This window comes from Solenopsis invicta, chromosome 3 (genome assembly GCF_016802725.1).
Source record: "Solenopsis invicta isolate M01_SB chromosome 3, UNIL_Sinv_3.0, whole genome shotgun sequence".
NCBI classification, from domain to species: domain Eukaryota; kingdom Metazoa; phylum Arthropoda; class Insecta; order Hymenoptera; family Formicidae; genus Solenopsis; species Solenopsis invicta.
The window spans coordinates 11,250,415-11,322,503 of record NC_052666.1 but is presented as its reverse complement, the minus strand read 5'-3'; the positions used below and the strand labels follow the sequence as shown (position 1 = coordinate 11,322,503).

At 34.8% G+C, this 72,089-nt stretch overlaps 4 protein-coding genes across 4 annotated transcripts; 3 read left to right on the top strand and 1 right to left on the bottom strand.

Annotated features, from left to right (window-relative positions):
- Positions 1-6,811: 6,811 nt before the first annotated feature.
- Positions 6,812-8,437, top strand: LOC113006248 (THAP domain-containing protein 3-like). Its single transcript, XM_039447402.1, has 4 exons — positions 6,812-7,427; positions 7,490-7,612; positions 8,000-8,156; positions 8,245-8,437. The coding sequence occupies exons 1-4, from the start codon at positions 7,269-7,271 to the stop codon at positions 8,304-8,306; spliced, it is 501 nt and encodes a 166-aa protein (XP_039303336.1). The 5' UTR covers positions 6,812-7,268; the 3' UTR covers positions 8,307-8,437.
- Positions 8,438-27,642: 19,205 nt separating this feature from the next.
- Positions 27,643-35,118, bottom strand: LOC113004786. The gene is made up of 4 exons (XM_039447568.1): positions 35,038-35,118; positions 33,479-34,373; positions 32,942-33,391; positions 27,643-27,707 (listed from the first exon to the last, which is right to left on the bottom strand). Exons 1-4 carry the CDS (start codon positions 35,107-35,109, stop codon positions 27,643-27,645), a joined length of 1,482 nt encoding a protein of 493 aa, XP_039303502.1. The 5' UTR covers positions 35,110-35,118.
- A 4,512-nt stretch (positions 35,119-39,630) lies between these two features.
- LOC120357386 lies at positions 39,631-47,106 on the top strand. The gene is made up of 4 exons (XM_039447567.1): positions 39,631-39,711; positions 40,376-41,270; positions 41,358-41,807; positions 47,042-47,106. Exons 1-4 carry the CDS (start codon positions 39,640-39,642, stop codon positions 47,104-47,106), a joined length of 1,482 nt encoding a protein of 493 aa, XP_039303501.1. The 5' UTR covers positions 39,631-39,639.
- A 13,609-nt stretch (positions 47,107-60,715) lies between these two features.
- LOC120357270 (putative nuclease HARBI1) lies at positions 60,716-62,945 on the top strand. The gene is made up of 3 exons (XM_039447399.1): positions 60,716-61,329; positions 61,623-61,767; positions 62,489-62,945. Exons 1-3 carry the CDS (start codon positions 61,159-61,161, stop codon positions 62,926-62,928), a joined length of 756 nt encoding a protein of 251 aa, XP_039303333.1. The 5' UTR covers positions 60,716-61,158; the 3' UTR covers positions 62,929-62,945.
- Positions 62,946-72,089: the final 9,144 nt, after the last annotated feature.

Genomic DNA, 72,089 nt, shown 5'->3' with positions numbered 1-72,089 from the left:
AACACCCTGTATATATATATATATATATATATATATATATATATATATACAGGGTGTCCGGGAACTAGGAAACTTATCGCTTTGACAACTTAAAGGAGATAAAAAGGGACAAAAAAGTCTTATACCATTTTGCGATATTCGCTACAATTATCGAATTATACAATAAAACGTATGAGCCAATGTGCGGTGACGCCGCGCCATCGCGCCTAGCTCGTAGGCAAGAGCGCGCGGCGGGACAGATGACGCGTCGTTGTTTGAATTTGCACGGCGTGACGATCTGAATTTGCCGCAGCGCGTGTACATACGTTGCAAAAATCAAATGTGTTATTTATCAAATGTGTAAGAAGACGTTTTAGCTAAAATAACACATTTGTTTTTTGCAGTGTATGTACACGCGGTGCGGCAAATTCAGATCGTCGCGCCGTGCAAATTCAAACAACGACGCGTCATCTGTCCCTCCGTGCGCTCTTGCCTACGAGCTAGGCGCGATGGCGCGGCGTCACCGCACATTGGCTCATACATTTTATTTTATAATTCGATAATTATAGCAAATATCGCAAAATGGTATAAGACTTTTTTGTCCCTTTTTATCTCCTTTAAGTTGTCAAAGCAGTAAGTTCCCTAGTTCCCGGACATCCTGTATATATATACAGGGTGAGTCAGAAAGACCACTTGTTCTTTCTCAGGCATATTCGTAATCGAATTCTGAGACGATTTTTCCTTTGGCAAAAATTTATCTGGAGCTTAGTTTTTGAATTATAGAAAGAAATAGTTAGCGTGTGACGGGTCTGATACAAGAGGTAGGCAGGGGCGGCGCAACTCAGCGTTCCGCGCGGCGCGGCGGCGCCCCTGCCTAGCTCTTGTATCCGACCCGTCACACGCTATTTTTCTTTACAACTCAAAAACTAAACTCCAGATAAATTTTTGCCAAAGGAAAAATCGTTTCCGTGAGGCTTGCCATTGCACTTAGATAACACAATAGTACACGGACAACACATTCACATTAAAATTTTCTCTCTCTCTCTCTCTCTCGCTTTAATTATGCTATCTTTAACTTGAAAATAATCTTCTAATAATTGTAATAAAAGAAATGACAGAACTTTTTATAGAAATAAAGAACAGAGTAATTATATGAAGCCTACAAGAATATTTGCATGTAGGATTTTAAAAAACAATCAAAATACTTTTTTTTATAAGAAACGCGACTGTACTCGACATTTAGATAATTAAGAACACATGAAGTAAAACAAAGTTAATCACGATTTAAGAGTACAAATTACTATTGCGTTGTAGAGCTACAATTTCAATCTCTAGCTTCTTGAGAGAAAAACGGATAAATAATTTTAAGTTGTATCTATCATCAAAACAGGAGTGTATTATAATAAATGTATGCTCGCGAATATAAAATTTAATACAAATGGAATTACTTAAATATTATTTTCCAATTAAAAATAGCATATTTAAAATGCATGAGAAGAGAAGGAAGGAGATGGGGGAGAGAGAGAGAGAGAGAGCGGGGGGGCGCGTTCGACCAAGTTTAAGCATGTTTACTCACGAATCCATCCTGTACGGCGATCAGCTTATTGTTTCCACGATGCGACAGTTCCACTTGAATCGAAATTTGTCCTTGAAGAGAAATTTATCTCTCAGAGTTATTTCACATTTTATCACTTTTACTCTATTTGCTCACTTGATCGATTAACGACGAACAACGAACAACGAACCGATCGATCGATTTTATTTATCACTACGAATTAACCGCTACTAATCATTCGACGCGTTAAACACGTTACTCGAAGAAACACGTGTTTACGTTACGAGCACACAACACGTGTTTACTCGACGATAGCAAGCAGTCGACTGGATGTTATGATGCGGTAACAGTGGTGCCATAAGTAAAAACGCGGCAAAATTAAAATATTGAATATTACTATACGACTTACATTTTATAAATAATAAAAAATAAAAAATAAAAAATTTAGAAAATATTGATTTTGATAAAATCAATTCTTAAATATTTTGAATAAATAATAATTATCTTGATAAAGTCATTAATCATACAATTTTCAATAAATAATAATAAACATGCATTTGCAATATTTTTCTAATAAATTGCAAATGCATGTTTATCATTATTTATTGAAAATTATATGATTAATGACTTTATCAAGATAATTATTATTTATTCAAAATATTGAAGAATTGATTTTATCGAAATCAATTTTTTCTAAATATTTTATTTTTTATTTTTAATTATTTGCCAAAGTCAGCAGAGAGTTCCTCGAAATAAAATATTTGGTTGCCCTGAAAAGGGCAGATTAATTGTATCTTTGAAATTTTCTTCACAGTAAATGTTCAAAGTGGCCACCGTCCATTGTAATGCTGGCTCTCATGCGTCGTAATAAATTTATTTGCGTCTTCTCCAAAATATCATCGTCGATATTCCAAATGGCATAATGCAGCTTGTCATTTAAGTCTTCGATGTCTTCGGGAAGCTGTCTGTAAATAAATTCTTTGCAGTATTCCCACAGGAAAAAATCCAAAGGATTGAGATCCGGCGATCTTGCGGGCCAACTTATTGGGCCGTATCGGCCCATCCAACGGTCAGGAAATTGTTCGTGTAAATAGTTTGTTACTATCCTGGCATTGTGTGGTCCAGCACCATCTTGTTGGAATATAATTTTATTCCTATTTGCTAATGGAATTTCTTCCAAAAAGTCTGGAATATTTTCGGATAAAAATTCCATGTATGATGCGCCATTTAAAATGTCGGGCAGAATTACTGGACCTAATATGCTTGTGCCCATAATTCCTGCCCACACGTTTATTTTCCAACGCGTTTGGAAACTTCTGGCTCGAGTTCCTTGAGGATTCTCGTCACTCCACATATGCATGTTGTGAGAGTTGAAAATTCCTTCTCGTGTGAACAGCGATTCATCGCTAAATATCACACGAGAAGGAAATTCCGGATCCTCGTCTACTCTCCTCAAGAAGTTTTCGCAAAATCTTCTTCTGCGAGGATAATCCTCCTCTCGTAAATCTTGCACTCTCGTATAATGATACGCGTGCAATTTTTCTTCTTTCAATATCCTTCGTACTGTGGAATACGTCAGATCGTGTTCCCGAGCAATGACCCGAATGCTTGTATCAGGCTCTTGTTCGGCAGCACGAAGGACTCTCTCCACATTTCGCAAATTTCGTACATTGCGATGTCTGCCGCAATCAATTTTTTTCGGCAAGACACTTCCGGTCTCGTACAACCGTTGAGACGTTGCAAGTATAACGGTAGCCGTCGGATGCCTTGCTCTATTTGGATATAATTCCCGATATCTTCTTGCAGCAACGTAGGGTTGTCCCTGGCACTCACTAAGTGCCATCATCATATCATGATATTCCTCGTTCGTGTATGCTGCCATATCGCGTATCGTCCTGACGATGTATCTAACGATCGAAGGATTGATTAAATTATCGATCGCTGCATCCTATTTAACGGTATTCGCGGGTGGTCAATTCCTCCCACCGCACCTCCCGCGTCGAATCAAAACGTCGCGTGACCCGCGCCACCCGCGACACGCGACAAGATTCGACGCGAGGGGCGCGGTGGGAGGAATCGACCTCCCGCGAAGACCGTTAAATAGGATGCAGCGACCGATGCTTTAATCAATCCTTCGATCGTTAGGTACATCGTCAGGACGATACACGATATGGCAGCATATGAACGAAGAGTATCACGATTTGATGGTGGCACTTGGTGAGTGTCAGGGACAACGATACGTTGCTGCAAGAAAATATCAAGAATTATACAAACATTATTTGGAGTATCGACGAAACTTGGAATTTTTATCTGAAAATATTCCAGACTTTTTGGAAGAAATTCCATTAGCAAATAGGAATAAAATTATATTCCAACAAGATGGTGCTGTACCACACAATGCCAGAATAGTAACAAACTATTTACACGAACAATTTTCTGACCGTTGGATGGGCCGATACGGCGCAATAAGTTGGCCCGCAAGATCGCCGGATCTCAATCCTTTGGATTTTTTCCTGTGGGGATACTGCAAAGAATTTATTTACAGACAGCTTCCCGAAGACATCGAAGACTTAAATGACAAGCTGCATTATGCCATTTGGAGTATCGACGATGATATTTTGGAGAAGACGCAAATAAATTTATTACGACGCATGAGAGCCTGCATTACAATGGACGGTGGCCACTTTGAACATTTACTGTGAAGAAAATTTCAAAGATACAATTAATCTGCCCTTTTCAGGGCAACCAAATATTTTATTTCGAGGAACTCTCTGCTGACTTTGGCAAATAATTAAAAATAAAAAATAAAATATTTAGAAAAAATGGGTTTCGATAAAATCAATTCTTCAATATTTTGAATAAATAATAATTATCTTGATAAAGTCATTAATCATATAATTTTCAATAAATAATGATAAACATGCATTTGCAATTTATTAGAAAAATATTGCAAATGCATGTTTATTATTATTTATTGAAAATTGTATGATTAATGACTTTATCAAGATAATTATTATTTATTCAAAATATTTAAGAATTGATTTTATCAAAATCAATTTTTTTCTAAATTTTTTATTTTTTATTTTTTATTATTTATAAAATGTAAGTCGTATAGTAATATTCAATATTTTAATTTTGCCGCGTTTTTACTTATGGCACCACTGTTACCGCATCATAACATCCAGTCGACTGCTTGCTATCGTCGAGTAAACACGTGTTGTGTGCTCGTAACGTAAACACGTGTTTCTTCGAGTAACGTGTTTTAACGCGTCGAATGATTAGTAGCGGTTAATTCGTAGTGATAAATAAAATCGATCGATCGGTTCGTTGTTCGTTGTTCGTCGTTAATCGATCAAGTGAGCAAATAGAGTAAAAGTGATAAAATGTGAAATAACTCTGAGAGATAAATTTCTCTTCAAGGACAAATTTCGATTCAAGTGGAACTGTCGCATCGTGGAAACAATAAGCTGATCGCCGTACAGGATGGATTCGTGAGTAAACATGCTTAAACTTGGTCGAACGCGCCCCCCCGCTCTCTCTCTCTCTCTCTCCCCCACTCCTTCCTTCTCTTCTCATGCATTTTAAATATGCTATTTTTAATTGGAAAATAATATTTAAGTAATTCCATTTGTATTAAATTTTATATTCGCGAGCATACATTTATTATAATACACTCCTGTTTTGAATAGATACAACTTAAAATTATTTATCCGCTTTTCTCTCAAGAAGCTAGAGATTGAAATTGTAGCTCTACAACGCAATAGTAATTCGTACTCTTAAATCGTGATTAACTTCGTTTTACTTCATGTGTTCTTAATTATCTAAATGTCGAGTACAGTCGCGTTTCTTATAAAAAAAAGTATTTTGATTGTTTTTTAAAATCCTACATGCAAATATTCTTGTAGGCTTCATGTAATTACTCTGTTCTTTATTTCTATAAAAAGTTCTGTCATTTCTTTTATTACAATTATTAGAAGATTATTTTCAAGTTAAAGATAGCATAATTAAAGCGAGAGAGAGAGAGAGAGAAAATTTTAATGTGAATGTGTTGTCCGTGTACTATTGTGTTATCTAAGTGCAATGGCAAGCCTCACGGAAACGATTTTTCCTTTGGCAAAAATTTATCTGGAGTTTAGTTTTTGAGTTGTAAAGAAAAATAGCGTGTGACGGGTCGGATACAAGAGCTAGGCAGGGGCGCCGCCGCGCCGCGCGGAACGCTGAGTTGCGCCGCCCCTGCCTACCTCTTGTATCCGACCCGTCACACGCTAACTATTTCTTTCTATAATTCAAAAACTAAACTCCAGATAAATTTTTGCCAAAGGAAAAATCGTCTCAGAATTCGATTACGAATATGCCTGAGAAAGGACAAGTGGTCTTTCTGACTCACCCTGTATATAAAATTCAGAGTTAGGAAGTAACTCGTTACTTACAACGCTGTTACCGTTTTCGTTACTTTTCTACCGTAAAGAGCGTTACATTTTTATGTCGGTAACGGTAACAATAACATCGTTACATATCAAGAGGCGCGTTCGCGTCTCGTGCCAATTCAAAAAAAAAAGCAAGAAAGACCGACGCCTGTTTTACGCGAGTCAGCGAGTTCAAGCATAACGAGATTATCAGATGTCAGCAACGGCTGAACCGATCAAGTTCAAAGTCGTCTCATTCGATAGCTTGGGAAAAATTGCATATATAGAAGTGTTTTTATTTTTTCTCTCCGTGCCGTACAAGCGGAGATATCGCGATGCAAATTCTAATCTCTACATTTTTCTGTAAGATACGTCTCCTTGGTCATCTCCCTCAGGAATTCTCCCTTTCACATTTTCGACACAGTGTGGCGCTCGCTACTACACTATCATAGAGTCCCTAGAAGTAGAGAGTCTGGACATTTACACCCAAAATGGCGGCGATATATATATGCGTGTGATCATGATTTCTTCCACCATGCGTGTGATGTGTAGTAATAATCTCTTTGGTGATGTGCGCACGTTTATTTATTCGCTGTTTTCTGATATCAGTAACTGGTAAATGTTACTGAATGTTACGTGTGATGAGTAACGGTACACAAGATCCTTACTGTTTGATTGAAAACTTAAAAAGGTAATATTTTGATCAGTTTATGATAACTACTACTATAACTATTTTCTAACCTTATTTTTTAAAGTAATGAGAATATTAATAACAATTTATTAATAATAAAAACATTAACGACTGAATTCAACAATTGTAAAGAGAGCTAATGAACCGCGATAGGTGTTGTTGTCAAAAATATGTTAGATAAATTTCTGTACTTTGAATATATTAGGACATAATAACAAACGTTTCGATCTCGTACAAACGGTCCTCTTCAGTGTCTAAATCTTCTAACAGTTCTGTGTGGAATTACATATTTTGTATCCAAGTAGTGTTTGCAATCATGTTGTTAATTGTTATTCTTTAAAACGACTATGTTTTTTTGGGGCATTTAGAACGTCTTAGTTGACTGAGTTGCTATTTTGCAACACCATTCTAATTAAGTATCTTATAATCTATATCTGAGGAAGGTGCTTTGTCGTTCAGAGACAAAGACATCTGTCGCGACTCATAAGCTCTTCTTTACAATTCTCGAATTTATTCAAATAGAGCCTATTGATTTCATTTTCGTTTAATTAACGAGTAATATTTATTTTCAAATATTGTAATGTGTATAAATATGAAAAATAGATAAAATAACATTAAAGTATTTTTTTGGCCAAACATGCCAACTTGTTGCATACTTGGATGCGGTAATCGCAACATAAAAGGTTCCAAAATTTTCATGGCTCGCTTTCCAAGTGATCCGGAAAAAAAGAAATTATGGATTTCTAATATAGGCAGAACTAATTGGGAACCAAAAATTAATTCAGCTGTATGTGAGGTAATTTAACTTGTTTTTTTTTGTGTTATAAAAATAAAAACTGATATCGAAAATTTTTATAGAAACATTTTGCAAGTGAAATGTGGGAAAAAATACGAGTTGACGGAAAGAAAAAATTGAAGTTAAACGCTATACCTACAATTTTTTCTCCTCGGGAAAAAAGTGGAACATATATTACTACAACGGTGAGTTTTCTTTTTTAATGTATCTTTGTTAAAAAGATTGAGCAATGCATGCACAGTACTTTGTAAAAGAATGTTATTATTTTATTATAAATATCAGTATTTCTCTGAAACAAAGTTTATTGCAACAATTTGATAAATACGTAAAAAGTGTATTCTAACTTATCACTACTAATGAAAAATAGTACTGATTTGAAGGCTGCGATCAATATAGAATTTTCAATTTTCATTGAACTTAATTACATCTGTATTCTTATTTATAAAGTAAATATAAATATTTTTACTTGGTAAAAGTCTTAAAATTTAATTATTTAATATATTTAAATAATTACAACACTTTAACTATTAAAGACAAAATAAAATTTTCATGAATATAATAAACCTTTTTAGGATCAAACTAATAAATCTTTGCAAACACAACTTATATTTGGAACATTCCATACAGACAATAATGAGGAAAAAAATAATGAGTCTCTTGGATCAGTTACTTCAAATAATTTGGAAGAATCAATTACTTTTCACTCACCGGAACGATCGAATTCTTATGGTAACACTATGTTTTATAATATATTATTAAGTTATTTATTATTATTTATTATTACTGTACTTTTATGACACATTGTATTATTTTGTAGATTACTTTACTTATACTTCAGAAAAAAGTACAACGATGTATTTAATAAAGTTAAATGTTTAGAGGAACAACTACGAGAAATAAATAAAAAACTTGATTTAGCCAACAAAATTATTTTGAAAAGTAATAAATCTAATAATGTGTTAAAAAAACACAATAAGAGATTAACTATAATGAAGAACAACTTAAAACATCACGTAAGCTTGGAATCAGCATTAAAGAAGATATTCAATGACGACCAACTAGAAGCTCTCACGCGTCGATCCACACGACGCCACATGTGGTCTAACGACACTATTAAAAAAGCGCTCCGATTAAAGTTTTCCTGCGGTTCTAACGGTTATCAACAACTACTGAAGGAAAAAATGCCTCTACCGTCCGAACGTACACTTCGAAGAAAATTGGAAGGTATCAACTTTGAAGAAGGGATTTCCAACGATGTTTTTAAATTGTTAGAAGACAAAGTTGCTTTATTTAAAGATAGTAGGGAAAGAGATTGTATGCTTGCATTAGACGAAATGAGCATTACACCGGGAGAACAATTAGACTCAGCAACACAGTCATATTGTGGAATTGCGTCTTTTTGCACACGTACTGGTAATAATACTTCTCCACGTTTTTTCTCTTCTTTTTGTGACAAATTTTAAAAACTACTATACTAATTCTTGTCTTATATTTCAAGTTGTTTCAAAATTTCTTTTTTTTTTTATCTTATTCTTTTCAAGGTAGAAAAACTTTCTGTTTGTCTAACTTTTAATGTAAATCTTTTAGACTAAATCAAGTTAAAATTATTAGCTTGTTAACTTTATCTAACTTTTAATTGTTTAATTAATTTAAGTTATTATACAACCTTGATTCTTTTGGTTTTTTCTATATAATTTTTCCTCTTTCTGTTTCTTGCTTTATATAGGAGAAAGTGCGGATGCTACGCATGCTTTAATTTTTGTATTAGCTGGTATTTTTTCACGTTGAAAACAAATTATTGCTTTTTATTTAACACCTGATAGTTACGATGGAGCATTGTTACACTCTATCGTACTTGAAATTATTCAAAAAGCTGAAAACATTGGACTTTATGTACTGTGACGTGACATCCCGTTTGGCTGTCTGTCACAAGGATCGTAAGATCCGAACGAGGAGCGCACGCTGCGGCTTTACGTCCTCTCGGCTCGGAGACGGACGTGTCGGCGAGTGCGCTTATAATTCCGCGTTTTTGTTTTGTGTGCGTGTGTCCGTCCGTTAATTTTAGCGACGTTTGGCGGATCGGCGGCTAGCGCATATTCCTTTTTTTTGTATCGACAAGATCTCACCCGACGAGCAGACTAGAAGAAGGAGGAGGCTGCCGCCACTGGAGACCTTCCGGACCGTGCGCAGGATCGCAGTAGCGCGCACGACAGGTGATCTCTCTTCATTTAATTATGTTACTTCTTACCGTCGTGCCTGTACGCAACAGTAAAGCCGCTGAAATTGCAGGACGCAAAGAGGAAAGGTCCGGCGTAGGAGATGTCGACACTCCGCGCAGATCATCGCGTAGGAGACTCCGAACGAGGAGCTGCGAGGGAAAGTTCCGGACGTGGTCCCGAGCGCGGAGGCACCGGACGTCGAAGAGTCCGTAGGGATAGCCGTCCGGCCTCGGGGAAACCACGGGAAGAGTCGCAAGCTGCCCGAAGACACCGACCTACCTCGAATTGCGCGCCGCGGCGCGACAGCCTGATTAGAGGGTCGCGAGGACCGCGTTATCAGGCGGAACCAATAGCGCGACGCGACGAACCCCCGTGCGTGGGGGCGAGAGATCCTGCGTGCCGCCTGCCGAATTTCCTCGCGCTATCGATCACTTCGCTGTGGATCGTCACCGGTGCGACATTAGGAGCCGAGACGACGGGAGCCGCTTTCGAGGCCAAGTCACATTCCCGCACGAGGACGAGTTCGGGCCCGGCCAGCGTCGTGGTGAGACGAACGAACTAGTGTAAAGCCACCGATTTCGCCGGCCGGATGAGTCGCGCGTGCGAGAGTCGTCTTTAGAGTTCACGTTCGCCGTACAATCCTCCGCCGGAACGGGAACACGCTAGTGCTCGCGTTCGGTCCGCGTGCTCAACCGCCGTGCGCCTCATCCGACCAAGTCGCGTCTTGATCCTTTCGGTTCCGTTTATTGAGAGCGTCGCCGACACCACAGCCAAGTCGCGTTAATTGTGATGCATTCTTGTATGTCGTCTGTAGTATGTATGCGTTTCTGTTGGGCGATGCCCGTTTTGTTCGGCGTACTTCCGAACGCTTGCTTCGTACCGAATCGCCATCATTTTGCGTGAATTGAGAGTGCGTGTGTAGAGTGACGAGAGTGCACGGTGTTTGTCTGCCGCCGCTCGGAATGGAATTATGCCTCTCTCCGTTCGGTGAGCTCGTACCGACGACCGCGTGATATTTTCCCCTCGCGTCCGGGTCGCGAAACACCGTCGCAGAACCTTGTGGGTAGCGTGATCTATCGGAAATATATTGTTCATTTCTATCGGACTGAAGCGTTGTCTCTAAGTTCCCTCGCTCTCCTCTGTCTCCTCGTCCGTCGCGAACCACCCCCTCCGCCAATTCCGTGGCTGATCTGCCGGTTAAAAGAGCCCGTTATTGCCCGTGACGAAGTAGAGTATTTTCGCGTTTCCTTTTCCGGTATGAATCGAGAGATCGGTCACGTTCCGATCTAAGAGTGGCACGCTCGCTCGTGCCTGGCGCCCAATCGTATCGACTAACTTCGCGCTTTTGATATGAGCGACTTCGCGATTACCGTGGCTGCCTAACTAGCGTCACGAGCAATTAACGCAGTTGCACCACGCTCGTGAGTGCGGTCGCAAATTTGGCGCCCAACGTGGGGCCCAGAGACGTTGGAAAGTAGAAATTCTGCAAGTATCGAAATTACGGGCGTTGAGAGCGAGAGGGCTTCTGCATGCTTTCGTATGGATTTATTGCATGTGGAAATTATTTCCTATCTGTGTGATTTATGTTTCTCTGGTGCATTTCATTATTGTGATTTCTGTTGTTGCTAATCATTTTTCTTTCAGCAGTGTGCATGTTATTTTTCGCGTACTGATCTTAAGAATTCGAGTGATCCTGGAATTTCGCGTGTTTTCCGCGTGAACGGTTTCGCGCGACGTCGCGTGTTGCCGTGCGCTGTGTGTGCGCGTCGACCTTGCGGCTGTCTCTCTCGCACTCGCGTGCGCGTTCGCGCGACGACGTTGTTTACGTTTTCGGGTATCTCTTTGTGATTGCCGTCACCGTTCTAGCTTGTTGAGAATTTTCGCGCTTGGGCTGGCGGAATTTGGAAGGTATTCGTGTCAAAATATTCGTTCTGAGCCTTGCGAATTGTTGCGAGCAACCGTACCTTGACTTTCGGTCGCCCCGTCCTTGCGGGTCTCTTTCGTTCGCGGTAGCGTTGTGCGGTTTCGTGACACTCTTGCGCTATGACGACTTCGGAGGGAAAATCGCGTTACGGGGGGATTTACAAGCTATCGGAGGATCGTTTGCGGGAGGAATTGGCGCGTCGTGGACAGCTGAGCGGCGGGGATCTCGCGGCATTGCACGACCGCCTATTGCGTTACGAGATGGAACAGCCGATCGAGACCGCGTCGTTGCACGACGCTATCGAAATGCCGGCCATCCAACGACTACCCCCGCCCTCTCCGCCGATGCGACCGGACAGTCCGGGTGATCTCGCGATGGGCAACCTCCGCATGGGGGAGGACGACGACGCGATTCCCGCGCGCGCTTCCTCGAGTCGTGAGATGCTGCCGCTGCGCGGGGGCGGAGGACGGCCTCCACCTCCCGGCGGGCCGCAGCATTCGGTTACCGAGATTTTTAACATCTTACGAAAATGGAATTTGGCGTTCTCGGGCTCTCGCGGTAGCGACGCGGAAGCATTTTTAGTGCGTATTGAGGAGGGTCGCGCCTTACTGCCCGTTTCGGACGACGATCTTTTCCGGTGCCTGCCGTTCTTTTTATCGGGGACGGCGGTACATTGGTTCCGCAACCGACGCGCAGAATGGCGATCGTGGGACGACTTCGTGGTGGCATGGCGCGCGCGATTCGGCGATCCGGATTTTCAATTCGCGTTGCGCGACGAAATTCTCCGTCGTACGCAGGGGGAGCACGAGACCGTCGCCGATTATTTGACATGTATGCAGGCGTTATTCGATCGATTAAGCCCGCCGTGGACTCTCGAAGAACAATTAAACTACGCGCATCGGAATATGCTGCCGCGATTACAGATAGCGATTCGCCGGGACGAATTTAGAAGTTTCGCGTCGTTGGAATTACTGGCGTCGCGAATTGAGGTGAGCCACGATGCTGCCACCCGTTATCGCGCTCCACCCGCGCCGGAGCGATCTCTTTTTCCGGAATTAGCCTATCGCTCGCCGAAGAAGGCCGCGCGCGCGCCTGCGGTCGTCGCAGCGGGGGTCGCGACGGTGAGTCCCGGGGGGCGTAAGAAATCGGTGAAGCCAACTAGCACCACCGCCGCCGCGCAGACGGCCGCGTCGACGAGTACCGCCTCCGCAGACCCCGCCACCGCTCCCCCGCGTACCAGTACCGCTAAATGCTGGAACTGCGATAAAATCGGTCACATTGCGCGCGAATGCGGCGAGAACCGGCGGATGTATTGTTACCGTTGCGGTAAAACCGGCGTGACCGTGAAGTCGTGTGCCACGTGCGCGGGAAACGAGCCGGTGAGTCGCTAGGTCGGGTCTGCGCGACTCCAGTAGAATCGGCAGAGGCCCGATCACCAAATAACCTAGGCCATTTCGAACATTCGTACGGCACGTTTCCGATCGAGGGGCGCCCACCCCTCCGATATTTCCGCGTTCTCGTGGGGGGACATCCGCTCCTCGCGCTGGTTGACTCCGGGTCGAGCCGTACGATTTTCGGGAAAGACGGGATTCAGATAATACGACAGCTGGCCATTCCGACGCTCCGCGATCGAGATTCGCGGATACGAACTGCAAACGGTCAGATTGCCGCGATCGCGGGGGAGGCCGACGTGACGGTGGAGTTAGAGGGGAGGCGTCATTCTCTCTCCGTGTGTCTTTTGCCGGATCTGGTCGTCCCGTGCGTAGCAGGGGTAGATTTCCTGTGCGGTTTTGGCATCAATCTCGATTTCACTTCCGTGGAATGGACTTTTGCGGACGAACCTGATCGTAAATATCCGTTCGAGCTTGGCGGGAAAGATTTTACGTCCGCGATCGCCGGCGTTCCGGTCGGCGGCGGACTTTCGGAGTTAACACCGGATCAAGCGCGGCGTCTAGAGGAATTTTTAGAAAAAAACGTACCAAAACAAGTCGCAAATCCGGGTGTTACTAAGCTTACCGAACATCGCATTGACGTGGGGCAACACCGGCCCGTGAAACAAAGGTGTTATTTAGTTTCGCCGAAGGTTCAGGACGCGATACGCGAGGAAGTCAACAAGATGTTAGAAGCGGGAATAATAGAGCCGTCGTTTAGCGAGTGGTCGAATCCCATTGTGATGGTGAAGAAGGCCACGGGCAAATATCGGTTTTGCCTGGACTTTCGGAAAATAAACAGTATTTCGAAGAAGGACGCGTATCCACTACCGAATATGAACGGTATTCTCGATAAGTTGCGACCCGCCCATTACATCTCAACGATCGATTTGAGCCAAGCGTATTTTCAGATTCCTTTAGCAAAGGAGAGTAGGGAGATTACCGCGTTTAGCGTACCGGGTAAAGGGTTGTATCACTTCACTCGCATGCCGTACGGATTGACGAGGGCGCCCGCGACGTTTCAGCGACTCCTCGATAAGCTGATCGGTCCGGAGATGGAACCGCATGCGTTCGCGTATCTGGACGACATCGTCATGGTCACGTCCTCGTTCGAGGAACATTTAGAGTGGCTTCAGAGGGTTTTGGATAAAATCGCCGCGGCCGGTCTCACCGTCAATCCGGGAAAATGTGAATTTTGCCGCTCGCACGTTCGTTACCTCGGGTTCGTTGTGCAGAGGGAGGGACTAACAATTGACCCCGATAAAGTGCAACCGATCTTGGAGTATCCGGCTCCGCGCAATCTAAAGCAATTACGCCGTTTTCTCGGGATGTCATCCTGGTACCGTCGCTTCATCCCACAATTCGCGACGCTCAGCGAACCGCTCACCCGATTACTTAGGAAAAACCGGTGGTGGGAGTGGGGGGGCGAGCAGGAGGCAGCCTTCGAACAAATTCGCGCGCGCTTAACGTCCGCCCCGACTCTGGCATGCCCCGATTTTTCGATTCCGTTTGTGTTACAAACGGACGCGAGCTCCGTAGGATTGGGGACTGTGCTGACACAGACAGTGGACGAAGTCGAACACGTTATCGCGTTCGCGAGTCGAGCCTTGTCAGACCCGGAGAAAAAGTATTCCGTAACTGAACAAGAGTGTCTGGCAGTCGTGTGGGCCATACAAAAATTTAGGCCGTACCTCGAAGGTTACAAATTTACTGTGATAACCGATCATAGTAGTCTACGCTGGCTTCACCATCTCAAGAACCCGACGGGTCGACTAGCGCGGTGGGCATTGGAGTTGCTCGAGTACGACTATGAGGTTGTACATCGTAAAGGCGCGCAGCACCATGTTCCGGACGCCTTATCGCGAATGTTCGAGGGGGAAACCGAACCCGCCGTGGTCGCGATCGCCGGCGTGATTAATCCGCCGAACACGCAGGACCAGTGGTACCTTGAAAAATTTCGCGAGGTGGGGGAGGCGAAGAAAAACTGTACCGACTGGAAAATCGTGGACGGGCAGCTCTATTTCCTGAAACCGCGCCCCGTGACTTCGGCCATCGTTCCCGATCTAGACCGATGGAAATTGGTATTGCCACGGGAATTGCGGGAGGAGGCTCTGCGAGAGTCCCACGGCGATCCGCAATCCGGTCACTTGGGAGTCGAGAAAACACACTACCGCTTGAGTATCGCGTACTACTGGCCGAACGCGTTTCGCGATGTGGCGGGATACGTGAAGAGGTGCGAGACCTGCCAGCGGACAAAGGTCGAGCAGGCAAGTCCCGTGGGGTTGATGGGTCGCCGCGTGATAGAGGCACCGTGGACGGTTATCGCGGCGGACATCATGGGTCCTTTGCCGCGAAGTAAGAACGGCTACTCGTATCTTCTCGTGATACAAGACCTGTTCACTAAATGGGTCGAGTGCCAAGCGCTGCGAACCGCAAACGGCAAAAGGATACGGGAAACCCTCGAAAATCTCGTTTTGTCGAGGTGGGGTACGCCAAAATTTCTACTGACAGATAACGGGACCGAGTTCGTGAACCAGACGTTGAAAGCTTTTGCGCACGAATTCGGGATAACGCACACGACAGTTCCGCCGTACCACCCGCAAGCCAACCCCGTGGAGAGGGTGAACCGGGTATTGAAAACAATGATTGTTGCGTTTCTCGATCGGGACCACCGCGACTGGGACCTCCATATCCACGACTTCCGTTTCGCGTATAACACCGCTCACCACTCATCCATCGGAACCTCGCCTGCGTTTTTAAACCTGGGTCGTGAATTAGAGCCAATTAACTCTTTGCGTCGTCGTTGCCGCGACGCTACCGAGGTGGCCTCGGGCGAAGAGGGGGACTGGTCGCGACGTATGCAAGACTTGCGAGCGTTGCAGGCGTGGGTCTCGGAAAATCTCGAGCAGGCGTACCAAAAACAAGCTAAGTACTACAACCAGCACCGGCGTGATAAGGTTTTTGGGGTGGGAGAGCTCGTTTTGAAGAGACAGCACGTTCTATCGTCCGCGGCTCAAAACATTGCGGCGAAGTTAGCACCGAAATTCCATGGACCATTCCGAGTTTCGAAAGCCCTTTCGCCGGTCGTATACGAGCTCACCGAGTTGGACGGAACCGCGCTAGGAAAGGTCCACGTGAAGGACCTAAAAGCGTATAACGGTACATAGTGTGAGACGTGCTTGAAAGAATTTTTTTTTGTTTTTTTTTCCCTCTTTCTCTTTTCTTCCTCTTGTTCCTTTCTTCCGTCCCTTGCCCGTGTTGTGCCCCTGCCCCTGAAGTTGAGCTGCCAGATGTCGGATGGAAGGGAGTGGTACCGCCGCGGCATGGCGGGGGAGTACCGGCGTCAGCGAGAGGAGTTCCTATTAAAGTACCGGGACCTCTACAGCGTGATCTACTGGGAGTACCCGGACTTCTGGCGGGAGCGCAGCGAGCTCGAGCGGCTGAGGGAGCGGAGCCGTGGAGCGGGGGGGACCGCGGAGCGGAGCCAGTTGGGCCGGCGGACGACCCGTAGCGTGGGGGTTCAGGTGGTCTGGGGTGGATGCCACCAATGGGAGGAAGCCACCCAAACGGATCCCGTCCCCGGTCTGGAGCCCCTCGCACCGAGGGAACCGTTGACCGAGAAGAGGAGAAGAGGATCAGGCGACGGCGAGGGCCGCGAGAGACTGTTCGACATCGTGGACCGGCCGCGGGACCGAGAGCGCGGAGGCCTGCGCTGCAAGTCAACCTGAGGGAGGAGGACTACCTCCCCATCTCACCGGTGGGCTGCTGGAACTGCGGTTCCAGGGTCCACCGGTACTCCCGCTGTCCAGAACCACTGGGGAGGTTCTGCTACGCGTGCGGCCACGTCGGCGTCACCATTAGGGAGTGCCCGCGGTGCGGCGAGGATTGGCGTCGAGCGACCGCGCACCAGGAGACACGCGGATAGGGAGAACCAGGCAAGGTCCGGAGCCCAGGGCTACCGCCCCCCTTTCACGCGGAGGACGTCCGCCCTTGCGCCGGCGCTGCCCTGCCCCCCAGCGGCACTATTTTTCTTTTTCTCTCTCTCGCTCTCTTCCTCTCTTCTCTTGTCTGCTGCATTTTGGGCAGGATTAGTTTGTGTTCGTCGGGATTTTGTGTTTTTTTTTGTTTGTGTGGTTTGTTTTTGTACCTACCGGTTGATTGGCCGTGAAGAATGGGGCAGTTTTGTTGGGGGGGGGGGAAACCTTAAGAAAATTTTTTGTTTTTTGTTGTCTCTCTTTTCTTTTTTTTTTCTTTCTCTCCCTCTCTTTCTCGCCCCTTGCGGGCGGCCCTCTTCCCCCCCACGCCCTGCGAATCTGTTGTAAGGCCCAATAAAAGTTTTGTGTCTCGAGTTACTGTTTTACCTTGGTCCCTACCCGCTCTCGTTGCCTTTACCTAGGGCTACAGCTAAGCTCTATTGGTGTTGTGTCCGTCCCGAGTGAACGTCTGGGTGTAATTGTCCGGGGAGTGCTGTTACGGAGAGGGTACGACTGGGCTGTGGAGCATTATCGGCCAGGCGGAGGTGACAAGGCCTCCGCTGGTAAGTACGACGCCTCGTTTCCGCGTCTCTTTTTCGTTTCTTTTTATCATTGATGCCGCCTCGCGGGGAGGCATCTGAGAATGAGTTCAGAGGATTGCGGATTTTGCATTCTAGTGCTTGGTTGCGGGCGGGGCGGGCGAGCGGAGTTGGGAGTCGCCGGGAAAATCTTCGGCGAACTTTAGAGTAGACATCTCGAGAGTATTAAGCGTTTTCTGCGTTTCGGGTCACCGGACTGGATGCCACGGACCGGGATGCGGGCACGCCGCGAGGGCGCCAGATGTTCCTCCCGACCGGGCCCGGCGGAAGGCCACCCCTTTTGGCGTTTGGAGAGCTCGGAGACCGCCGGACTGGTGGATCGGCAGCGGATGTGACCCCGGAGTACGGGCGCCTCCCACTCAAGCCGAACAGCCCGGAGGTTCCACTTTGTAGGGCAATTCTTAGCGTAGGCAGCCGGACGCGGCTGAGACAGTACTCCCGGTGACTGCAACCCGCTCCGCCGTCTCCCCCGTGACTGAATCGACACCGTTTGGCGAAATGGGTGGCTGTCGACGTTCGTCGATAGCCAAGACCTCCTCGGTCCTCCCCGGGGAAGGGGGAGTTGTGACGTGACATCCCGTTTGGCTGTCCGTCACAAGGATCGTAAGATCCGAACGAGGAGCGCACGCTGCGGCTTTACGTCCTCTCGGCTCGGAGACGAACGTGTCGGCGAGTGCGCTTATAATTCCGCGTTTTTGTTTTGTGTGCGTGTGTCCGTCCGTTAATTTTAGCGACGTTTGGCGGATCGCCGGCTAGCGCATATTCCTTTTTTTTGTATCGACAAAATCTCACCCGACGAGCAGACTAGAAGAAGGAGGAGGCTGCCGCCACTGGAGACCTTCCGGACCGTGCGCAGGATCGCAGTAGCGCGCACGACAGGTGATCTCTCTTCATTTAATTATGTTACTTCTTACCGTCGCGCCTGTACGCAACAGTAAAGCCGCTGAAATTGCAGGACGCAAAGAGGAAAGGTCCGGCGTAGGAGATGTCGACACTCCGCGCAGATCATCGCGTAGGAGACTCCGAACGAGGAGCTGCGAGGGAAAGTTCCGGACGTGGTCCCGAGCGCGGAGGCACCGGACGTCGAAGAGTCCGTAGGGATAGCCGTCCGGCCTCGGGGAAACCACGGGAAGAGTCGCAAGCTGCCCGAAGACACCGACCTACCTCGAATTGCGCGCCGCGGCGCGACAGCCTGATTAGAGGGTCGCGAGGACCGCGTTATCAGGCGGAACCAATAGCGCGGCGCGACGAACCCCCGTGCGTGGGGGCGAAAGATCCTGCGTGCCGCCTGCCGAATTTCCTCGCGCTATCGATCACTTCGCTGTGGATCGTCACCGGTGCGACATTAGGAGCCGAGACGACGGGAGCCGCTTTCGAGGCCAAGTCACATTCCCGCACGAGGACGAGTTCGGGCCCGGCCAGCGTCGTGGTGAGACGAACGAACTAGTGTAAAGCCACCGATTTCGCCGGCCGGATGAGTCGCGCGTGCGAGAGTCGTCTTTAGAGTTCACGTTCGCCGTACAATCCTCCGCCGGAACGGGAACACGCTAGTGCTCGCGTTCGGTCCGCGTGCTCAACCGCCGTGCGCCTCATCCGACCAACTCGCGTCTTGATCCTTTCGGTTCCGTTTATTGAGAGCGTCGCCGACACCACAGCCAAGTCGCGTTAATTGTGATTCTTGTATGTCGTCTGTAGTATGTATGCGTTTCTGTTGGCCGTTTTGTTCGGCGTACTTCCGAACGCTTGCTTCGTACCGAATCGCCATCATTTTGCGTGAATTGAGAGTGCGTGTGTAGAGTGACGAGAGTGCACGGTGTTTGTCTGCCGCCGCTCGGAATGGAATTGTGCCTCTCTCCGTTCGGTGAGCTCGTACCGACGACCGCGTGATATTTTCCGCTCGCGTCCGGGTCGCGAAACACCGTCGCAGAACCTTGTGGGTAGCGTGATCTATCGGAAATATATTGTTCATTTCTATCGGACTGAAGCGTTGTCTCTAAGTTCCCTCGCTCTCCTCTGTCTCCTCGTCCGTCGCGAACCACCCCCTCCGCCAATTCCGTGGCTGAGCTGCCGGTTAAAAGAGCCCGTTATTGCCCGTGACGAAGTAGAGTATTTTCGCGTTTCCTTTTCCGGTATGAATCGAGAGATCGGTCACGTTCCGATCTAAGAGTGGCACGCTCGCTCGTGCCTGGCGCCCAATCGTATCGACTAACTTCGCGCTTTTGATATGAGCGACTTCGCGATTACCGTGGCTGCCTAACTAGCGTCACGAGCAATTAACGCAGTTGCACCACGCTCGTGAGTGCGGTCGCAGTACATAGTGTTACAAACGACATGGGTTCGAATAAATTAGCGATGTGGCGTCAGTTTCTTGTTGGTTTTGTTGGACGCAATTCAACAATAACAAACTCAATAACTCATCCTGTTGACAAAAATCGTAAGCTTTGGTTTATCGCTGACCCTGGCCATCTATTGAAAAATTTAAAATTCTGCTTGCTTAATAACAAAACTATTACCTTGCTTTCAAAATTCATTAATGAAAATAAACTATTATCCTCTGTAGTTAATAGTTTGCATTTAAAAGAACTTGCTGAATTTCAAAACAATTTGCAATTAAAATTAGCACCGAAAATAAAAGTAGACGATTTCTCAAGTGGTACTTTTAATAAAATGAAAGTCAACAAAGCTAAAAATTTTTTATCTCGCGTCGTTAGTGCTGGTCTAAATTTTCTCGGGATCCAAAAATCTAAAAAAGAATATTGGACGACAGCCTTGTTCATTGAACACATTTCAAAGTGGTTTACGTTAGTAACCTCACGAACTCAAAAAATCGCATTGGGGCAAACTCCAGGTGATAAATTTTCGAAAAAAAAAATTTGAACAATCTGTTGCATTTTTAGAGTCTATTATACAACTTTTCCAAGAAATGATAATTGGTAAAGGTACGCAATTTAAACCCGTGCAACGTGAAGTTATTATTAGTACTAAATCTATCATCGAAATGTCGATGTATTTAATTAATGAAAAAGGCTATCTGTATGTATTAGCAGTTCGATTAACATCCGATTGTGTAGAAAATATATTTTGCTCTGTTGCTAAACAACCTAGCCCAAACGCCTTACAATTTAAACAAAGTTTGAAAATCATCGCGGTATCAGAATATTTAAAGCCAGTAGGTAACTCTAGTTTTGAAGATGACAGAATAATTGCTGGTAATTTGTTGATTAAACCCAAAGTAAAAGAAATGAAAAAAGTTGTGCTACCTGTTCCTCATGTTTTAGCAAAAGAAATAAATTTAGGAGTCATTGAACTTAATATATTATACAATATTGCCGGATATATTCTTTCTCGGATTTCAAAATATAATATTTCATGTGAAGTGTGTTTAAATTCCGCTGGATCTCTCACATACAATCTAACTTTTAAATATGCACAATTTGTTCAATTAAAATGTTTTCGACGTAATACGCTGTTTTTTGTTAATGAAGCAACATTTAAATATTTTCACCAAATGGAAATTGTTATCAGACAATACCTTCCATGTTTGAAAGGAAAATTTGATGCAAATAAATATGATTTAGTTAATTTTTTTAAGGAGAAAATAATGTGCATTCCATGCAATACATTGAAGAATTGCCATAACATAAAATATAAAATAATAACACGTTTTATTAAATTTCGACTTCAAATAGAAAATCGCAAAAGCCAATTACCAAACAAAGTATACAATAGCAAAACTATGGCAATGCATGCAATGATACGATAGTTAAATTTGATAGTTCAACAATTATAATCAAATGTCATCGCGTTTGATTATAACAGTTGAACTACCAAATTGAATAATAAATATTGTATAAGTACACATAAAATTTTTTTTGTCGTCATTAAGCTTAAACTACATGGTTTGGTAAATTACATTTATTTAATTTGATAAAAAATATATCGTTGATTTAATTTTAAACAAAACAAGAGATTGTAGAAAATTTAAAAAAAAAAATTTGTGAAAATATATTTGTCTATAATTTTATGACTTTTGTAATTTTTTATAATTATCTGTAATATGATTTTTATTTTTTTTACGAATAAATATATATTAAAATAATTATTTTGTTTTAATGATGACACTCCCGTTCTTCCTTTCCATTTATCCGTTTTTTGTATATTTTTGTATTTATTGCATATTACCAATGTCTATTCTTTTTAGTCTTTGAACTTCCTGTATGGTTAAGTCATTTTTTCATTTTTTTCCAACATGAAAAAAAATAGTGGAAAAATAAATCATGCAGAAAATTTGATCATATAAAACAGGTCTCATATCACATACATTGCATTGTATATCGTATCATTGCCAAAAATACATTTTCTAATTTTGTAGGAGATTTATTATACATCATTACTTCTGCGATATTACTATAAAAGTACAATGTATTTTAATCTTGATTTCCCGCCCGTTAGAGATGGGGGGGAGAAAGTTCTGTATTGGTGCTGCCATTTTAGGTGCACAGTCACGTGCATCCAATCACGTGGAATCCATAAATGTCCAGACTCTCTACTTCTAGGGACTCTACACTATCAGCATCTATGCGGTCACGTGATACACCATGTGATGTGCATCACGTGACCGCGATCATGATTACGCGTATGACAGGTTTCCTAACCTGTAACCTGAATCGTCAATAATATCTCGGTTTGCGGGGCAAATGATACATTTTTCTGCCGAATTCTTTTGCGTGGTGCAAAAATGCGTTCAATAAGCCTATTATTAATGAATATGTGCAGTTAAAAATACATATTTTGCATTAACTAGAGTCAATATTATTATATATTATACTCCTACGAGTGCTACGTATAAAATTTTTTGAGTGTCATAAGAAGATATGATTTACAAAGTGCACATGAATATGGTAATGAAACGAGGTTAATTAGATCGGATGCACCTTATTAAATCTATTTTTATCTTGCTATCTTTTTCCAATGCATATTTACCTTTCTCAGCAAAAATGTAGTTTGCTTTCTCGGGTCTGCCTCTAAGTCATGCTTTTTTAATTCTAGCCTTAATGTAAATGTATATTTTTAATGAATTGACGTTTGAAACAAGTATCACATAATTGAATAAAGATATAAAAATGATTCCAATGCCTGGTGTACGTGTAATTTTACAAGTTGAGTCTCAGAGGCCTCAACGCTGCGTGTACTTTCTGGTTTCAGAAATTTGTAATTGGATTAATTAATAAGTAAGGTAAGTACATTTTGAAACCTGTTTATTAAAAAAGTTAGTAAAGTAAGTGTAACTTTTACAATGTATATAGAGTTTACTAAAAACTAGTTAAAATAATACATGATATTAAATATGCTCGCTGTGTTACAAAATGAATTATCTTTTATAAGAAAAAATATCTTTTATAAGACGCTCAGAAATATTATTAAATATCAGGTAACAGCGAGATTAACACATATTATTTATTTACAATTAACATTTATTTTGTAACACAGCGAGCATATTTAATATCATGTATTATTTGAACTAGTTTAGTGAACTCAATATATATATATATATATATATATATATATATATATATATAATATATATATATATATATTGTAAGAGCTACACTTAACTTTGTTAACTTTAATAAACAGGATTCAAAATGTACTTACCATACTTATTAATTAATCTAGTTACAAATTTCTAAAACCAGAGAGAATACGCAGCGTTGAGACCTCTGAGAGGCCAACTTGTAAAATTACACATATTTTTATATCTTTATTCAATCATTTGACACTTGTTTCAAACCTTAATTCATTCAAAATATACATTTACATTATGCTAGAGTTAAAAAAGTATGACTTAGAGGTAGACCTGAGAAAAAGCAAACCACATTTTTGCTGAAAAAAATATGCATTGGAGAAAGATAAAAAGATAAAAATAAATTTAATAAGACTCATGCAATCTAATTAGCTATGTTTCATTATCGTATTCATATGCACTTTGTCAATCATATCTTATGACACTTGAAAAATTTTATACGTAGCATTCGTAGGAGTATAATATAATATTGACTCTAGTTAATGCAAAATATATATTTTTAACTGCATATATTTATTAATACTACACTTATTCAACACGTTTTTGTACGAGACAAACGAATTCGACTGAAAAAAGTGTATAATATATAATCTTGTCTATACAAGAGACATATTATTTATTGTGGATGGGAGTTGAGGTTAATTATATGCGCGCACCTTATCTCTAATTTTCCCTAAAAACACAAGTGGTACTATTTCTGTATTTTAACAGAGAAATTTTTATATGCTAACCCATGTGGTACTCTCTTTAATTACTATACAAAACTTAAGTGATTCTATTTCTGCATTTTCATTGAAAAATCTTCCTATTTCTAACCCAAGTAGTATTTACTTAAAAATAAATATTTTAAATTTAATCCAACCTAAATGTATTCTTCCCAAAAAATGTATGAAATCTTTAAATTGCGCTATTTATAAAGAGAATATGTTGCTCTTTGAAATAACTGCTGTATTTACTTAAAAATAAATATCTTACATTTAATCGAACCTAAATGTATTCTTTCCAAAAAATGTATGAAATCTTTAAATTGCGCCATTTATAAAGAGATTATGTTGCTCTTTGAAATAACTGCTGTATTTACTTAAAAATAAAAATCTTCAATTTAATCCAACCTAAATGTATTCTTTCCAAAAAATGTATGAAATCTTTAAATTGCGCCATTTATAAAGAGAATATGTTGCTCTTTGAAATAATTGCTGTACTACTTTTAACAAATAAAATGCAAGTGATAGTATCTTTATTTTTTAAATAAAATCCAAGTGGTATCTTTAATTCCTTTCTAAATAAAATTCAAGTGATACTATCTGTGTATTTCTATTAAAAAATTTTTCTGTTTTAACCTAAGTAGATGTACTTAATTTTAAAAAGTTTTGTGGGTGGCGAGAAATCTCCTTAAACTCAACGCCGGTAAGACCAAGGCACTTCTCATGGGCAGTCCCAGGTTTGTCAACTCGATCCCTACGTCCAGTATAGACTTGTTCGTGAATTATACGCACATTCAATTCACCGACAATGTCCGTAACCTCGGGCTGCTCCTGACCAACAATCTGAGCTGGGCTCATCAAATTCGTTCCACTTCCAGTCGGGTTAGTGGGATCCTCTGGCGCTTGAATCATTTTAAAAACGGTCTCGCACTGCCTCTGAGAGTGCAACTCATCAGATCACTCGCCTTTCCGGTCTTTGATTACTGCGCCGCGGTTCTCACTGACTTGACGGGTCAACAGAGGCTCAAGCTTAGACGTTTGATGAACGCCTGCGTGCGCTACATCTTTGACCTTCGCCAGGACGAGCATGTGTCCCCCTGGTACGGGCGTTTGGGCTGGCTATCCGCCGACGACCGACGGGAATACTTGACCTGCTGCCTGATCTTCTCCATTATCCATTCCGGCTCTCCCCCCTTCCTTGCTCACAATCTCCAGCCTGCTCCTAGGCCTCTCTCCCATCTCCGATCCCCTCCTTCTCCCTGGGACTTAGCTGTTCCGTCCTGCCGCACCTCCACTTACCAGCATTCATTCCTCATATCCGGTTGCACTATGTGGAATGCTCTCCCGCCGCACATTAAAGAGTCAAATTCCCTAGCTTCCTTTAAGAACCTCCTCTTCAGTCATCTGCGGTCAAGGGATGGGGTCTGATCTCACGTTCTCACTCTCAATTCTCTTCTCTCCTTTTCTCTCCACCTTACCCGCAGCGACTCCGAACCCCGATGTCCTTCCTACCTTCAGCACACCCTGCCGTGTTCACTCTTCAACCTCTCACACTTCTCCTCAAGCATACCCTATCTTACTTCCTCTTCCTCTGCGCTTATTCTCTGCTATTGCTATTTCATTCTAGTTCTCTTCTTATGATCTTATTTTCACCGCGTAACTCTTCCGTCTCTGCGTAAAGATGCTAACTTTTCTTAAGTAAGTGTGATTCCTTTAAGTTTGTTATCTTAGTTTATTTCATGTTTTTACTCTTTTTACTTTCTCGCATGTTTACTTTAAGTTATGCTTATCTTAAGTTTATTTGTACCTTACTTCTCTTGTTTTTATTTTTTGTTTTTATTTTTATTTTTGTTATCTACATTGTACTCAATCTTGAAGTTATTTTCCTGTATTTTATTCTTAGAGGGCTAAGCCCTAGAATAATAATAAACGCTCAGTCAGTCAGTCAGTCAGTCTCTCTTTCTCCCGCTTTCGTTGCCATCCTCTCTCCGCTTCCCCTTCCCCTTTCTCGCTTCCGCCCCGCCATCCTCTCCTTCGTCTCCGCCTTCTCACTCTCCTCCCTTCATGCTATTATTACCCTCTCTGAACCTCTCCAATTTCCTCGAGCAATCTTCTCCGTCTCCATTCTTTCCCAGACCCTTCTCCACCGTGTCCTCCCAATTTCCCTCTGCACCTCAACTTCCACACTCCTCCCATACGATCCACGTAACACATGTTGGATTAGAGTTAAATTAATAACTTCCGAAAAAGCCGATTTTCCGCATATATAGGTGAGATGCTGGTCTATTTCAAAGAGTTCTGTGTAGGAAAAAATATTTTTCCTACAGTTCTCAACATATTAAAGCGTTTTCCGAAGAGTTCCGGTCGATTCCGATATTAGTTAATCAACAAAAAATTAATAACTTCCGAAAAAGCCGATTTTCCGCATATATAGGTGAGATGCTGGTCTTTTTCGAAAAGTACATTTTGATGAAACATTCAGATCTAGAATTTAATGTACCGTTGAATATTATAAATTTATGAATCCGTTTTTGCAGAACAATACCGCACTCTGGTTGGAGAATATATACCATACGAACGATGTGACTTTCAAAGTTTAAAAGGCTTCCTAAATAGTATTCACGGTATAGATATGTGCATTAAAGACACTAAAGAATTATATAAAATAAATTGTGACAAACATTTGCATAATCAAGTTAATAATTCCATAGAATTCAGGGTATGTAATATGTCTTCTCGTAATATGTATTTTACAACAAACTTTGTACGATAATTAGATTAAACAAATCAAGTAACAATTAGAGCTGTTTGACATTCAAAGTAAATCGCCAGTTTTAATAATTATTTTATTATTATTATTTTAGAACCATTTTATATTTAAAAAAAGTCATTTATGGAATGTAGATATAGAATCGGTAAGAATAATAAATAAAATAATAAACCACATTAGTATAACATACTTGACGATCAATTAAAATATTTTTTGTTTGATATTTTTTATTTTAATATTTTTAGGTTAAAATATATGGACCTGTATTAAAAAATGCACTTGATTGGAGACGATTTTTTTCTAAACATAATAATGGAATTTTCTCCTTTGCCAAACAAAAAACGCAAAGGTACAAAAAAATTCTTTACTAGCTTCTCTACAAAGTTTCTAACAAGTCCTCTTTGTATTAAAATCTATGCGTTGATTTCGTTGTAATTCTCAATTCTTTCTTATTTAATTTAAATTATTATTATTTTATCAAATAGCAAATAGCAATAGCAAATTAACACGCAACAGAAAAAGCCAAAGATAGAAAATAAATACGTTTCGAAATAAAAATGAACTTTTCGCTCTTTCATTATTACTGTATTATTGTGAGTTACAGATGATTCATCTTTATGTTGTGGCCTGTGTGTATTTGGCTTGACTATCGAAAATCGTCTTTCGCTTGTTAAAGCTGCTAGACATATTTCGGAAAAAGTAATAATCCTGCTAGGAATGGCAGACATTTATAACGTAAGTTCATTTGACTTTAGTCTATCTTCGATGTGGACGAGTTGCCCGCAATTAAACTAGCATGAAATAAATTGATTATAAATCAATATTAATCTTAACACTCTCACTGATGTCTACTCAAATCTCAGAAAATTTAATAAATTAATAAATTAAATTAAGAATTTCAAAGTCTAGAAAGTCTTAATATAATTTAAAACTCATTATTTATTTACAAATTATGAGGTACAGAGTAACCAGCTTTTTATTAAATATTTAATTATTTTCGCAGGACGCCACTTACGAGAAGATAACAGCTGATATGCTGAAATTACTAGAAACTCTGGAATCCGATTTCTTTGTTCCTAAAAAACACATTACATTATGTACATTATGTACAATGGCATTAGGCATTTGTACCCATGATAAAGGGAAGAAAGATATATTGATTAAATTTAATCAATGGATAAGAGACTCAGGTTGTAAAATAATAGATCTTTTTTAAATAATGTCCGTCGATATCTTTTCGGAAACAACAAAAAATTACAACACCTGGTTTCGAGAGTAAGTATACAAATAAATTAGATTTTAATTCACTTTCTTTCATGCTTATTTTTTTCTCAATTTATATCTATTATCAATTTAATCCTTTCATCTGTTTAGAATTGATTATTTTATTAACTGTTAAAATTAAAGTTTTCATTAAAATCGTTTAACAATAGACTTCTGAAAATTTATATTCTTTAGTGACTAGAAAATATAAATGACAAATATTTAAATCTTACTTAATTTTAAATAAACACGTTCATAGAATTTAAAATTAAACTTTGGTTAATGAAAAAATTTAACATTAAATGGAAGATTTTATTGAAAGGCAAATTTTAATTACATGTGACCTATATATTCATCTTTACTGTATAGCAATTAATTTCGTATTTCTCATTTAATATGATACTTATGATTTTTTTTAAATATTCTTCAATAAGCGGAAACAAACATCACATAATGCTATTGCACACTAATAGGAAAAAAAAGATGCTGGATCTTTTAATCAATGCAATTACTCTTGCTTAAAAATGGATTTTTTTACATTTAAATAAGTGCAATTTTTGACTTTTATGTGATTTGTTGTTATAACTGGGTCTAAAAATATAATAATAATTATATAATTATATAATGTATAACAGAATCTTAAAAAATTATTATTCAAGAATTATTATTATTAATTTTCAATATGTATATATATTATAATTGGATATTGTTTTCTAAATACTCATAGGTTTTTCAAACATTTCGTCTAGTCGACTTTCGGGGCATTTATCTTTTTTCGAACGTATTAACACATATATCGTAGAAATGTCGGAGCAACTTCGTAAGTTTCTCAATCAAGATTTTTCCAAAAAATCCCGTACCTCCTACAAAATAAATATTATAGATTAAATAATATATTATATTACATGTACATATACTATACATATATGTATAGGTAATTAGACCCTGCGACTTGTCTTTCGTAAGTGTGAACATTTTTGTTGACTGAAGGAGTTAAACGGAAAATGATTAGTGAAAATATGAAATTTGAAATTTTTGTTAGTTTAATTATCCGTAACCTTAATAATTGCAGAGATGAAGGATTTCCATTGATTTCCGCTTATAAATTAATTTACTAATTTATTTAATTTATTGCCAATGTCTACGATATAGAGAAGACGTTATAAAATTATTCTGAGCTTATTATAAATATTATTTGTTTAGCCCGCATAAAAACAGAATATTTCTATGATTTCATGTTTCGTCAGGGTTGTGAAATTATTTGTAATAAAATCTAAAAACATCGTAATAAAATTCTAAAAGCATCTTACAAATTTTGTCTGTATTGTGTCACATATTTGTAGAATAAATGTTTGTGCAAAAACATAAATAAGACTAAATGCTTCATCAAATCGGAGAGATTCCGTTTGCTTACAAAACGATTGCCTACAGCTCCGTTTTGACAACATTATTGAACACAGAGCATTGCACACACAGCAATATTGTACATACGTAGCACATTGCGCACACACTAATATTGCACACACCACGTTACACACACAACAATCTTTCGTTTGACTGGCGTTTTTTCGAATTTTGTCAAAAATTGTGGAAAATATAAGTATACTTAAATTTTAAACACATTTTTTGACATTGTAAATGTTATTGCATTTTGCAAACTAAAAGTGTTATCAAAAAATCACCGATCAAACGAAAACTACTTGTTCCCTGAATATGTGTTTCAAATTACAAGTTAATTCGTCAACTGTAGACTGAGAAATTGTATATATCGTTTTGAAAAACATAATTACGAGAAAAACGATTTTAAAGTTTGACTACTTGATATCATGCAGTTTTTTTGCATTTCTATTACAAATCATCCATAGAATCATAATCACTACTGTTTCATAGAATAGACATGTTGTATTACGAGTTGTTACATTCAGGTGAAACAATCACGGCAGACTGTTGCCAACAACAGTTGATCAATTTTGAGCGATGTATTAGAGGAAAAGAGGCCGATTACTGGCCAAAAAAGTGGTAAAATAATCCTGCTTCATGACAATGCCCAACCACATGTTGCAAAAGCGATTCAGGATATTTTTGCGTTAGGCTGGGAACTTCTCTCGCACGCGGCGTATAGCCCTATATCTGATCGCTGCAGCATCACTTAGCTGATACACATTTCGTAGAATTTGAAAAGATACAAAAATGCATTGATGATTTTATCGCTTTAAAGCCGGTGAGTTTCTACCGTCAAAGAATTTGCAATCTACCCAGAAGATGACAAAATGTCATTGATGCAAACGAAGAATATTTTGTTGATTAATATTTCTTTGTTTGTTTTAGAATAAAAATTGAATCTTGCAATAAAAGGTTCAGAACTTTTCTGCGCACTTAATATATTCATTAATTCTAAGATTTCAAACTATATTTTAAAGCAAAACAAATTTTTTATATTTTTTTAAATTTTTTGGACACCCTACACCTTTTTAAAAATCTTAATTTGAAAATTTATTGCGATAAATATTGTGTTAGATTTCAGAAACATTTCTATTTCAACATTTTATATTGCAAGTGTAAGAAATTTGAAAACTCTATGCTCAGGTCATAAGTTCTGCAAGACGCCATTGGACAAAAGCGTCCGCAGCGATCATCAATCGGCATACATCCCTAAAGTAAGAAAAAAGAGCGACGTTGACAATGCCACTTGATAATGCGACAAACGCTCTATGAGAAAGGGGAGAGAAACTTACTGCCTCTATGAAGTTGGCCCCCCTTCCTTAAAATTTGAGAAAAATAAACGCAGTTTCGGATGCCCCTGCTCTTCCCTTGAAAAGTTCAAGAATTTTCAATCAATTAAAAAAAGAGTTTTGTTAATTAAAGCGATAAAAATACCATTTGAAGAAACAAGGGGGGGGAAGTCTACTTCACAATTCTGTCTATTTATGAACAATTATATATCAAAAACTTTTTACTAGAATTTTAATTTATAAGAGAAATTGATTAATATTAAAGTGATCATATATATAAATTATATCAGGATTGGAAACGTAACCTTAAAAAAGGAACGCGTTACCGTTACTTTTTTGTAAAAAGTAACTTGTTACCGTTATTCGTTACCGATTTTACAAAGTAACACGTTACCGTTACCTCAAAAATAACATTTCGTTACTTTTTTGTAATGCTAAAGTATTAAGTTATTAGATCTTAAAATTATGTTATTTAATAATTAATATTATAGTTATTAATAAGTATGAAAACATTAAATTCTCTAAACTATAATCAAGAGGCGCGGTCGCGTCTCGTGCCAATTCAAAAAAAAAAGCGAGAAAGACCGACGCCTGTTTTACGCGAGTCAGCGAGTTCAAGCATAACGAGATTATCAGATGTCAGCAACGGCTGAACCGATCAAGTTCAAAGTCGTCTCATTCGATAGCTTGGGAAAAATTGCATATATAAAAGTGTTTTTATTTTTTCTCTCCGTGCCGTACAAGCGGAGATATCGCGATGCAAATTCTAATCTCTTCATTTTTCGGTAAGATACGTCTCCTTGGTCATCGCCCTCAGGAATTCTCCCTTTCACATTTTCGACACAATGTGGCGCTCGCTACTACACTATCAGCATCTATGCGGTCACGTGATACACCATGTGATGTGCATCACGTGACCGCGATAGTGATTACGCGTATGACAGGTTTCCTAACCTGTAACCTGAATCGTCAATAATATCTCGGTTTGCGAGGCAAACGATACATTTTTCTGCCGAATTCTTTCGCGTGGTGCAAAAATGCGTTGAATAAGCCTATTATTAATGAATATGTGCAGTTAAAAATAGATATTTTGCATTAACTAGAGTCAATATTATTATATATTATACTCCTACGAGTGCTACGTATAAAATTTTTTGAGTGTCATAAGAAGATATGATTTACAAAGTGCACATGAATATGGTAATGAAACGAGGTTAATTAGATCGGATGCACCTTATTAAATCTATTTTTATCTTGCTATCTTTTTCCAATGCATATTTACCTTTCTCAGCAAAAATGTAGTTTGCTTTCTCGGGTCTGCCTCTAAGTCATGCTTTTTTAATTCTAGCCTTAATGTAAATGTATATTTTTAATGAATTGACGTTTGAAACAAGTATCAAATAATTGAATAAAGATATAAAAATGATTCCAATGCCTGGTGTACGTGTAATTTTACAAGTTGAGTCTCAGAGGCAGGGTTGGCATCAATTGTCCAAGGTGGAAAAAACCTCCCGGTTTTTTCCACTTTTGTCCGCCCCGAAAGAAATGTATATGATGGACAAAATGGACAAAATTGGACGAAATTAAAAAAAACACAATAAACTGAATAAACTCTCAGGAAAAATAAACTTTATTAAATACAAATAAAATATAAATTTTTAAACACACAGAATATTACATTAAACATATTTACTTTGCCAGTATATAATTAACAAAATTAAATTTTAAATTGACCTAACTGGCTAAATTAAAATAAAATAAATGTTTAAATTAAAAAACGTCCATGTCTTCTTATAATCTCAGGAAAAATAAACTTTATGAAATAAAAGTAAAATGTAAATTTTTAACAGAATAAAATAAACACATTTACTTCGCGTCTTTGCCAGTATATGTATAATTAACGAAATTAAATTTTAAATTGACAACTGGCTAAATAAAAGTAAAATAAATTTTTAAATTATCCATGTCTTCTTTTTGACTAACAATCATATTGAGCATTCGTCGGCTGGCAACAAGTTTTGACGCTTTTTCGATTCCTAGACGATTTCTTAGTTTGGTTTGTATTATTCCAAAATTGAAAAATATTCTCTCTATGGAGGCTGACGAAGCAACACATTTTTGCAAATGTAAGGAAAATTCACAAAATTTTAAATTTACAGTATTGGTTTTTAAAAGAGCCTCCCACCATTGTATGGAACTTAGTTGTTCTCTCATTTGATCATGAAAAAAACTGTTCGGAAACGGAGATATTTTAAGCCGAAATTTTATAAGTAGTGGTAAAAAATCGGACGAAACTTCTTCAGAAAGCCACGTACGTCCTGCTTCCTCAAGTTCAGAATCTAGTTGTAAATCCAAATTTTTGGGATTTAATAAAAAACCAATAATATGGGCTGGGGTAATGCAATCGTCAAATCTTTTTTTAATTAAATCATTATATGGAAGCAGAACGTCATTTGTGGATAATTCTTTTAACTTTAAAAATTCGGTTAAAGTATCTGAAAGAGTGGCATTTTCTGACTGTAATTTATTTAAGGCTGCTCGAATTGGTTTTAATTGAGTTATAAGCGACTTTACTTCTTTCATAAGACCAATGTTTTGAATAATATCAACTATATTTTTTTCAATGCTTTCCTCGTGGTTTTCAGCAATTTTTAGATCACGGTTAATGACAAAAACCTCTAAACATTCTATAACACTGTTCCAGCGGGTTTCTCCTGGTAACTGTGGAATACGAAAATTTTGAAACTCGGCTAAGAGACCTTTAGCTGCATGGTTGTTTCTAAAATATTTGCTTAATTCTACAACTTGTTTAATTATAGTTTTAACATTAGAAAGTTTACAAATATCCCCACATAATAAATTTAAAAAATGCGCCGCATAGCCATTAATAATAAAATAAAAGTCAGATTCATTGTTAAGCTTCTTTTGGAGGTCACTGCGCATTTTTTTCATTTTAGCTTCATTATCGGACACAAAACTTTTTACAGTACATCCCAACCTATTTTCTGCTTCCATAATGTCTTTCACAGCCAAATCAAGACAATATTTACTCGTTTTTTGGTTAGAACCAGTTTCATACGATGACAAAAAGAAAGATTTTTCACCATCAGAGACACAACTTGCTATCACTGGTTCGTTATGGATAGCAGACCAACCGTCTTGTATCAGTGTAACCGATTTACCATTTAAATGATTTTTTGCGTCTTCCTGGGTTTTGTTATAAATTTTATTTAATAATTCGCCAGCTAGTTTTTTTCTGTTAGGTGGAGTGTATCCCGGTCTTAAATCACTTATCATTTTTTTAAAATAAAAATTTTCAGAATGTCGGAAAGGTACACCAGAAGAATAAAAGTAAGATGCTAAGGATAAATCGAGTTTTTGTTTATCATTTTCGGTTGTTTTAAGTAAGAATTGATTCAATTTTTGTTGTTTTAGTTGTTGAATTTGTACTTGAACATCAGGATTCCTACGCTTTCGGCTAATATTGATTGCTGGATTATTAGAATCTTCAGTTTCTGAACCCGATGAACCCTCCATTGAATCACATATATCTTCTTTTGCATCTTGTTTTTTAGTACATTTTTCAAAGTGCTTCCTTAATCGGCAAGCCTTATTACTTACTTCATTTTCGCACACCTGGCACTTCAAAATTGTTTTTGTTCCTTTAGTTATTTCATAAAAATGTTTTCTGATTGAATCTTTTTTTCTACCAATTCTACCAAAGCCGGTGCCGCTAATTCTTGATTTCTGTTTAAAAACAAAGATATTAAAGTTTCTTTAAATAAAAATGACCCTAACAAAAATAAAAAAGTCTTCAGACATGTCTGTGAAATTGGCATATCATTTTCCAGCAAACAAAAGTAAAAGGGAGTTCTTGTCGCATGCAGTCGAGTTCTGTTCCTGGGGGTCACTTGTGTATCTTGAAACGAGGTGAAAATTACAAAAGTGAGGAAATTTACTAGCGTACGATCTACGTAAAATCTACGATTTTATTTGTCGAAATCTAGTAAAATCTGTTCACTTTTGTAATTTTCACCTCGTTTCAAGATACACAATTGACCCCCAGGAACTATAGAACTTGAACGCATGCGACAAGAACTCCCTTTTATTTTTGATCTGCTGGAAAATGATATGCTAACTTCACAGACATCTTCCAGACTTCCAGACATGAATTGCCGTAGCCATAACATAAGACGTAGTACGTACCGTCCATACGTACTAATACGTAGACGTAACGTAAGAATTGACCAATCACATTAAGAATTGTAACGCTGCATTTTTGAGTAGATATGATTTTAATTGGTCAATTCTTACGTTACAGCTGCGGCAATACCTGTGTTGGAGGTCCTGAACCTGAACTCCTCTGATCCTAGAGGCTAGAGGCTCTTAAAGTTCCGAAGAATGTACTTACTTTTGAGTCAACAGAAATAATAGAAACAGAAGAAGTAGACGATGAATTGCCTAGCCCTGGCTCATTTTCCATTTTAAAATAATTTTAAGCACAAAATAATAAGTAAAATAATTAAATAATACTCTTCACCTTGGTAAACAGAAATAAGAAATCTAACCTAAAATACAGCACATGTGTCGTGTCTGTCGTGTGGCTAGAAAAAAAACGAAGTTGCAACATTGGTGTTAATCGATAAGTCTCATTCATCGATTTCTGTTTTACCGACTTTATTTCGTCCATTTCGTTCATTTTGTCCATTTTCTTCCAGTGGCCCGAAAAAAATGAAAAAAAGTGGACAAAATGCCAACCCTGCTCAGAGGCCTCAACGCTGCGTGTACTTTCTGGTTTCAGAAATTTGTAATTGGATTAATTAATAAGTAAGGTAAGTACATTTTGAATCCTGTTTATTAAAAAAGTTAGTAAAGTAAATGTAACTTTTACAATGTATATAGAGTTTACTAAAAACTAGTTAAAATAATACATGATATTAAATATGCTCGCTGTGTTACAAAATGAATTATCTTTTATAAGAAAAAATATCTTTTATAAGACGCTCAGAAATATTATTAAATATCAGGTAACAGCGAGATTAAGACATATTATTTATTTACAATTAACATTTATTTTGTAACACAGCGAGCATATTTAATATCATGTATTATTTGAACTAGTTTAGTGAACTCAATATATATATATATATATATTGTAAGAGCTACACTTAACTTTGTTAACTTTAATAAACAGGATTCAAAATGTACTTACCATACTTATTAATTAATCTAGTTACAAATTTCTAAAACCAGAGAGAATACGCAGCGTTGAGACCTCTGAGAGGTCAACTTGTAAAATTACACATATTTTTATATCTTTATTCAATCATTTGACACTTGTTTCAAACCTTAATTCATTCAAAATATACATTTACATTATGCTAGAGTTAAAAAAGTATGACTTAGAGGTAGACCTGAGAAAAAGCAAACCACATTTTTGCTGAAAAAAATATGCATTGGAGAAAGATAGAAAGATAAAAATAAATTTAATAAGACTCATGCAATCTAATTAGCTATGTTTCATTATCGTATTCATATGCACTTTGTCAATCATATCTTATGACACTTGAAAAATTTTATACGTAGCATTCGTAGGAGTATAATATAATATTGACTCTAGTTAATGCAAAATATATATTTTTAACTGCATATATTTATTAATACTACACTTATTCAACACGTTTTTGTACGAGACAAACGAATTCGGCTGAAAAAAGTGTATAATATATAATCTTGTCTATACAAGAGACATATTATTTATTGTGGATGGGAGTTGAGGTTAATTATATGCGCTCACCTTATCTCTAATTTTCCCTAAAAACACAAGTGGTACTATTTCTGTATTTTAACAGAGAAATTTTTATATGCTAACCCATGTGGTACTCTCTTTAATTACTATACAAAACTTAAGTGATTCTATTTCTGCATTTTCATTGAAAAATCTTCCTATTTCTAACCCAAGTAGTATTTACTTAAAAATAAATATTTTAAATTTAATCCAACCTAAATGTATTCTTCCCAAAAAATGTATGAAATCTTTAAATTGCGCTATTTATAAAGAGAATATGTTGCTCTTTGAAATAACTGCTGTATTTACTTAAAAATAAATATCTTACATTTAATCGAACCTAAATGTATTCTTTCCAAAAAATGTATGAAATCTTTAAATTGCGCCATTTATAAAGAGATTATGTTGCTCTTTGAAATAACTGCTGTATTTACTTAAAAATAAAAATCTTCAATTTAATCCAACCTAAATGTATTCTTTCCAAAAAATGTATGAAATCTTTAAATTGCGCCATTTATAAAGAGAATATGTTGCTCTTTGAAATAATTGCTGTACTACTTTTAACAAATAAAATGCAAGTGATAGTATCTTTATTTTTTAAATAAAATCCAAGTGGTATCTTTAATTCCTTTCTAAATAAAATTCAAGTGATACTATCTGTGTATTTCTATTAAAAAATTTTTCTGTTTTAACCTAAGTAGATGTACTTAATTTTAAAAAGTTTTAAAGAAATATATAACATTTAATCTTAAAGAATTAAGGAAAATACAGAAATGAGAAAGTTTTATTAAAATATAAAATTTTTAAACTACAAAAAATTGCCGCTGCTAGATGTCTAAATATCTAAATAAAATGTTGTAAAATATTTATTAAAATAGTTACTTGATAACTTAGATAATTATAATGATTTACAATGTTACTTGTAAAAATTATAATGATTTACAATGTTACTTGTAAAAGAAACAAGTGTTAAAGAAATTTAATCCTTAACTTACTTCGCGTAATTACTTTATTTTGTAACGCATATCTTACAAGTGTTACATTTATCGCATTCTTTCTTATGTCAATTCTTTTTACTCCTTTTCTTATCTAGCAGCGGCAATTTTTTGTAGTTTAAAAATTTTATATTTTAATAAAACTTTCTCATTTCTGTTTTTTCCTTAATTCTTTAAGATTAAATGTTATATATTTCTTTAAAACTTTTTAAAATTAAGTACATCTACTTAGGTTAAAACAGAAAAATTTTTTAATAGAAATACACAGATAGTATCACTTGAATTTTATTTAGAAAGGAATTAAAGATACCACTTGGATTTTATTTAAAAAATAAAGATACTATCACTTGCATTTTATTTGTTAAAAGTAGTACAGCAATTATTTCAAAGAGCAACATATTCTCTTTATAAATGGCGCAATTTAAAGATTTCATACATTTTTTGGAAAGAATACATTTAGGTTGGATTAAATTGAAGATTTGTATTTTTAAGTAAATACAGCAGTTATTTCAAAGAGCAACATAATCTCTTTATAAATGGCGCAATTTAAAGATTTCATACATTTTTTGGAAAGAATACATTTAGGTTCGATTAAATGTAAGATATTTATTTTTAAGTAAATACAGCAGTTATTTCAAAGAGCAACATATTCTCTTTATAAATAGCGCAATTTAAAGATTTCATACATTTTTTGGGAAGAATACATTTAGGTTGGATTAAATTTAAAATATTTATTTTTAAGTAAATACTACTTGGGTTAGAAATAGGAAGATTTTTCAATGAAAATGCAGAAATAGAATCACTTAAGTTTTGTATAGTAATTAAAGAGAGTACCACATGGGTTAGCATATAAAAATTTCTCTGTTAAAATACAGAAATAGTACCACTTGTGTTTTTAGGGAAAATTAGAGATAAGGTGAGCGCATATAATTAACCTCAACTCCCATCCACAATAAATAATATGTCTCTTGTATAGACAAGATTATATATTATACACTTTTTTCAGCCGAATTCGTTTGTCTCGTACAAAAACGTGTTGAATAAGTGTAGTATTAATAAATATATGCAGTTAAAAATATATATTTTGCATTAACTAGAGTCAATATTATATTATACTCCTACGAATGCTACGTATAAAATTTTTCAAGTGTCATAAGATATGATTGACAAAGTGCATATGAATACGATAATGAAACATAGCTAATTAGATTGCATGAGTCTTATTAAATTTATTTTTATCTTTCTATCTTTCTCCAATGCATATTTTTTTCAGCAAAAATGTGGTTTGCTTTTTCTCAGGTCTACCTCTAAGTCATACTTTTTTAACTCTAGCATAATGTAAATGTATATTTTGAATGAATTAAGGTTTGAAACAAGTGTCAAATGATTGAATAAAGATATAAAAATATGTGTAATTTTACAAGTTGACCTCTCAGAGGTCTCAACGCTGCGTATTCTCTCTGGTTTTAGAAATTTGTAACTAGATTAATTAATAAGTATGGTAAGTACATTTTGAATCCTGTTTATTAAAGTTAACAAAGTTAAGTGTAGCTCTTACAATATATATATATATATATATTGAGTTCACTAAACTAGTTCAAATAATACATGATATTAAATATGCTCGCTGTGTTACAAAATAAATGTTAATTGTAAATAAATAATATGTGTTAATCTCGCTGTTACCTGATATTTAATAATATTTCTGAGCGTCTTATAAAAGATATTTTTTCTTATAAAAGATAATTCATTTTGTAACACAGCGAGCATATTTAATATCATGTATTATTTTAACTAGTTTTTAGTAAACTCTATATACATTGTAAAAGTTACATTTACTTTACTAACTTTTTTAATAAACAGGATTCAAAATGTACTTACCTTACTTATTAATTAATCCAATTACAAATTTCTGAAACCAGAAAGTACACGCAGCGTTGAGGCCTCTGAGCAGGGTTGGCATTTTGTCCACTTTTTTTCATTTTTTTCGGGCCACTGGAAGAAAATGGACAAAATGAACGAAATGGACGAAATAAAGTCGGTAAAACAGAAATCGATGAATGAGACATATCGATTAACACCAATGTTGCAACTTCGTTTTTTTTCTAGCCACACGACAGACACGACACATGTGCTGTATTTTAGGTTAGATTTCTTATTTCTGTTTACCAAGGTGAAGAGTATTATTTAATTATTTTACTTATTATTTTGTGCTTAAAATTATTTTAAAATGGAAAATGAGCCAGGGCTAGGCAATTCATCGTCTACTTCTTCTGTTTCTATTATTTCTGTTGACTCAAAAGTAAGTACATTCTTCGGAACTTTAAGAGCCTCTAGCCTCTAGGATCAGAGGAGTTCAGGTTCAGGACCTCCAACACAGGTATTGCCGCAGCTGTAACGTAAGAATTGACCAATTAAAATCATATCTACTCAAAAATGCAGCGTTACAATTCTTAATGTGATTGGTCAATTCTTACGTTACGTCTACGTATTAGTACGTATGGACGGTACGTACTACGTCTTATGTTATGGCTACGGCAATTCATGTCTGGAAGTCTGGAAGATGTCTGTGAAGTTAGCATATCATTTTCCAGCAGATCAAAAATAAAAGGGAGTTCTTGTCGCATGCGTTCAAGTTCTATAGTTCCTGGGGGTCAATTGTGTATCTTGAAACGAGGTGAAAATTACAAAAGTGAACAGATTTTACTAGATTTCGACAAATAAAATCGTAGATTTTACGTAGATCGTACGCTAGTAAATTTCCTCACTTTTGTAATTTTCACCTCGTTTCAAGATACACAAGTGACCCCCAGGAACAGAACTCGACTGCATGCGACAAGAACTCCCTTTTACTTTTGTTTGCTGGAAAATGATATGCCAATTTCACAGACATGTCTGAAGACTTTTTTATTTTTGTTAGGGTCATTTTTATTTAAAGAAACTTTAATATCTTTGTTTTTAAACAGAAATCAAGAATTAGCGGCACCGGCTTTGGTAGAATTGGTAGAAAAAAAGATTCAATCAGAAAACATTTTTATGAAATAACTAAAGGAACAAAAACAATTTTGAAGTGCCAGGTGTGCGAAAATGAAGTAAGTAATAAGGCTTGCCGATTAAGGAAGCACTTTGAAAAATGTACTAAAAAACAAGATGCAAAAGAAGATATATGTGATTCAATGGAGGGTTCATCGGGTTCAGAAACTGAAGATTCTAATAATCCAGCAATCAATATTAGCCGAAAGCGTAGGAATCCTGATGTTCAAGTACAAATTCAACAACTAAAACAACAAAAATTGAATCAATTCTTACTTAAAACAACCGAAAATGATAAACAAAAACTCGATTTATCCTTAGCATCTTACTTTTATTCTTCTGGTGTACCTTTCCGACATTCTGAAAATTTTTATTTTAAAAAAATGATAAGTGATTTAAGACCGGGATACACTCCACCTAACAGAAAAAAACTAGCTGGCGAATTATTAAATAAAATTTATAACAAAACCCAGGAAGACGCAAAAAATCATTTAAATGGTAAATCGGTTACACTGATACAAGACGGTTGGTCTGCTATCCATAACGAACCAGTGATAGCAAGTTGTGTCTCTGATGGTGAAAAATCTTTCTTTTTGTCATCGTATGAAACTGGTTCTAACCAAAAAACGAGTAAATATTGTCTTGATTTGGCTGTGAAAGACATTATGGAAGCAGAAAATAGGTTGGGATGTACTGTAAAAAGTTTTGTGTCCGATAATGAAGCTAAAATGAAAAAAATGCGCAGTGACCTCCAAAAGAAGCTTAACAATGAATCTGACTTTTATTTTATTATTAATGGCTATGCGGCGCATTTTTTAAATTTATTATGTGGGGATATTTGTAAACTTTCTAATGTTAAAACTATAATTAAACAAGTTGTAGAATTAAGCAAATATTTTAGAAACAACCATGCAGCTAAAGGTCTCTTAGCCGAGTTTCAAAATTTTCGTATTCCACAGTTACCAGGAGAAACCCGCTGGAACAGTGTTATAGAATGTTTAGAGGTTTTTGTCATTAACCGTGATCTAAAAATTGCTGAAAACCACGAGGAAAGCATTGAAAAAAATATAGTTGATATTATTCAAAACATTGGTCTTATGAAAGAAGTAAAGTCGCTTATAACTCAATTAAAACCAATTCGAGCAGCCTTAAATAAATTACAGTCAGAAAATGCCACTCTTTCAGATACTTTAACCGAATTTTTAAAGTTAAAAGAATTATCCACAAATGACGTTCTGCTTCCATATAATGATTTAATTAAAAAAAGATTTGACGATTGCATTACCCCAGCCCATATTATTGGTTTTTTATTAAATCCCAAAAATTTGGATTTACAACTAGATTCTGAACTTGAGGAAGCAGGACGTACGTGGCTTTCTGAAGAAGTTTCGTCCGATTTTTTACCACTACTTATAAAATTTCGGCTTAAAATATCTCCGTTTCCGAACAGTTTTTTTCATGATCAAATGAGAGAACAACTAAGTTCCATACAATGGTGGGAGGCTCTTTTAAAAACCAATACTGTAAATTTAAAATTTTGTGAATTTTCCTTACATTTGCAAAAATGTGTTGCTTCGTCAGCCTCCATAGAGAGAATATTTTTCAATTTTGGAATAATACAAACCAAACTAAGAAATCGTCTAGGAATCGAAAAAGCGTCAAAACTTGTTGCCAGCCGACGAATGCTCAATATGATTGTTAGTCAAAAAGAAGACATGGATAATTTAAAAATTTATTTTACTTTTATTTAGCCAGTTGTCAATTTAAAATTTAATTTCGTTAATTATACATATACTGGCAAAGACGCGAAGTAAATGTGTTTATTTTATTCTGTTAAAAATTTACATTTTACTTTTATTTCATAAAGTTTATTTTTCCTGAGATTATAAGAAGACATGGACGTTTTTTAATTTAAACATTTATTTTATTTTAATTTAGCCAGTTAGGTCAATTTAAAATTTAATTTTGTTAATTATATACTGGCAAAGTAAATATGTTTAATGTAATATTCTGTGTGTTTAAAAATTTATATTTTATTTGTATTTAATAAAGTTTATTTTTCCTGAGAGTTTATTCAGTTTATTGTGTTTTTTTTAATTTCGTCCAATTTTGTCCATTTTGTCCATCATATACATTTCTTTCGGGGCGGACAAAAGTGGAAAAAACCGGGAGGTTTTTTCCACCTTGGACAATTGATGCCAACCCTGCCTCTGAGACTCAACTTGTAAAATTACACGTACACCAGGCATTGGAATCATTTTTATATCTTTATTCAATTATTTGATACTTGTTTCAAACGTCAATTCATTAAAAATATACATTTACATTAAGGCTAGAATTAAAAAAGCATGACTTAGAGGCAGACCCGAGAAAGCAAACTACATTTTTGCTGAGAAAGGTAAATATGCATTGGAAAAAGATAGCAAGATAAAAATAGATTTAATAAGGTGCATCCGATCTAATTAACCTCGTTTCATTACCATATTCATGTGCACTTTGTAAATCATATCTTCTTATGACACTCAAAAAATTTTATACGTAGCACTCGTAGGAGTATAATATATAATAATATTGACTCTAGTTAATGCAAAATATCTATTTTTAACTGCACATATTCATTAATAATAGGCTTATTCAACGCATTTTTGCACCACGCGAAAGAATTCGGCAGAAAAATGTATCGTTTGCCTCGCAAACCGAGATATTATTGACGATTCAGGTTACAGGTTAGGAAACCTGTCATACGCGTAATCACTATCGCGGTCACGTGATGCACATCACATGGTGTATCACGTGACCGCATAGATGCTGATAGTGTAGTAGCGAGCGCCACATTGTGTCGAAAATGTGAAAGGGAGAATTCCTGAGGGCGATGACCAAGGAGACGTATCTTACCGAAAAATGAAGAGATTAGAATTTGCATCGCGATATCTCCGCTTGTACGGCACGGAGAGAAAAAATAAAAACACTTTTATATATGCAATTTTTCCCAAGCTATCGAATGAGACGACTTTGAACTTGATCGGTTCAGCCGTTGCTGACATCTGATAATCTCGTTATGCTTGAACTCGCTGACTCGCGTAAAACAGGCGTCGGTCTTTCTCGCTTTTTTTTTTGAATTGGCACGAGACGCGACCGCGCCTCTTGATTATAGTTTAGAGAATTTAATGTTTTCATACTTATTAATAACTATAATATTAATTATTAAATAACATAATTTTAAGATCTAATAACTTAATACTTTAGCATTACAAAAAAGTAACGAAATGTTATTTTTGAGGTAACGGTAACGTGTTACTTTGTAAAATCGGTAACGAATAACGGTAACAAGTTACTTTTTACAAAAAAGTAACGGTAACGCGTTCCTTTTTTAAGGTTACGTTTCCAATCCTGATATAATTTATATATATGATCACTTTAATATTAATCAATTTCTCTTATAAATTAAAATTCTAGTAAAAAGTTTTTGATATATAATTGTTCATAAATAGACAGAATTGTGAAGTAGACTTCCCCCCCCTTGTTTCTTCAAATGGTATTTTTATCGCTTTAATTAACAAAACTCTTTTTTTAATTGATTGAAAATTCTTGAACTTTTCAAGGGAAGAGCAGGGGCATCCGAAACTGCGTTTATTTTTCTCAAATTTTAAGGAAGGGGGGCCAACTTCATAGAGGCAGTAAGTTTCTCTCCCCTTTCTCATAGAGCGTTTGTCGCATTATCAAGTGGCATTGTCAACGTCGCTCTTTTTTCTTACTTTAGGGATGTATGCCGATTGATGATCGCTGCGGACGCTTTTGTCCAATGGCGTCTTGCAGAACTTATGACCTGAGCATAGAGTTTTCAAATTTCTTACACTTGCAATATAAAATGTTGAAATAGAAATGTTTCTGAAATCTAACACAATATTTATCGCAATAAATTTTCAAATTAAGATTTTTAAAAAGGTGTAGGGTGTCCAAAAAATTTAAAAAAATATAAAAAATTTGTTTTGCTTTAAAATATAGTTTGAAATCTTAGAATTAATGAATATATTAAGTGCGCAGAAAAGTTCTGAACCTTTTATTGCAAGATTCAATTTTTATTCTAAAACAAACAAAGAAATATTAATCAACAAAATATTCTTCGTTTGCATCAATGACATTTTGTCATCTTCTGGGTAGATTGCAAATTCTTTGACGGTAGAAACTCACCGGCTTTAAAGCGATAAAATCATCAATGCATTTTTGTATCTTTTCAAATTCTACGAAATGTGTATCAGCTAAGTGATGCTGCAGCGATCAGATATAGGGCTATACGCCGCGTGCGAGAGAAGTTCCCAGCCTAACGCAAAAATATCCTGAATCGCTTTTGCAACATGTGGTTGGGCATTGTCATGAAGCAGGATTATTTTACCACTTTTTTGGCCAGTAATCGGCCTCTTTTCCTCTAATACATCGCTCAAAATTGATCAACTGTTGTTGGCAACAGTTTGCCGTGATTGTTTCACCTGAATGTAACAACTCGTAATACAACATGTCTATTCTATGAAACAGTAGTGATTATGATTCTATGGATGATTTGTAATAGAAATGCAAAAAAACTGCATGATATCAAGTAGTCAAACTTTAAAATCGTTTTTCTCGTAATTATGTTTTTCAAAACGATATATACAATTTCTCAGTCTACAGTTGACGAATTAACTTGTAATTTGAAACACATATTCAGGGAACAAGTAGTTTTCGTTTGATCGGTGATTTTTTGATAACACTTTTAGTTTGCAAAATGCAATAACATTTACAATGTCAAAAAATGTGTTTAAAATTTAAGTATACTTATATTTTCCACAATTTTTGACAAAATTCGAAAAAACGCCAGTCAAACGAAAGATTGTTGTGTGTGTAACGTGGTGTGTGCAATATTAGTGTGTGCGCAATGTGCTACGTATGTACAATATTGCTGTGTGTGCAATGCTCTGTGTTCAATAATGTTGTCAAAACGGAGCTGTAGGCAATCGTTTTGTAAGCAAACGGAATCTCTCCGATTTGATGAAGCATTTAGTCTTATTTATGTTTTTGCACAAACATTTATTCTACAAATATGTGACACAATACAGACAAAATTTGTAAGATGCTTTTAGAATTTTATTACGATGTTTTTAGATTTTATTACAAATAATTTCACAACCCTGACGAAACATGAAATCATAGAAATATTCTGTTTTTATGCGGGCTAAACAAATAATATTTATAATAAGCTCAGAATAATTTTATAACGTCTTCTCTATATCGTAGACATTGGCAATAAATTAAATAAATTAGTAAATTAATTTATAAGCGGAAATCAATGGAAATCCTTCATCTCTGCAATTATTAAGGTTACGGATAATTAAACTAACAAAAATTTCAAATTTCATATTTTCACTAATCATTTTCCGTTTAACTCCTTCAGTCAACAAAAATGTTCACACTTACGAAAGACAAGTCGCAGGGTCTAATTACCTATACATATATGTATAGTATATGTACATGTAATATAATATATTATTTAATCTATAATATTTATTTTGTAGGAGGTACGGGATTTTTTGGAAAAATCTTGATTGAGAAACTTACGAAGTTGCTCCGACATTTCTACGATATATGTGTTAATACGTTCGAAAAAAGATAAATGCCCCGAAAGTCGACTAGACGAAATGTTTGAAAAACCTATGAGTATTTAGAAAACAATATCCAATTATAATATATATACATATTGAAAATTAATAATAATAATTCTTGAATAATAATTTTTTAAGATTCTGTTATACATTATATAATTATATAATTATTATTATATTTTTAGACCCAGTTATAACAACAAATCACATAAAAGTCAAAAATTGCACTTATTTAAATGTAAAAAAATCCATTTTTAAGCAAGAGTAATTGCATTGATTAAAAGATCCAGCATCTTTTTTTTCCTATTAGTGTGCAATAGCATTATGTGATGTTTGTTTCCGCTTATTGAAGAATATTTAAAAAAAATCATAAGTATCATATTAAATGAGAAATACGAAATTAATTGCTATACAGTAAAGATGAATATATAGGTCACATGTAATTAAAATTTGCCTTTCAATAAAATCTTCCATTTAATGTTAAATTTTTTCATTAACCAAAGTTTAATTTTAAATTCTATGAACGTGTTTATTTAAAATTAAGTAAGATTTAAATATTTGTCATTTATATTTTCTAGTCACTAAAGAATATAAATTTTCAGAAGTCTATTGTTAAACGATTTTAATGAAAACTTTAATTTTAACAGTTAATAAAATAATCAATTCTAAACAGATGAAAGGATTAAATTGATAATAGATATAAATTGAGAAAAAAATAAGCATGAAAGAAAGTGAATTAAAATCTAATTTATTTGTATACTTACTCTCGAAACCAGGTGTTGTAATTTTTTGTTGTTTCCGAAAAGATATCGACGGACATTATTTAAAAAAGATCTATTATTTTACAACCTGAGTCTCTTATCCATTGATTAAATTTAATCAATATATCTTTCTTCCCTTTATCATGGGTACAAATGCCTAATGCCATTGTACATAATGTACATAATGTAATGTGTTTTTTAGGAACAAAGAAATCGGATTCCAGAGTTTCTAGTAATTTCAGCATATCAGCTGTTATCTTCTCGTAAGTGGCGTCCTGCGAAAATAATTAAATATTTAATAAAAAGCTGGTTACTCTGTACCTCATAATTTGTAAATAAATAATGAGTTTTAAATTATATTAAGACTTTCTAGACTTTGAAATTCTTAATTTAATTTATTAATTTATTAAATTTTCTGAGATTTGAGTAGACATCAGTGAGAGTGTTAAGATTAATATTGATTTATAATCAATTTATTTCATGCTAGTTTAATTGCGGGCAACTCGTCCACATCGAAGATAGACTAAAGTCAAATGAACTTACGTTATAAATGTCTGCCATTCCTAGCAGGATTATTACTTTTTCCGAAATATGTCTAGCAGCTTTAACAAGCGAAAGACGATTTTCGATAGTCAAGCCAAATACACACAGGCCACAACATAAAGATGAATCATCTGTAACTCACAATAATACAGTAATAATGAAAGAGCGAAAAGTTCATTTTTATTTCGAAACGTATTTATTTTCTATCTTTGGCTTTTTCTGTTGCGTGTTAATTTGCTATTGCTATTTGCTATTTGATAAAATAATAATAATTTAAATTAAATAAGAAAGAATTGAGAATTACAACGAAATCAACGCATAGATTTTAATACAAAGAGGACTTGTTAGAAACTTTGTAGAGAAGCTAGTAAAGAATTTTTTTGTACCTTTGCGTTTTTTGTTTGGCAAAGGAGAAAATTCCATTATTATGTTTAGAAAAAAATCGTCTCCAATCAAGTGCATTTTTTAATACAGGTCCATATATTTTAACCTAAAAATATTAAAATAAAAAATATCAAACAAAAAATATTTTAATTGATCGTCAAGTATGTTATACTAATGTGGTTTATTATTTTATTTATTATTCTTACCGATTCTATATCTACATTCCATAAATGACTTTTTTTAAATATAAAATGGTTCTAAAATAATAATAATAAAATAATTATTAAAACTGGCGATTTACTTTGAATGTCAAACAGCTCTAATTGTTACTTGATTTGTTTAATCTAATTATCGTACAAAGTTTGTTGTAAAATACATATTACGAGAAGACATATTACATACCCTGAATTCTATGGAATTATTAACTTGATTATGCAAATGTTTGTCACAATTTATTTTATATAATTCTTTAGTGTCTTTAATGCACATATCTATACCGTGAATACTATTTAGGAAGCCTTTTAAACTTTGAAAGTCACATCGTTCGTATGGTATATATTCTCCAACCAGAGTGCGGTATTGTTCTGCAAAAACGGATTCATAAATTTATAATATTCAACGGTACATTAAATTCTAGATCTGAATGTTTCATCAAAATGTACTTTTCGAAAAAGACCAGCATCTCACCTATATATGCGGAAAATCGGCTTTTTCGGAAGTTATTAATTTTTTGTTGATTAACTAATATCGGAATCGACCGGAACTCTTCGGAAAACGCTTTAATATGTTGAGAACTGTAGGAAAAATATTTTTTCCTACACAGAACTCTTTGAAATAGACCAGCATCTCACCTATATATGCGGAAAATCGGCTTTTTCGGAAGTTATTAATTTAACTCTAATCCAACATGTGTTACGTGGATCGTATGGGAGGAGTGTGGAAGTTGAGGTGCAGAGGGAAATTGGGAGGACACGGTGGAGAAGGGTCTGGGAAAGAATGGAGACGGAGAAGATTGCTCGAGGAAATTGGAGAGGTTCAGAGAGGGTAATAATAGCATGAAGGGAGGAGAGTGAGAAGGCGGAGACGAAGGAGAGGATGGCGGGGCGGAAGCGAGAAAGGGGAAGGGGAAGCGGAGAGAGGATGGCAACGAAAGCGGGAGAAAGAGAGACTGACTGACTGACTGACTGAGCGTTTATTATTATTCTAGGGCTTAGCCCTCTAAGAATAAAATACAGGAAAATAACTTCAAGATTGAGTACAATGTAGATAACAAAAATAAAAATAAAAACAAAAAATAAAAACAAGAGAAGTAAGGTACAAATAAACTTAAGATAAGCATAACTTAAAGTAAACATGCGAGAAAGTAAAAAGAGTAAAAACATGAAATAAACTAAGATAACAAACTTAAAGGAATCACACTTACTTAAGAAAAGTTAGCATCTTTACGCAGAGACGGAAGAGTTACGCGGTGAAAATAAGATCATAAGAAGAGAACTAGAATGAAATAGCAATAGCAGAGAATAAGCGCAGAGGAAGAGGAAGTAAGATAGGGTATGCTTGAGGAGAAGTGTGAGAGGTTGAAGAGTGAACACGGCAGGGTGTGCTGAAGGTAGGAAGGACATCGGGGTTCGGAGTCGCTGCGGGTAAGGTGGAGAGAAAAGGAGAGAAGAGAATTGAGAGTGAGAACGTGAGATCAGACCCCATCCCTTGACCGCAGATGACTGAAGAGGAGGTTCTTAAAGGAAGCTAGGGAATTTGACTCTTTAATGTGCGGCGGGAGAGCATTCCACATAGTGCAACCGGATATGAGGAATGAATGCTGGTAAGTGGAGGTGCGGCAGGACGGAACAGCTAAGTCCCAGGGAGAAGGAGGGGATCGGAGATGGGAGAGAGGCCTAGGAGCAGGCTGGAGATTGTGAGCAAGGAAGGGGGGAGAGCCGGAATGGATAATGGAGAAGATCAGGCAGCAGGTCAAGTATTCCCGTCGGTCGTCGGCGGATAGCCAGCCCAAACGCCCGTACCAGGGGGACACATGCTCGTCCTGGCGAAGGTCAAAGATGTAGCGCACGCAGGCGTTCATCAAACGTCTAAGCTTGAGCCTCTGTTGACCCGTCAAGTCAGTGAGAACCGCGGCGCAGTAATCAAAGACCGGAAAGGCGAGTGATCTGATGAGTTGCACTCTCAGAGGCAGTGCGAGACCGTTTTTAAAATGATTCAAGCGCCAGAGGATCCCACTAACCCGACTGGAAGTGGAACGAATTTGATGAGCCCAGCTCAGATTGTTGGTCAGGAGCAGCCCGAGGTTACGGACATTGTCGGTGAATTGAATGTGCGTATAATTCACGAACAAGTCTATACTGGACGTAGGGATCGAGTTGACAAACCTGGGACTGCCCATGAGAAGTGCCTTGGTCTTACCGGCGTTGAGTTTAAGGAGATTTCTCGCCACCCACAAAACTTTTTAAAATTAAGTACATCTACTTAGGTTAAAACAGAAAAATTTTTTAATAGAAATACACAGATAGTATCACTTGAATTTTATTTAGAAAGGAATTAAAGATACCACTTGGATTTTATTTAAAAAATAAAGATACTATCACTTGCATTTTATTTGTTAAAAGTAGTACAGCAATTATTTCAAAGAGCAACATATTCTCTTTATAAATGGCGCAATTTAAAGATTTCATACATTTTTTGGAAAGAATACATTTAGGTTGGATTAAATTGAAGATTTTTATTTTTAAGTAAATACAGCAGTTATTTCAAAGAGCAACATAATCTCTTTATAAATGGCGCAATTTAAAGATTTCATACATTTTTTGGAAAGAATACATTTAGGTTCGATTAAATGTAAGATATTTATTTTTAAGTAAATACAGCAGTTATTTCAAAGAGCAACATATTCTCTTTATAAATAGCGCAATTTAAAGATTTCATACATTTTTTGGGAAGAATACATTTAGGTTGGATTAAATTTAAAATATTTATTTTTAAGTAAATACTACTTGGGTTAGAAATAGGAAGATTTTTCAATGAAAATGCAGAAATAGAATCACTTAAGTTTTGTATAGTAATTAAAGAGAGTACCACATGGGTTAGCATATAAAAATTTCTCTGTTAAAATACAGAAATAGTACCACTTGTGTTTTTAGGGAAAATTAGAGATAAGGTGAGCGCATATAATTAACCTCAACTCCCATCCACAATAAATAATATGTCTCTTGTATAGACAAGATTATATATTATACACTTTTTTCAGCCGAATTCGTTTGTCTCGTACAAAAACGTGTTGAATAAGTGTAGTATTAATAAATATATGCAGTTAAAAATATATATTTTGCATTAACTAGAGTCAATATTATATTATACTCCTACGAATGCTACGTATAAAATTTTTCAAGTGTCATAAGATATGATTGACAAAGTGCATATGAATACGATAATGAAACATAGCTAATTAGATTGCATGAGTCTTATTAAATTTATTTTTATCTTTCTATCTTTCTCCAATGCATATTTTTTTCAGCAAAAATGTGGTTTGCTTTTTCTCAGGTCTACCTCTAAGTCATACTTTTTTAACTCTAGCATAATGTAAATGTATATTTTGAATGAATTAAGGTTTGAAACAAGTGTCAAATGATTGAATAAAGATATAAAAATATGTGTAATTTTACAAGTTGACCTCTCAGAGGTCTCAACGCTGCGCATTCTCTCTGGTTTTAGAAATTTGTAACTAGATTAATTAATAAGTATGGTAAGTACATTTTGAATCCTGTTTATTAAAGTTAACAAAGTTAAGTGTAGCTCTTACAATATATATATATATATATATATATATATATATATATATATATTGAGTTCACTAAACTAGTTCAAATAATACATGATATTAAATATGCTCGCTGTGTTACAAAATAAATGTTAATTGTAAATAAATAATATGTCTTAATCTCGCTGTTACCTGATATTTAATAATATTTCTGAGCGTCTTATAAAAGATATTTTTTCTTATAAAAGATAATTCATTTTGTAACACAGCGAGCATATTTAATATCATGTATTATTTTAACTAGTTTTTAGTAAACTCTATATACATTGTAAAAGTTACACTTACTTTACTAACTTTTTTAATAAACAGGTTTCAAAATGTACTTACCTTACTTATTAATTAATCCAATTACAAATTTCTGAAACCAGAAAGTACACGCAGCGTTGAGGCCTCTGAGACTCAACTTGTAAAATTACACGTACACCAGGCATTGGAATCATTTTTATATCTTTATTCAATTATGTGATACTTGTTTCAAACGTCAATTCATTAAAAATATACATTTACATTAAGGCTAGAATTAAAAAAGCATGACTTAGAGGCAGACCCGAGAAAGCAAACTACATTTTTGCTGAGAAAGGTAAATATGCATTGGAAAAAGATAGCAAGATAAAAATAGATTTAATAAGGTGCATCCGATCTAATTAACCTCGTTTCATTACCATATTCATGTGCACTTTGTAAATCATATCTTCTTATGACACTCAAAAAATTTTATACGTAGCACTCGTAGGAGTATAATATATAATAATATTGACTCTAGTTAATGCAAAATATGTATTTTTAACTGCACGTATTCATTAATAATAGGCTTATTCAACGCATTTTTGCACCACGCAAAAGAATTCGGCAGAAAAATGTATCGTTTGCCTCGCAAACCGAGATATTATTGACGATTCAGGTTACAGGTTAGGAAACCTGTCATACGCGTAATCACTATCGCGGTCACGTGATGCACATCACATGGTGTATCACGTGACCGCATAGATGCTGATAGTGTAGTAGCGAGCGCCACACTGTGTCGAAAATGTGAAAGGGAGAATTCCTGAGGGCGATGACCAAGGAGACGTATCTTACCGAAAAATGAAAAGATTAGAATTTGCATCGCGATATCTCCGCTTGTACGGCACGGAGAGAAAAAATAAAAACACTTTTATATATGCAATTTTTCCCAAGCTATCGAATGAGACGACTTTGAACTTGATCGGTTCAGCCGTTGCTGACATCTGATAATCTCGTTATGCTTGAACTCGCTGACTCGCGTAAAACAGGCGTCGGTCTTTCTCGCTTTTTTTTTTTGAATTGGCACGAGACGCGACCGCGCCTCTTGATTATAGTTTAGAGAATTTAATGTTTTCATACTTATTAATAACTATAATATTAATTATTAAATAACATAATTTTAAGATCTAATAACTTAATACTTAATACATTACAAAAAAGTAACGAAATGTTATTTTTGAGGTAACGGTAACGTGTTACTTTGTAAAATCGGTAACGAATAACGGTAACAAGTTACTTTTTACAAGAAAGTAACGGTAACGCGTTCCTTTTTTAAGGTTACGTTTCCAATCCTGATATAATTTATATATATGATCACTTTAATATTAATCAACTGCTATTATAAATTAAAATTCTAGTAAAAAGTTTTTGATATATAATTGTTCATAAATAGACAGAATTGTGAAGTAGACTTCCCCCCCCTTGTTTCTTCAAATGGTATTTTTATCGCTTTAATTAACAAAACTCTTTTTTTAATTGATTGAAAATTCTTGAACTTTTCAAGGGAAGAGCAGGGGCATCCGAAACTGCGTTTATTTTTCTCAAATTTTAAGGAAGGGGGGCCAACTTCATAGAGGCAGTAAGTTTCTCTCCCCTTTCTCATAGAGCGTTTGTCGCATTATCAAGTGGCATTGTCAACGTCGCTCTTTTTTCTTACTTTAGGGATGTATGCCGATTGATGATCGCTGCGGACGCTTTTGTCCAATGGCGTCTTGCAGAACTTATGACCTGAGCATAGAGTTTTCAAATTTCTTACACTTGCAATATAAAATGTTGAAATAGAAATGTTTCTGAAATCTAACACAATATTTATCGCAATAAATTTTCAAATTAAGATTTTTAAAAAGGTGTAGGGTGTCCAAAAAATTTAAAAAAATATAAAAAATTTGTTTTGCTTTAAAATATAGTTTGAAATCTTAGAATTAATGAATATATTAAGTGCGCAGAAAAGTTCTGAACCTTTTATTGCAAGATTCAATTTTTATTCTAAAACAAACAAAGAAATATTAATCAACAAAATATTCTTCGTTTGCATCAATGACATTTTGTCATCTTCTGGGTAGATTGCAAATTCTTTGACGGTAGAAACTCACCGGCTTTAAAGCGATAAAATCATCAATGCATTTTTGTATCTTTTCAAATTCTACGAAATGTGTATCAGCTAAGTGATGCTGCAGCGATCAGATATAGGGCTATACGCCGCGTGCGAGAGAAGTTCCCAGCCTAACGCAAAAATATCCTGAATCGCTTTTGCAACATGTGGTTGGGCATTGTCATGAAGCAGGATTATTTTACCACTTTTTTGGCCAGTAATCGGCCTCTTTTCCTCTAATACATCGCTCAAAATTGATCAACTGTTGTTGGCAACAGTCTGCCGTGATTGTTTCACCTGAATGTAACAACTCGTAATACAACATGTCTATTCTATGAAACAGTAGTGATTATGATTCTATGGATGATTTGTAATAGAAATGCAAAAAAACTGCATGATATCAAGTAGTCAAACTTTAAAATCGTTTTTCTCGTAATTATGTTTTTCAAAACGATATATACAATTTCTCAGTCTACAGTTGACGAATTAACTTGTAATTTGAAACACATATTCAGGGAACAAGTAGTTTTCGTTTGATCGGTGATTTTTTGATAACACTTTTAGTTTGCAAAATGCAATAACATTTACAATGTCAAAAAATGTGTTTAAAATTTAAGTATACTTATATTTTCCACAATTTTTGACAAAATTCGAAAAAACGCCAGTCAAACGAAAGATTGTTGTGTGTGTAACGTGGTGTGTGCAATATTAGTGTGTGCGCAATGTGCTACGTATGTACAATATTGCTGTGTGTGCAATGCTCTGTGTTCAATAATGTTGTCAAAACGGAGCTGTAGGCAATCGTTTTGTAAGCAAACGGAATCTCTCCGATTTGATGAAGCATTTAGTCTTATTTATGTTTTTGCACAAACATTTATTCTACAAATATGTGACACAATACAGACAAAATTTGTAAGATGCTTTTAGAATTTTATTACGATGTTTTTAGATTTTATTACAAATAATTTCACAACCCTGACGAAACATGAAATCATAGAAATATTCTGTTTTTATGCGGGCTAAACAAATAATATTTATAATAAGCTCAGAATAATTTTATAACGTCTTCTCTATATCGTAGACATTGGCAATAAATTAAATAAATTAGTAAATTAATTTATAAGCGGAAATCAATGGAAATCCTTCATCTCTGCAATTATTAAGGTTACGGATAATTAAACTAACAAAAATTTCAAATTTCATATTTTCACTAATCATTTTCCGTTTAACTCCTTCAGTCAACAAAAATGTTCACACTTACGAAAGACAAGTCGCAGGGTCTAATTACCTATACATATATGTATAGTATATGTACATGTAATATAATATATTATTTAATCTATAATATTTATTTTGTAGGAGGTACGGGATTTTTTGGAAAAATCTTGATTGAGAAACTTACGAAGTTGCTCCGACATTTCTACGATATATGTGTTAATACGTTCGAAAAAAGATAAATGCCCCGAAAGTCGACTAGACGAAATGTTTGAAAAACCTATGAGTATTTAGAAAACAATATCCAATTATAATATATATACATATTGAAAATTAATAATAATAATTCTTGAATAATAATTTTTTAAGATTCTGTTATACATTATATAATTATATAATTATTATTATATTTTTAGACCCAGTTATAACAACAAATCACATAAAAGTCAAAAATTGCACTTATTTAAATGTAAAAAAATCCATTTTTAAGCAAGAGTAATTGCATTGATTAAAAGATCCAGCATCTTTTTTTTCCTATTAGTGTGCAATAGCATTATGTGATGTTTGTTTCCGCTTATTGAAGAATATTTAAAAAAAATCATAAGTATCATATTAAATGAGAAATACGAAATTAATTGCTATACAGTAAAGATGAATATATAGGTCACATGTAATTAAAATTTGCCTTTCAATAAAATCTTCCATTTAATGTTAAATTTTTTCATTAACCAAAGTTTAATTTTAAATTCTATGAACGTGTTTATTTAAAATTAAGTAAGATTTAAATATTTGTCATTTATATTTTCTAGTCACTAAAGAATATAAATTTTCAGAAGTCTATTGTTAAACGATTTTAATGAAAACTTTAATTTTAACAGTTAATAAAATAATCAATTCTAAACAGATGAAAGGATTAAATTGATAATAGATATAAATTGAGAAAAAAATAAGCATGAAAGAAAGTGAATTAAAATCTAATTTATTTGTATACTTACTCTCGAAACCAGGTGTTGTAATTTTTTGTTGTTTCCGAAAAGATATCGACGGACATTATTTAAAAAAGATCTATTATTTTACAACCTGAGTCTCTTATCCATTGATTAAATTTAATCAATATATCTTTCTTCCCTTTATCATGGGTACAAATGCCTAATGCCATTGTACATAATGTACATAATGTAATGTGTTTTTTAGGAACAAAGAAATCGGATTCCAGAGTTTCTAGTAATTTCAGCATATCAGCTGTTATCTTCTCGTAAGTGGCGTCCTGCGAAAATAATTAAATATTTAATAAAAAGCTGGTTACTCTGTACCTCATAATTTGTAAATAAATAATGAGTTTTAAATTATATTAAGACTTTCTAGACTTTGAAATTCTTAATTTAATTTATTAATTTATTAAATTTTCTGAGATTTGAGTAGACATCAGTGAGAGTGTTAAGATTAATATTGATTTATAATCAATTTATTTCATGCTAGTTTAATTGCGGGCAACTCGTCCACATCGAAGATAGACTAAAGTCAAATGAACTTACGTTATAAATGTCTGCCATTCCTAGCAGGATTATTACTTCTTCCGAAATATGTCTAGCAGCTTTAACAAGCGAAAGACGATTTTCGATAGTCAAGCCAAATACACACAGGCCACAACATAAAGATGAATCATCTGTAACTCACAATAATACAGTAATAATGAAAGAGCGAAAAGTTCATTTTTATTTCGAAACGTATTTATTTTCTATCTTTGGCTTTTTCTGTTGCGTGTTAATTTGCTATTGCTATTTGCTATTTGATAAAATAATAATAATTTAAATTAAATAAGAAAGAATTGAGAATTACAACGAAATCAACGCATAGATTTTAATACAAAGAGGACTTGTTAGAAACTTTGTAGAGAAGCTAGTAAAGAATTTTTTTGTACCTTTGCGTTTTTTGTTTGGCAAAGGAGAAAATTCCATTATTATGTTTAGAAAAAAATCGTCTCCAATCAAGTGCATTTTTTAATACAGGTCCATATATTTTAACCTAAAAATATTAAAATAAAAAATATCAAACAAAAATATTTTAATTGATCGTCAAGTATGTTATACTAATGTGGTTTATTATTTTATTTATTATTCTTACCGATTCTATATCTACATTCCATAAATGACTTTTTTTAAATATAAAATGGTTCTAAAATAATAATAATAAAATAATTATTAAAACTGGCGATTTACTTTGAATGTCAAACAGCTCTAATTGTTACTTGATTTGTTTAATCTAATTATCGTACAAAGTTTGTTGTAAAATACATATTACGAGAAGACATATTACATACCCTGAATTCTATGGAATTATTAACTTGATTATGCAAATGTTTGTCACAATTTATTTTATATAATTCTTTAGTGTCTTTAATGCACATATCTATACCGTGAATACTATTTAGGAAGCCTTTTAAACTTTGAAAGTCACATCGTTCGTATGGTATATATTCTCCAACCAGAGTGCGGTATTGTTCTGCAAAAACGGATTCATAAATTTATAATATTCAACGGTACATTAAATTCTAGATCTGAATGTTTCATCAAAATGTACTTTTCGAAAAAGACCAGCATCTCACCTATATATGCGGAAAATCGGCTTTTTCGGAAGTTATTAATTTTTTGTTGATTAACTAATATCGGAATCGACCGGAACTCTTCGGAAAACGCTTTAATATGTTGAGAACTGTAGGAAAAATATTTTTTCCTACACAGAACTCTTTGAAATAGACCAGCATCTCACCTATATATGCGGAAAATCGGCTTTTTCGGAAGTTATTAATTTAACTCTAATCCAACATGTGTTACGTGGATCGTATGGGAGGAGTGTGGAAGTTGAGGTGCAGAGGGAAATTGGGAGGACACGGTGGAGAAGGGTCTGGGAAAGAATGGAGACGGAGAAGATTGCTCGAGGAAATTGGAGAGGTTCAGAGAGGGTAATAATAGCATGAAGGGAGGAGAGTGAGAAGGCGGAGACGAAGGAGTGGATGGCGGGGCGGAAGCGAGAAAGGGGAAGGAGAAGCGGAGAGAGGATGGCAACGAAAGCGGGAGAAAGAGAGAGAGAGAGAGAGAAAGAGAGGGAGGAATGTGAGTGCGAAGGAAAGAAAGAGATGTCTACGCCGGAAATGGGCGTTAACGATTTCGGGTAAGATTGAAAATACGGGAAACGATTGCGACGAAAACGAGGAGGTCCCGGGCGCGTGCGTGTGTATATAGGAAATAGCTGTATGTTAGCGGTAAGATAATTTTAAGATAGACGTAAGATAGAGACAGATGTGAGACAGCGGAGGATGTAGAAAAGATTCGTAACCCTAAGAGGATCGAATAAAGATTATTCATTTGTTCGTTAAACGACAAATATTAATATAAACTGAAATTAATATTTATTAGAATTACAAATTAGTTCTCGTAAGCATAACGTTCTTACCCAGTAAGTCACTTATTTTTTTGCTTTTAATTTGCTTATAGGAGAGAAATCGAACCACATCGTTGAAACGCTGTTATGATCGTGACAAGGTTCGATCCTCGTGAAGGAATGCACGATCAATTCATAATTATTGAACCGTTTATCTTCGTGTTATTGAACCGTTTATCAGCTTTCTTCAAATGACATCGCGAGACGTAATACACATTTCCAACCTGTAAAATTAAATGAAACGGTTGAAACGGGAGATTCGCGCGATCGTCGCTGACGTCCGATTCTGCACACGGCACACTCACCACTATCAAGTTGAAAAATTTGTCTACCATATCTTGGAACGCGGTACACGATATCTCACCGCTCGCGATTAACGTGATGGAGAAGTATTTGCCTTTTCCATAATTGTTATTCCATAGTTTGACTTGAGATTTCTTAATTACCCGCGCCTTGATCACCCCGCTGAAATTATTCAATAGTTGGACATCTCCAACGAGTGTACATACGTACATACATACTTGGAAAAAAAATAGTGTTCTTACTCACCTATCTCGCCCATTCAGTTTCGCGATCGGAGTGGTATGTATATCGAGAGAGGCGGGACTCGTCGAATCAGCCGTACCGGCTGAACCATCGGTCCCATCATTCAATTTTCGGTGTCCCTGTAAATTAGATAAGAGAAAGGTTGCAACACATTGTCTTCGATGGTTCATGAAGAATGTAGACTCTCTCATCGATCGACAAACGTTCAGATTTGCTAATGTTCGCAGGCAAAAAAAAGAACTTTCGAGTATGTAACTGATTGTAAGAATATTTTATGCTTAGAATAGCGCCAGAAAAAATAATCTTTGATTAAGAATAAATCCCAGCAAACACAGCTATACAATAGCAATCCAGCTATTATATCGTCCAGCTACGACACAAGTCGACACTGTGTCCATTAGTGTGAGCAAGACAAGTAAAATGTTCTCTCTTACACTAATGGACACTGCGTTACACAGTGTCGACTTGTGTCGTAGCTGGAAAGCAGTGTCAAGGTTGGGACACATAAAAAAAATTTAAGCAGTAAGCGAATTAGCCGCTTACGTACGCAGTAGCAAATCCAACACGTTGAATTTCTTACTGCGTACTTTCTTACTACGTCTTACTATCCCTTGCCTCCCCCCGCGACGACGATAGGAAATAATCGAGGATCGCGAGAACGGATCTGCTCGTCTGGATCCGTCCTCGCGATCCTCGATAGTTTTCGATCGTCGTCGAGGGAGGAGGCAAGGGATTCCGTTTGAAACGCGCTCGCCCCCCTCCCCCCCTGTCCTCCTGTCCCGTCGTACTTACATTTATTTTGAAGTGTCGCTTTGCCAAGCTAACTTCTTCTTTTTCTTCTTTTTTTGATTGAATTGGTCTGTAATAATCACCAAGGGGGGGGGGACGATCTGAAACTATTAAACAAAATTACTATTAGTGGAAACAATAAATGAAAATACAGGATGATTTTACACAAATAAAAGATTGCATCAGCAATCGTAACTGCGTTTCACTCTTGATCGTTTAACTCGACGAACTCTTCTATTCTCGTTCTCGTTGCCACCTGATGCCACCATACCACTAACTGCCACGATTCGCTGCATAGCTGGCTTTATAACCGTGGGGTATATCCCCTGTAACTCCGTAACGACAATATCACCAGCTAGGGATATCGTTATGTGGACTTATCGACACGTTAACGAAAAATGGTATTCTGTAACTTAGCGTAACGATAAATGTCGATAAAAGTGTCGATAAAGTACCGAATTTTGTCGTTAAGATATCGAGGGGTACCGAACCCCTCGATAAGCAATAGCGACAACATGACGTAGCGGCCAATAAGCAATGTTCTAAGTGGAGTTGCGAGTACCACAAAATTGTGTAGTAAATTAAAGTTCAGCAGTAATCATTAAGAGGAACACAATAAAATAACGTTACAGCAAAATATGGTAAGTAAAACAACGTATTTTAAATATTTATAAAAATAATCAAATAAATAAGTTTACATTCTTATTTATATGCTTTATATGTAATCTAATCATATTAGTAACTTAACCTAAATCGTATGTTTTTGATAAAAGATTATAAAGATTTTTTCTTTTTTGAAGGTAAAATGGCTGAAGGATATTTAGGAATAAATATACTTTTTCTTGAAGAAAGAATAAGAAGAATAGAAAGAAGATTAGACAGAAGAATATTGCGAGATGCTCAAAACCCATTTGAGCTTCCTAATGATGGGTTTATTGCTCAATTTAGAGTAAATAAGGAATTGGTAATGAATATGGTTAACATTCTGAGACCACACTTACAAAAACAGCGAATAACTGCATTATCTCCAGAGATCTAAGTACTGGTAGCACTTGGTTTCTTTGCTAATGGTAGTTACCAAAGACCAGCTGGTAATCAATGCGAATTGGTTGTAAGCCAACCATGTGCCAGTCGCTGCATAAGAAAAGTTGCATTATTAATAAATGTACATTTGTTGCTTCAATGGGTAAGATTTCCTATGACGGCAAATGAAAGAACAACTGCAGGAAATATGTTTGCATTAGCCCCGCAACCATTTCCTGGTGCCATTGGTGCAATAGATTGCACATTCATTAATATACTTGCACCACATATACATGAGGAAGCTTATGTAAACCATCACGGAAATCATTCTTTAAATGTTCAAGCAGTAAGTTTTATAACTAATAAGATTTTTGCATTTTATGTTACAATTACTTTTATACACTGTAAAATACATTAATAAAAAGCATATAATATTACATATAATAAATTATTAAGAGATTGTAATATTTATTTTTATGAATATTAGAAAAAATAGAACTTATGAGATTAATCATATGTGATTTTTGCCTATTTCATAACTCTTTAAAACGAAATGTGTTATGTTCTTTCTTAACAACTATTTCTCACTATGTAATACAAATAGTATCAATATATATAATTGCATATAAATTTTTACAGATAGTTGATCCAGATTTAAAAATACTTAACATTAACGCACGATATCCAGGAGCAAGGAATGATGCTTACATATGGAATTCTTCCCCAATCAGAAATGTTATGGAATATTTTTATAACCATGGTGAAAGGAGAACTTATTTGATTGGTAAATATCTTAATAATGTATAAAAAAACTTTAAAATTTATATAATAATTTATTACATAGTATTATAAATTATATATGTTATATCCATGAATGTGTGTGCGTGTGTGTATTGTTGTGCCCGTAGTTTCACTGTTTTGTGTCCTCCCGATGTTGAACAGCTGATAAAAGAAATCAACACAAGGAGATTTTAAAAAAGAAGATCGTTTCCTGCCATCGGGTCGTTTTTTCAATTATTACCGGAAACACACAAAACAGCAAAACCACGTGCACAACTATATATATATATATATATATGAATAACGTACATAATATATAATATATAATACTATATAATAATATGAATAACGTACATAATATATAATATATAATACTATATAATAATATATTTATGGACAATAAATTTTCTAAACTTATAATTTTAAAGTTGCAAATCATCTTTCCATTTGATAAAGTAAAATGATTTTTATATATAGATATATTAAAAATAAAGACTACGCATTATTTACGTGTTATATTAGCTTATTACGTTTAATGCAATAATTATATAATTTGTGTAATTACTAATGTTTATTAAGAGCTATGTTATGAGTACTGGTTTTTTTAAGAATTAAAAATTTTAATTAATAATTTTACGTTATATATGTTCTTTTTTAAAAAATGTCTTTTGCATTTATGTATAAAGATAATTTTTAAATATTGTCTTCTGTATGTATGTATGAAGGTGATGCAGGATATCCTTTAGAACCTTGGCTCATAACACCACTGCCACATTATCCACAACAAAGTCGACAATTTCATTATAATGAAAAGTTATGCAAAGCAAGAAGTATCGTGGAGAGATTTTTTGGAGTTCTTAAGGAAACATGGAGATGTTTGTCTTACCAACGTGTACTGATGTATGCTCCAGAAATAGCAGGGCAGATTGTAAATGCATGCGCAGTTCTACATAACATGTGTTTACATTATCGAATACCATTTGATATAGAAAATTTACAAAATGAATATGCAGAACCTGATGAGATAAACAATGATGAAGCAGAAATACAAGATGGAAATCCTCGTCGAGCACCTAGAGCAATAGCACAACGGATACAAAAACAAATTATGCGGGAGTGGTTTCCTAATTATAATTGTGCATGGGATAATGAGAGAAATGAATAGAATTACGAATAAAAAAATTAAAATGTAGTTTTTTGTTTTACAGCAATTGTAAAACAAAAAACTACATTTTTCTAAAAACTATATATGTATATATAAGTATATATAACGAAGTTGAAAGATAAAAATTATTTATGTTGTCTCTTTATTCAATAAATCGAAAATGATTTCTAGTATTTTAGTTTGTCGTTCTTCATTTCTAGCTATCCTATCTATTGCATTACTAAGTTGATTTGTAGCTTCTGCCTGTAGTTGCATTGCTTCTGACAATGTCTGTAAAGATAAAAAATTATTCTAATAAAATGAAATTGAAATCCGTATATATGAATTTACAAAAAGTACCTTCATTGCTTCTGCATGTTTATTTGCAATATCTTCAAATGTTTCTCTTGCATCCGCTAATTGCATACTCAAACGTTCTGTTCGTACACCTATAATTTAAAACAGATTTAATTACATATTTCGGATCATTTTTGTTATTTGGCGACGCCTATTATCCCCTTTTGCTGCTCATATATATTACCAACGAATCTCTGAATACTTCTAAACAAAGCGCGTGGCAGATCATCTTAGGAGTGCTTATTCTTTATTCAAAATTATAATACAATGTACTTACTCCTTGTACGTTTTCTTTTTTGTCCTCTGTTTTCTAAAAATACAATAACATTAATAATATGTAACATACATCATTTCATTGAAACTAACAATCATTAAAATTAATCTAAATAAAAAAATTCTAAATATGTTACCTTGTAATGGAATACATGTTGAGGTTGAGGTTGAGGCAGCTTGTGTTATATTTTCATATTGAATTTCATTTTCATCAATATCATTTTGTATCTCATTTTCATTAGCAGCATCTTGTATTTCGTGACAATTTTGCTTAAATGGGATGTTTACATTAAAATCATTTGCATCAAACTCGGCTAAAAAAATTATTTTCTTATTTCATTGAATACAGACAAAATGTTGAAATATATAAGTCTTGTTCCAATGTACACTTTCAGTACTGAAAATCTATAATATATGTAACATGAATTATAGATTGTCAGTACTGGTAGTGTCGAAACATAGCTATAAATGACATGTATTTATATACAAGGTAAGTTATTTAAGTTAAAACATTTAAATAAGAGATAAACTTGAATAATTTAGAAAATAACAATACATATGTATATAACTAAGTTTTTTTTTAAATAAAAAGAATTCTCCAAAAAAGTTTAATAAATTTAGGCTTTAAATTATATAAAAAAACATCCAAAAGTTGCTTCAGAAAAATTTACAACCATGTACGCGCATTTTAATTATATAAATTGTAGTTACGTAAATAAAGTAAAAGCTAAAGTTTATAAATTTTTATGTAACTTTAACTTTTATTTACCTTTATTTACATGACATCATTTGTATAACCTTTTTCTAATATTAAAGAAATTTACCATTTGTCTCCTGTGGCAATTCGGCAATGACAATAGGAGCTGGAGCATCATTTAATAACGTTACATTGCCTGCAGTTAATTCCTCAATAGCATTCTGGAATTTTAAGACAAAATATATCATTTTAGATAGACATATACAGTAAAACATTACAATAAAAGAAAAAAATTTTGTACTTCTTATTTACGTTATGCTCTTCCGGAAAACTATCGGGTACATTTCTCAGGCCTTGGATATAATCGTTGCCGATTATACCCAAGATTCTTTTATCTAACTCTGTTAGAATAATCTGGACCGGATTATTTCCAGTAGCCGCCCTTCCCTTCCTTATTTTTTGTACTTTTTCTGATACTTTTGATTTATGATCACGCCATGTCTGCAACAAATGTAAATATTAGATATTATAAATTAAATTAAAAATGTAAAAATATTAATATTTATATATAGTCACAGTCTTCCAAGATTTCACATCCTTTCCTTTGCCTTGAGGAACCAATGAATTTAAATGCGTTGCCAGGTCTTGCAAATGTTTTTCTAAGCTGTCATGGGCGTTCATTGTTGTGAATTTCCCTGATGCAACTTCAGGGTGCTTTTCTAAGTAGCTTATGAGGGCCTCTATTTGTTGCGCAGTGGCCCTCCCTTGGCGACTTCTTTCTCGCTTTCTAAAAATAATATTAATTGTATAGCTATAAAAACTTACATGCATCTACACTTTTATGATATATAGTTACTATTTAAGTGCAATATATGAATTGTTTTCAATAAAAAATTAACGGCCGATAATGAGCAAATTAATATCTTTAATGTATATACTAATATATTTCCTTAATTTATGAATATAACTAAATCTTCTGATTATTTTATTAAAATCGCTAACAATTTCGAAAGCTTCTTTAGTGAATAAACATTATGTAAATGACATAATTATGTAAATTGTATAGAATCGGACATAACAATGTCTTTCAGTTGAAGAAGATTTGACGGAAATCGAAATGTTTGAAATTGTTAGCGAACTTAATACAATAATCAGAAAAATTATATTCGTAAATAAAGGAAATATATACACGTTAAAAATGTACTTTAATTTACTCACTATTGACCGTTAATTTTCCATTGATTATGTTCGTAAATAAAGCGAGCTTGACTTCGTTACTATTAATGATTAATTGCTTCATATGTACTTACTCTGACATTGTAGTAATATTATTATCTATTATGAGATTAATTGTTACTTGAATTGTTATCACAGACAGTTGTGTATACCTCTATTATCAATTCTAGTGTAAAACATAACCTCATTTATTATGGCTCTAATGAAAATATCTAAATGGGGAATTTGAACGTATCACGAAATATCGGATCGTCGCGTACATACATCGGATAAGTCGAATGTCAAACGTGAATCGCGTGTCGCAAAATGGCGCTACTGAAAGCTATTTGAAATTTAAATATAACTTCAATGTAACAGTTATATCTAATACAACATAAATGCTATTTAACTTTTATATAATGTAGATCACATATAATATCTGTTATTAAGTTTCGTTATGTTGCTGTTATTTTAATATTACACAAAAATAAAAAAAAAATGCAACAGTTGCATAAAATAGTTATATTGTACCCCAATAACATTTTAAATTGCATTTACATGATTGTGAGGTAACATCTGTTACCTCACGTGTTACTTCAATGCAATGTTGCAGCTATATTCTGTGTTTGCTGGGATAATTTAGTTGGAAAACTTTGTACGACTATAGAAATTATAACCTTATCATTAACAAATTGTCAATAGATATTCAAGATATTGAAGGAGAAATTGACGATGACATTTTATCTGAAAGTTCAAAGGATTAATCCCTTCCAAACAAACGGAAGATTCTTCTTATCGAACAAACGAATCTTGCATGGAAACACTATGCAAAACAGGGTAAGTGCACCTATTATCGTGGCCTGCCCTACTACCGTGGTTTTTGGAAAATAGATGATAGCTCGTTAAAAAAAGAGTATCTATAGAAAAAAATTATTTCATATTTAACCTAATCAAAAGTAAAATAAATTAAAATCAAATAAAGACGGAAATATGAATACATTTAATAAGTAAATCAAATTTACTCACGAAATTAGGTGCAATGCGCATGTTGTTGGTACTCGTATTACTGCGGTATTCACGTTTCAGTGAAAGTGCGAATGACTTGACACATAAGTATTTAGTTCACTATCATTCTATCATTTTTTCACGCTACGCTCGTGATACACAGCTTTTGATATTATAAATTACAAATTTACTTGATATACACATAATTCTTAGTAACTGTCAAAACGCGATCTCCACGATGACAGTAGCTTACGAAGTAAGCACAGCATAAGAACCAATCAGCATTACAAAATGCATTTTTTTCATCAACGCTATTTGGGATACGGGGGATACATTTGGGATTTATATATTCTTTTAGTTTTTTTATAAACGTTAAGAAAAAAAAGTTTAAACTTTTCATTTATTTTATTTTTTTTTTACTTTAAGATGCATTGAAGTTGGGATTTTCAGAAAACGCCACAATAATAAGTGCACTTACCCTAATGATACTTCAGCAAAATGCTGTTTTCGTGATAAAATTATAAAACACAGCGGAAATACTACAAATTTGATGCAACTCTTTCACGAAAGCATGAAATATTAGCATCACAAACAAAGAAAAGAAAATATGATTCTGTATTTAAAAAAAAATTCTAAATCGACTGGTGAAACTCTTCAAGTTTAAAAAAAAAAAAATTACAGGTACGATTTAAGTAATACTACAACAAAACCGGCGCGCGCTACTAACAATAAGCTGCGTTCGGGAATACACACCGAGTGCCTTGGAGTGTTGTTTTATCTTTGTTGTTCACTGAATGTTAAAAAAGGATAAAATGATTCTCGGAAGCACTCGGTGTGCATTTCCGAACGCAGCCTTAGCCAACTCGACCACTGTGATGATATTTCTCGCAATAATCGACTATGAGTTAGAACGCTTTCCAAGGCAGCGTGACTTTTAAAGTAGTAAAGAGAGATATTTTGACCGTTGCTGTATCAATACAAATTGAACAAGAATGCTTTTTATTATGGTTTTTTTAAGTAAAATTTTCATATTGAAATATTTCTTTAATAAATCAATCATTCTAGAGGATGTTGTTTAGATACATTAGAAACATCATTTTATGCTTCTTGTTTAATGTTAAACAGGGATAAAATAATATTTCTAATGAAACTTCTAATAGTATTTCTAAAGTTTTTAAACGCAGAAAAATTCTAAATTAGGAAAATTCTAAACAATGGAAAATTAAAAATATATAATTTTATAACAAAGAACTATGTTTCTTTTAAAATAAACTAATTTTTAAAAATTATTTCTATATATAGCCATATTAAAACTACTTTTTTTCTTCCACCGATTGTACAGTGTATTAGATTTTTATGAATTATGCCCTAAATAATAAATATTTCATTATTTTGATTCTAAAATCTGTTAAACAATACTTTGAGAAATGTAATCGTTTAAGTTTCAATAGAAAATATTAATTATAAACAAAGTTATTCAATAAAATGGAAATGAGTGCTATATTACTCTCTGCCTCTTCTCCTCTAAAAATTAATAATTCTGCGAAACTTATTGACTTTTGTCGTATTTAACACTTCTGAAAAATTTATTTTTTTTGATTCCGGCTGGTTTGTCATATTTTCAAAATTAAATTTTCCCAAACATGAAATTTTGGTATTTGATTGAATTTGTTGATTGTAATTCGTAAGCCACATTAAAATTATTAAATTGCACTGATTTTGGTGGTCGCGCTAGTGCACCGTCTAAATGAATAATCTGTTATAAAATAATTTAATTTTAATAATTTATCAATTGTGAGACTTATATAATATATGTAAATCGTATTTGTATACATATGTATATAAAAATAATGTGAAATATGTTATGAAAACATCTACATAATTGGATTTTATATGAGGTTCTATTCTATCGATTTCATCGTTCCAAGTTATTACTTGGACTCGTTTTCTTGAACCATTGTTTAAAAAATTTTTTAAGAATTTGTATTGTCGTTTGTCTCCTACATATCGTAGAGCTTCTATACCATCAACATATCCGATTATTTCGCTATAAAAATAATGGAATAATTAAAACGATTTAATGACTAATTTTTTTAATACAAATTAGAGTTAAAACTTAAGTAGCTTCCCAATCAATAGACAATGTTTTTTTTTTATTTTTTGCATTAATAAGAAATGTTCATAGATCATTACTCGAGATTAATTTACAGATGTAGCATAAGTAATATTTGATGCGGTTATAACTTGAAAAACTGCTTTCAAATTTTATTAAAAAATTCTATATTAAAAAATAAACTTCTTACTTTTTAAAAAAGATATGATTTTAATAATTTTAACTTTTTTAAAACTTAAAAAACATATTTTATAACATTTAAAAACATTTTGTTATCGTTAAAATAAACATTTTTTTAATGGAAAAAGAGCATTTAACCCATTATTTTTAACGTTTTTTTTAAATGTTTTTAAAAATATTAATTATTGATTGGGTTGATGCATTAGACCTATTATTAAATAATATATTATTATTATATTTGTAACAATAAATTTATGAATTAATGTAATTAAAAATGTAAAAGTTTTTGAAATATTAATTATTTTATTAATAATAATTTATTAAATATATTAATCAAATCTTTATTTATTAGAGGAGAAGAGAGTATTATGGCTATTATCGACAATATGACTACTATTATTTTTGTTATTAGTTGACGTATCTAACAATTGCTTATGGATGTATTTGTTTAGTAGCCCGTCGTTTTTTAGAGATGTTAATGTACATAATGACTGACAATTGTTATAAGACATTTCTACTTTTGAGCACTTCTAAGTTTTTTCAAGGAATATTTTTAATCTTTAATTACATACACTTCCTCATTATTCTTAAACTTGGGTGTATTATCATACGAAGGAACATACACTCGAGTGTTTTTTTTTGTTATTTTTTTGGCCTTATACATTTCAAGTTATACAAAATTAGAGTAATAACATGGAATTTTGTTAATATGGTTTTTCAAGCGAAAGTTTTATATCGATATATTTCTTCGATAAATCGATTGTCATCCTAAAGAGCGGTGTTTAGAAACATTAGAGACATCATTTTATGCTTGTTGTTTAATATCAAACAGGAATAACATGATATTTTTAATAAAACTTCTAATAGTATTTCTAAAGTTTTAAAACTCAGGAAAATTCTAAATCGAAAAAATTCTAAACAATGAAAAATTAAAAATATATAATTTTTAACAAGGCACTGTGTTTTTTTTAAACTAAAATAATTTTTTTTAATTATTTTTATGGATAGCCATATTACAACCACTTTTTCTTCCACCGATTATAGGTACAATGCATTTCATTTTTATAAATCACGTTTTAAATGATAAATATTTCATTACTTTGACTCTAGAATCTGTCAAACTACATTCTGACGAATGTAATCGTTTAAGTTTCAGTAGAAAATATTAATTATAAACAAAGTTATTCAATAAAATGAAAATACATGCCATATAACTCTCTTCTCCTTTAATAAATAATTGTAGATTGTCAAAACTGGAAAATATTTGAAACTATATTTACACGGTTAAATCATAAGGTTCTATTTGATCCAAATCATCACTGCATGTTAATAAATCCATTCCGTCTAATTTTTCGAATTCAGACAATGGATCATTGTCATTATTATATTTATTTCTAAAAAATATATTACTTTTGAGAGTAGTTAAGATTATATTTTATAAGTAATAACAAAGGCTTACATGCAAGAAATCAAAAGAATAAAGAAACAGATAGGGAAGAAAACCAAAATCAAAAGGAGAAAAAAAGAACAAATACAAAAGGAAAAAGTTTAAAATAAAAACGAAAATCAAAGATAAGGAAGACAGAAAAGGAAAGAGATCAGAGAGAGAATATTATAAAAATAAATTTTTTTTACGAAATTTGCAATGTTACATGGCGTGTAACGTATAAAAATCTCATAGAAATCTAGTTTACTACATTTAAAAGCGTAAATCTTTAATTTGCGTACTTGTTGAGCGTTGTACAATTTTTATTCACCGAGTTATTTAATAATAAGCAAAAAAGCTCATGTTTGCTTCAGTGTTGAATAACTTGTCAAAAAAATCGCACAACGTTCAGCAAGTTGTTATTTTAACACTTAAAAACAAATAAAGTTTTCTGAAAATCGTAACTAATCAATTTTAGATAGCTGCTATATTCTATTGAAACATATATAATATTTTAAAAATAAGCTACAATCCAACGATAGCCACATTATTTTTAAATATACTGTTAAAAATTGAAAGCGATCGATTCAATGGCATTTGAGAAATCGTGATATCAATCATGCACGTCACAAAATAGGCTTTCATTAATGTTTTATATCTTCGTGATAAACAAATATTTTTTAACTTTTTTTTTAAAATATTGTACGAAACGTAAAAGCTTTTCATTCGTATTATATTAAACGTTCAATGTAAGTTATTAATAATATATATAATTGAACGCCAAAGTCAATAATTTTTAATCCGTCACTGTGATGTTCTCCCTTAAAACACCGTGAATTGATCTTGCAATAATGTCTTTATCTATACGTGTTAACATAACCATAATATATATAACGTATATTTTTCTTTCTTCAGATGCAGCACAGAGCTGCCCCTTTTTTGAGGGAGCATTAAACAAAATTGTATTTAAAGCAGAGGTCCAAGAAGTTTTAAAGGCAGTAAAACAGCGCGTAAAAAGTCAAAAGATAAAAATAAAAATAAAGCCAGCAATGGAAAAAAAGCAGCGAAGAAGACAATGATGGACGTGAAATACCGAACAATCAAAATTAAAAATTAAGTTATATAAATCTTTACAACTCACAGTTCCTTTGTAACAGTTGGTATTCGAAATCTACATATAATCGTTTGTTATAATTTACATTTAATATTAAGGTACATATTAACGCGATTAACACGTTAGAAAATGTGTGCATTTAAAAGAATATATATGATTTAGTGTGTAATCTACAGTTAAAGGAAATCTTTTAGAAGTTGTAAATATTTCCCGCTAAACATGAAACCTTCAAGGAACGTTACGTTTCCGCTCTAATTTAGCAAATTTGTAACGTTTTGTATATATAGGTTAAATAACAGATTTTGTATATGTTTAAAAGTAACGTTCGATTTGTGTTAGTCCGTGGAACGTGTCAAAAACATTGCATTTTCCTTAAATGTGACTCTTTGGAACGTCACAAAAGAAACATTTCGTGACATGACAGTAACGTTTTATATAAAAAGTTTTTTTATAATTTTAAAAACATTGCCTCAACGTTACACGTACGATGTTTCTGAAACATTCAGTTTTCTACGTTTCTTCAATGTTTCCTTTGAAACGTTAACTTTTACACATTCAAAAACCCCGCAACAACGTAGCAAATGCGATATTTCTGAAACGTTAATTCGCGACGTAATGTAAAGATTTTTTTTGAAACATAAACTTTGAAACATCTTACAACCCCGCGTTAATGTGCATCATCTGCATGCGTTTAAGGATACGGTCACGATGATGCTGCAAATAATGCTTTGAAGCATTTTTTGATTAGTCAATTTATAAAATTCTTTATATTCTGATTGGTTAATCATACGCTTCCAAATCA

Coding starts and splice junctions, on each gene's coding strand:
- LOC113006248 (XM_039447402.1), top strand. CDS start 7,269: ATGCCAACTTGTTGCATACTTGGATGCGGTAATCGCAACATAAAAGGT. Junction 7,428..7,489: donor TTAATTCAGCTGTATGTGAG/GTAATTTAACTT, acceptor AAATTTTTATAG/AAACATTTTGCAAGTGAAAT. Junction 8,157..8,244: donor GGAACGATCGAATTCTTATG/GTAACACTATGT, acceptor ATTATTTTGTAG/ATTACTTTACTTATACTTCA.
- LOC113004786 (XM_039447568.1), bottom strand. CDS start 35,109: ATGGAAAATGAGCCAGGGCTAGGCAATTCATCGTCTACTTCTTCTGTT. Junction 34,374..35,037: donor TTATTTCTGTTGACTCAAAA/GTAAGTACATTC, acceptor GTTTTTAAACAG/AAATCAAGAATTAGCGGCAC. Junction 33,392..33,478: donor GCATTTTTTAAATTTATTAT/GTGGGGATATTT, acceptor ACAACCATGCAG/CTAAAGGTCTCTTAGCCGAG.
- LOC120357386 (XM_039447567.1), top strand. CDS start 39,640: ATGGAAAATGAGCCAGGGCTAGGCAATTCATCGTCTACTTCTTCTGTT. Junction 39,712..40,375: donor TTATTTCTGTTGACTCAAAA/GTAAGTACATTC, acceptor GTTTTTAAACAG/AAATCAAGAATTAGCGGCAC. Junction 41,271..41,357: donor GCATTTTTTAAATTTATTAT/GTGGGGATATTT, acceptor ACAACCATGCAG/CTAAAGGTCTCTTAGCCGAG.
- LOC120357270 (XM_039447399.1), top strand. CDS start 61,159: ATGACGGCAAATGAAAGAACAACTGCAGGAAATATGTTTGCATTAGCC. Junction 61,330..61,622: donor ATTCTTTAAATGTTCAAGCA/GTAAGTTTTATA, acceptor AAATTTTTACAG/ATAGTTGATCCAGATTTAAA. Junction 61,768..62,488: donor AAGGAGAACTTATTTGATTG/GTAAATATCTTA, acceptor GTATGTATGAAG/GTGATGCAGGATATCCTTTA.